The sequence below is a fragment of the Lemur catta genome, chromosome 3 (genome assembly GCF_020740605.2).
Source record: "Lemur catta isolate mLemCat1 chromosome 3, mLemCat1.pri, whole genome shotgun sequence".
Lineage (NCBI taxonomy): Eukaryota > Metazoa > Chordata > Mammalia > Primates > Lemuridae > Lemur > Lemur catta.
In genome coordinates this window covers 96,353,169-96,424,072 of record NC_059130.1, presented here as the reverse complement: position 1 = coordinate 96,424,072, position 70,904 = coordinate 96,353,169, and the positions used below count along the sequence as shown (strand labels likewise).

At 51.0% G+C, this 70,904-nt stretch overlaps 1 protein-coding gene across 1 annotated transcript; it reads left to right on the top strand.

Annotated features, from left to right (window-relative positions):
• Window positions 1–49,906: 49,906 nt before the first annotated feature.
• Window positions 49,907–70,602, top strand: FOXO6 (forkhead box O6). Its single transcript, XM_045548089.1, has 2 exons — window positions 49,907–50,585; window positions 68,491–70,602. Exons 1-2 carry the CDS (start codon window positions 50,172–50,174, stop codon window positions 69,748–69,750), a joined length of 1,674 nt encoding a protein of 557 aa, XP_045404045.1. The 5' UTR covers window positions 49,907–50,171; the 3' UTR covers window positions 69,751–70,602.
• The last annotated feature ends 302 nt before the right edge of the window (window positions 70,603–70,904 follow it).

The window sequence follows — 70,904 nt, the reverse complement described above, 5'->3', positions numbered from 1 at the left end:
TGCAAATGCCCATCCATCAGGAATGGAACAGATGCATAAATTGTGGAACAGTCATACAAAGGCATATTATTGGTCAATAAAAGTGAATGGACTATTGCTACATTCATGTCACAAACAATGTCAAGTGAAAGAAGTCATACCATATGCTTCTATTGTATAAATTTCAAAAACAGACACAACTAATTTATGGTTAGAATAGTGGTTAACTTTGGGGAAAGGAGTAGGGAGGAAGGAGAAGGAGCATGTGGAGTTTCTGGGGTGCTCTCAGTGTTCTCTTTCATGAGCTAGGTAGTGGTTACATTGATACGTGAACTTGTGAAAACCTACTGAATTGTACACTCATGATTTGTGCATTCTTTTCTATGTATGTTATACTTCAACAAAAAGTCTTGTGTTTGTGTGTATATGTGTGGCTGTGTGTGTATATATATATATGCATATATATATATATTTTATATTCTTCTCTTGACTCCACTTTCATTGCCAACCATTATATCATTTTTCTCCTTTATAGCCACCCCCCCAAAAAAATTGTTTATGTTCACTGCCTCCAGGTTTTTATTAATAACATTCTCCTGAAATTGCTCTTGTCAGAGTCACTCACCAATGACCTCCATATTGCAAAACTTGATGGTCAATGTCAGACCTCATTGTACTTGGTCAGCAGAATTTGATGCATATGACCCTTCTCTTAGGCATACCTTCCTCACTTGACTTCTAGGACACCACTCTCTGGATTCTTCTCTTACCGCTCTGGACACTCTTGTCATACTCCTTTGCTGGTTCTTCCTCATCTCCCCGACCGCTAAATACTGGTTTACTCCGGGGTTCAGTTCATGGACCTCTTCTCTATCTACACTTACTCTACTGGTGTCATCAATGTTCATAGAGTTTCTACCTATATACTGATAGCTCCCAAATTCATATCTGCATCCAAATAAATCTCTTTCCTAAGAGGCCTCATACATCCAATTTCCAACATGATATATTCACTTCAGTTTTAATAGGCATCTTGAACTTAACATGTCTCAAAACAGGCTCCTCATCTCCTCCTATCCCCTCAAACCTGCACCTCCGCACTAAGTGATGACTGTTCTTCCAGGTGCTCAGATCAAATACCTAGCAGTAATCTTTGACTCTTCTCTTTTTCGTACTTCCCACTTCCAATCTACAAGCAAATCATTTGTCTTTATCACTTCTCATCACCTCCCAAGTTTTGCTCTGGAGCAAGCCACCTTCATTTCTCACCTGGATGGTTACACTGTCTCCCTAACACCCTAACAGCTCTCCCTGTTCTGTCCTTACCTCCTTCTTTCACTCAGGATCCGCCCAGGACAACAGAAGCCCTTCCATGAAGGAATGCAATACTGGAAACTGGCTCCATGGGTGATGTAGGAGCTGAGAAGCCAGAGGACAGGGAGGCAGCCCTGAGATCATCAGCAACAGGAAGTTGCCACCACCCCTAAACTGTAGAGGTGATAAGAAGAGGTTGTATTACCTATGCCCAGGGGCCAGAGTGACTCTGAAAGAAGTTGAAAGAGAGGCAGGAGCTGGAAGCACAGAGCTGAGGCCAGGGATGCCTCCCAAGCTATGGAGAGGAGGGAGGAAGCGCTGCTACTCCCTTCTCCCACCCTCAATCTCCCTCCTGGCCTCTCAGTGGCCAGATGCTGTCAAAAGGCCACAGACTTAGCATCCCTGGAAACAGGCTGCAGTCTCACTTTGCTGTCACGGAGCAGGGGGAGGGTGAGAAATGGGTGTGAACAGAGATGCCAAGGACTAGCATACGACCCCAGCCCACAGCCTATTCTTCCCCAGGACAGATCCAGGGCTCATGGGGCCTAAAGCATATGCAATTTTTGCATTCCTCATTTCAAAAAAATTAAAAGATGAAAAACATTGAATTAGGCACGAAAATAAATATTTAGAATGAAAAAAGAAATCACAGCAAATTACAAATTTTTAAAAAGCAGATAATACAACAAACATCTGACATGATCCAGAAAAAAAAACAATCTTTTCTATTAATTAATTGATTGGCACATTACTATATTACTTTTTCCTCTATATTTTTTGGCTTCATATTCTTTGATCACTTGTTCATATGACATGATCTGCCATCAATTTTTTTTGATGGTAAGAATACAAAGGTTTACTCTACTGGGGTTGATTAAAGTTTGCTTTTTTATTCTTAATAGTTTAGAAAAGTTTCCTCCACCTTCACGATTTGTTATTGGTAACGCTGAATAAATTTTTAGAATTGTCAAATTTGAAAAAGCTTTATCAAGATTCTTTTATATGTGATCTGGGCTTTTCAAGTTTTCTTGAGCAGTGACTAATTTCAAAAACTTCTGTGAGTTGACAACACTCAATTAAAGCTCTCACATCAACATCCCGGTACGGCGACAGAGTGGGCGGTGGGAGGGTTCCTGGAAGCCATTCCTGCTCCAGGACAGCCGCTAATAACTTCCAATAACATGGAAATAACTGCAAATCACGCAACTATATCCCACTAAACTCAAACTAAAGATATCCCCAACTCAATTTTCCCTGGCTGGATCCCCAAAATGATTGTGGCCATTCCAGCACTGAGAGGAGACACGCTAGAGAAGTTAAGAAAGATCTCAAATGGTCTTAACCAATTATGTCTAAAATATATTACTTTTGCAAATTGTATCAAACATAAGACCCTGTGAATGCACAGCTGGAGTCTTGGAAGCGGCCCGTGCAAGTGCAGAGTTCTGAGGTTTGAGCTTTATTCACTTTACGGTAAATTCGCCTGGGGTCACCCACAGCAGACAGAGTGGTCCTTGTAAAATGTGAGTTGAATTGTGCACCTCTCTGCTCTAGGCTCTCCAAAGGCTTGACATCTGGTTCAGAGTAAAAGCCAGAGCCTTTATAACAATCACCTACCAACCCCCTGTGGGTTGGCTGCATCCCCATGGCTCCTCGCTGAGCCATCTCCTGGTCCCCTCCCTCTGGCTCCAACAGCTCAGTGCACCCTGCCCTCTTGCTGTTGTTCCCCTAGCATCCCCACTACAGGGACTTTGCTCTTGCTTTTCCCTCCACCGAAACTCTATTCTCCCAGACACCTGCTTGCTTTGCACTCGTTCTTCCCTCATGTCTTTGTTCAAATATTGCCTTCCATGTTAGTTTTCAACTGTTGCTTTAACAAATTGCCACACACTTAGTGGCTTAAAAAATACAGATTTAGGCCAGGCACGGTGGCTCACACCTGTAATCCTAGCACTCTGGGAGGCCGAGGCGGGTGGATCGTTTGAGCTCAGGAGTTCGAGACCAGCCTGATCAAGAGCGAGACCCTGTCTCTACCAAAAATAGAAAAATTAGCCCGGCATGGTGGTGTGTGCCTGTAGTCCTAGCTACTTGGAAGGCTGAGGCAGGAGAACTGCTTGAGCCCAAGAGTTTAAGGCTGCAGTGAGCTATGACGATGCCACTGCACTCTACCAGGGTGACAGAGTGAGACTCTGTCTCAAAAAAAAAAACAAAAAACAAAAACAAAGAAACCCTACAGGACTGCATTCCTTCTGGATTCTAGGGCAGAATCCACTGTCTTGCCTTTTCCAGTTTCCAGAGGCCACCCACATTCCTTGGCTCATGGCCACATCACTCATCTCCTTCTCTGACTCTGACTCTCCTGTCTCCTTCTTTTTTCTTGCAAGAACCCTCCAGGACATCTTTGCCCTCAAGATCCTTAACTTAATCATACCAGCATAGTCTCTTCTGCCATGTTAGGTAACACATTCGTAGGTTCTGGGGGTTAGGACAAGGACAGCCCTGGGGATGGGGGAGTATTATTCAGCCTACGGCGTCTTCCCAGTAAAATCCTCCCTGACCATCCCTTTAAAATGTTGGTCATAGTGGGTCTTGTCCTTGCCTGAGAAGGAATGTTTCCTGGAGTTCACAGGTACGTAATATGTTAGCGGCAGTTAGAGACCGGTATCAGTCAGCATCCTAGCAGAGAAACAGAATTATTAGGATATATGTGTTAAGAGATTTATTGCAAGGAATTGGCTTATGCAATTGTGGGCAGGCTGTCAGGAAGGGCATGAACTCAATCTATAGTTCCGAGGTGGAATCTCTTCTGGAAAGTCTCGATTCTGGTCATAAAGGCTTTCAACTGATTGAATCAGGCCCACCTGGATTCTCCCTTAATTGCAGTCACCTGATTATGTACTTTAATCACATCTACAAAGTGCCCTCACAGCAACACTTAGATTAGTGCCTGACTGAATAACTGGGACTCTCGCCTAGCCAAGTAGCCACATGAAATTGACCACCCCAAGGCCCTTTATGTGGTTAAGAAAGCTTATCACAAATTCTTTTTTCATCTATAGAGGTGATAATTTAGTTTTCTTTCTTTAATGTATCACTATAGTGAATTTAAAAAATAAAGTTTAGTTTATAATGTTAAAATCTGTGCTTGATTCTTGGGATAAAACATATTTGGTCATGATTTATTAGTTTTATAATGTATGGCTAGATTAAGTTTGCTACCATTTTATTTATGGGTCAGATATCTATGTAATTGTGATTGGACTATACGTTCTTGTGTGTATCTTTGTCCAGCTTTGGTATGTCAGGGTCAGTGGCTTCAGTTGAAAATGACTAAACACTGGTTCTGTGAGCCGAAGGGTATAGGGGAGGTCACATTGCAGGCACGGCTGCCTTCGGGGCTCACATGCTTTAATCCGTGCTCATCATCTCTCCATCTCTTGGTTCTGTTTCCCTTGTGTCAGCTTCAGTCGCAGACTCCACGTGGCAGGCAAATGGCTGCTTCAGGATCTCATAGCCTTAGATTCAAGAGCAAGTTTTTTTCCAGAGGTCACTGAAAAATCTCTTGTGTTTCACTATCTTGGGCTGGATTACATGCCCATCCCTGGATCATTCGCAGTGGGTAGGGAAAAGCAAAGCTTGATGAGGCTTGTGGGCTCAGCTTTGGAATTAGGGATGGTGTCAACCTCTCTGGATGTACATAGACATAGAGCGGGGCGGTGAGGGTTCCCTCCGAGGACAATTAGGCTGTGGTTACTTAGAAGAGGGAATGAAAAAATACCGAGGATGCATAACAAAAACAAAACAAAATTGAAGGCATAAAAAGCTATAGCTGTGCTAGCCCAACACAATGGATTGGGAAGTTTTCCATCTTTGTTTTATGCTCTGTAACAATTTAAATAACAGAAGTTATTTGTTTCTTAAAGGTCCAATATAACTCACTCTTAAATCCATTCTGGGCCGATGCCATTTTTAGAAGTACATATTTGATGATCTGATTTTTTTCTATGGATATTAGTATTTTTACCTTTTCTTGAAACATTAAGGAAATGAATAAATGAAAGAACCAGCATGTGGTTTTATTTACCAAGTCTACATTTATTTCTCAGTTTTGTTAATTTTTGCTTTTATCTCTATTAATTTCTTCTTTCTATAGAATTTTCTTTTTCCTTCTAGTTTTCTTTGTCCCAGATGCATGGATTCAATTTTCTTTTCTGTTTTCTAATAAATGTGTTCAAGATTATACATTTTTCTACAAATGCTGCCTTGGCCTAGACACTTGGTTAAATTATATGATGCTCTTGGTGTCATTCATTTATAAAATAATCTGCCATTTCAGTTTGGGTTTCTTTTTAACCTGAGAGTTATACAGAATAGTATTTTTAAATTTCCAAGTTTTTGTCATATTGTTTTTTTTTTTTTTTTTTTTTTTTGAGACAGAGTTTCACTTTCTTGCCCGGGCTAGAGTGAGTGCCATGGCATCAGCCTAGCTCACAGCAACCTCAAACTCCTGGGCTTAAGCGATCCTACTGCCTCAGCCTCCCGAGTAGCTGGGACTACAGGCATGAGCCACCATGCCCGGCTAATTTTTTTTTTTTTGTATATATATTTTTAGTTGGCCAGATAATTTCTTTCTATTTTTAGTAGAGACGGGGTCTCACTCTTGCTCAGGCTGGTCTCGAACTCCTGACCTCGAGCGATCCACCCGCCTCGGCCTCCCAGAGCTAGGATTACAGGCGTGAGCCACCGCGCCCGGCTTGTCATATTGTTTTGCTACTTTTTTGTCACTAATTCTAGTATTTCACACTGTAGCTAGAAAATGTAGTCTATATGGTTTCCACTTTCTGGAATTTAGATTTTACTCGTAGCCAATTTTGATGAATAGTCAATTTTTGTAAATATACCATAGATATTAAAAAAGCATGTGTAAAGGTACATCCTCAGTTCAGTAAACTCCTTATATAAATCTCGAATGAAACTTCTAATTTATATTATCCAAATTCTATCACTTTACTTACTTTTTGTTTACTTGATCTATCAATTTCTGGGGAGGTATATAAAAATTATCATTGCAAGTTTGACGCTTTCTCTCTGTAGTCCTAAAACTGTTTATATAGTTTAGTACTCTGTTGTTTAATACAAAATTCACTTCACTGTCATCTCTTCTTGGTAGATTGTATCTTTTATAAAGTGTTTCTCTTTGTTCCACATAGTGGTTTCATTTTGAATTCTCTTTAATCTGATATTAATATTTCTATGCCTTTATTTTTATTTTGTTAGCATATATTCATTCTCTATTCTTTTATTTTTAGTCTTTTTTGTATTATATTGTTTCAAATGTGACTTTTTAAAATAACTGCATTGTGTGTAGACATGAGTATATCACACATATACTTATGTATATTGTTGAGAGTTCTCTCACCCATTCTAAGAGTCTCTGTAGTTTAATGGGACAGTTTAATCCACTGACATTTATTGTGATTTCTAATATGTTTGGATTTCCCCCTGTTCTTTTATTTATCAAGTTTTCTTATTTCTATTTTTCTCTATTCGTTGCAAATTATATATTTGTATAATATCTACATTATACTATTATACTAATAGTATAACATTATGCTATTTTAATTTTTCTAGTGCTTTACATTTTAAATAAAATTATTTAAGCACTTTTTTCCTCAATAGTGTCTTATCCTCTTACCACTAATTTTGTTGGAACTCCAAATATTGTCATTTTACTTTACTCCTATTCTTTTCAAAGAAATCATTTCTTAAGTGCTATTTGAAGTTTTATAGATTCATTTTCATTTAGTATTCAGACTCAGATATTTACCGGTTTCTTTAAAAGATTTTGTAATACTATGAAATTCTCTTTCTTGAATTCCTTTTTTGTTTTTCTGCAGTACATAATTATTTTTTTCAGAAGAAGGCATGGATAGTAAATTTTCTTTGTCCTTTATTATCTGAAAATATCTTGGATTTGCTTTCATGCTCGATAGTTTGGCTGATATAGAATTGTAGGTTCAAAATAATCTAGAAGCCTTGCGAATTTTGTTTTTATTTTGTAATTTAGAAATGTCACCAGGATGTGTGTCTTTTTAGTGTTTTCTACTTAGCATTTGGTGGGTCTTTTTATAGTTTGAGGACTCAGATCTTTCTCTAGCTATGGAATATACTTTTAAATTATATTTTAAATTATTTCATCACCTCTAGTCTCTCTGTTACCTCATTCTAGAACCCCTATAAGGTAAATATTAGGTCTTACATTTTCTCACATTTTGTATTTTGTGTGTGTGTGTTTTCACTCTACCTTCTAGGGGATTTCATTGACTTTTATCTTCATGTTTTTATTTTTCAAGGATGATTTTTTTCTTCAAGTGCTCCTTTTCCATGGCAATCTACTGTTATTTTATAAAAGCAAATTTCTTTTGGATCTCTCTGAGGATACGACCTAGAATTCTTTTAAAGCTCCCCTCTGCCTGCTACATCATCTCCATGTCGCCTAGGGAGAATCATTGTGGTTGTTCATCTTGTTTTTTTCTCATACTCCTGATTTACCTCCAATACCTGGTGTTCCATAATGGTCATTCAGATTTATAAATTAAAAACCAGACTGATTAACATATGGAGGAGACTGGTTTGAGTTCCTTTCTGAGCTCTGCAGAACTAGCTTCCAGGATGGGCCTCTTCCTTGAAAGGAGGCTGTTGGCAGCCCTGCGTTGGGGAGAGAGTGGGAGGCGCTTGTTCACTGCGTGCTTCCCTTTAGCAAGGATGAGGGAACGGCACACGTGCAGCCGGGGAACCTCCCGATCACTAAAGTAAGGAGGACTTTATTCTGTGTGTGAAGTCCTGAACAGAACTGTCTCATTGTCTTTGCTTTTCTCCCCTCTTTTCGCATCCATTGCAGAAATTTAGCTCAGCTTCTCTGGCCTCAACACCTACACAGTCTCCCCTCCTGTATCAGTCGTCTACTGCCCCATAACAAAACATTCCCTAACCTGGTGCCTTAAAACAACGATAATTTGTTATTTCTCATGATTCTGGGGGCTCATTCTTCTGTTCCATATGGCATTGGCTAGAGTCCCTCATTGTGCTGCATTCAGGTGGCAGCTGGAATGGGTGGGGAGGCCCAAGAAGGTTTCACTCCCATGTCTGGGCCTTGGTGCGGGCAGTCTGCTGAAGCACCTAGTTTCTCCACCAGGTGGCCTCTTTCTCCACGTGGCTCTGCATGCTCCAGGGCCTCTCTCTCCAGGTGGCTAGGGTGGACTACGGTGGCTGGGTTCCAACAGGACAAGCCCCAGTGTGCGAGTGCTTCTCCAGCCTCTCTGCTTGTGTCATGCTTGCTAACGTCTCATTGGCCACAGCAGGTTACGTTGCCCAGCGAGAAGTCCATGTGCTGGGGACTCCACGAGGACGTGAATTGGAGAGATGTGATTCACTGACGCAAGGTAACATTTCATGACACCTCCTAAGGTGACCTTTAATTTTGTTTAGAAAACAGTCCACCAGGCTTCAATGTCAGGGACAAAAGCCACAACCAGCCATTCTGTTAATATATTTGTCGGGAGAGGAAGGGGCTGGCTGGCCCACTTGTCTGTTCAATGGTTCTTTACCTGATGCTTGTGCACGGCCTGCTCCCTGCTCCCGTACTTGGAGTTTCTGCAAGCCTCTGTTGAAAAGAACAGGTTACATCCCTTTAGCCGATTTCTTCTGTGCTGATTTAACCACTCTGGTTTTCTCCATAAATCTGACTGTATCTGCTTTTTATCTTCTAGAAAGTCCTCTAATTTTTCTGATCGACTGATACCATGATTTCCAGTTATCTTGGACTGATACGGACGTATTCTTTTTATGTCTCTATTATTTCAGTGAAATTTATTTTGCAAAGAGGAAAAGAAAGCAGTGAGATCCCTGTTGCTGTAGGTCTGCACTCACACGACAGGAGTGCTGAAGGGAGGTGGTGGTTAGACTAGATGACATGGTTGCTTTTTACCAGTCCTGAGATGTTGGAGGTGCTGTAGCTTCAGCGCTTTCTTCCTCAGGAATCCGGGTTGACAGAGTTAAACCTGATTGTTGTGATGCCAAGCCCCTGCTGGGACTAGAACTGAGAACTTTGGAGCTGGCTTTGCAGATCGTCTAGTCCAGACTCTTGTTTTGCAGTTAGGAGATGGAACACAGGTCACCCAGCAAGTCAGCTGCAGAGCTGGGGTTTGAACCTGGGCACTGACTCCTAATCCCGTGATCTCCACACACTTCCTTGCCTCTTGCCCCAACTGCACCCCTCAGAGAAGCCCACAGCCTTACCCAGGACACCCAGAGCTGAAGGATTTGAGGCTAGAGGTGCCCCCAATGAGACAGATGTCTGTCTGGCCCCTCCTCCCGAAAGGCGATTATTTCAGCTAGAGACGACAGCCTCGTTTGGATCATAGATTCTTTCTCCCTCCAGCGCCCTCTCTCTCCCACTCGGTTATCTATTTACCTATTTCCGTGAGCTCCCCCCACCCCCAGATGAATTACGTCTGCAAGGCAGTAAAATGTTATGTATTTGCAAGGCCCATAATCTTTAAAAGCCCAGTGATGCTAGCTCCAGACAGCAGCGAGCTCCCTCCAGTATGTTAATAGATAGTATTAGGGCAATAATGAAAACACTTGAGACAAGTAAGCTCCTATCAAAAGCTGAGTAATAGGGCTTCGCCGAGTGAATCACAATGCAGAAGAGATTAAGACGTCTGCCGTTGTGCAGTGTCTATTCAGACTAACAGCTGCTCTGTTTCTGATTAAAATGGGGTTGGGGAGACCTTTTCGAGCGAGTCCCCTTTTTATCCTGCACCGTCCTCACCCTTCCCACCTCCACCTCTGCACACAGCCACCTTCATTTGCACTTGGCCACAGCCATTCATGCACACACACACAAACAGAATGGAGTCACACACGCGCATTGCATCGTCACACACACAGAGCCATGGCAGCACACACAGCCACCAGCACCCGCTGACACACAGCGACACTGACACATCCAAGCACGCGTGCACACACAGCCACGTCCCTGTGCACAGGCACAGTTACGCGTGGAAGCCGTCTTCACACATGGCCTCAGCCAGTCTCACACACACAGTACATCACAATCTGTCACAAACATAGTCTCACATATGCATGAAATTGCAATCTGTCACGCACATACTCGTCACCCAGTCACAACTCGACACTCAGAGACAATCTAGTCAGAGTCACAAACCCACACATACCTGGCTAGTCATGTCCAAGTACAGCAAGTCCTCCGTGTGCAAAAGTCACACTTGCACACTCACACCTGTGAGGACAGTTAGATGTACACACATGGCCCTTCATTCACAGACGGTCACGTGCTCTCTTACCCACATACAGCCACAGTCATAAATATTCATACGAGGTCCTGTGCTCACACATGACGACAGCCCAGTCACATGCAGTAATGTCTTCCCACACACAGAGGCACAGAGCTAGTCTGCACACCTGTGACCCCCCCACCCCCGCCACCAGCATGCACGTAGTGCAAGTCACAAATCTGGGCACACACACAGGCACGACACTGCTCTGCACGCTCCTCCAGATGCTGACCCAAGATGACAGACGACTACAGGACAAGGGATGGCCCCGAGCCGGGTCAGCAGCCTCATGGGAAAGACAATCCTCAGGAAGCAGGTGTCAAGGTCACCATCCTCCAATCCCTGAAAGGCTGTAGAGTGACAGGGGAAATGGAGCCGTTTCTGTGGCGCCTAAGAGCATAGAGCTCCAACCTTGAGTGGAACTGAAGATTTGGACTAAGTAGAACCCAGAGCTGTCCAAGAATAAAATGGCCTACTTTAGGAGGTAGTGAGCGCCCCGTCAGTGGAGGTGTGCATGTGGAGGCTGGACAGTCACTTGGCAAGGATGATGAGAAGGGACTTCTGTATTGTACAGGGGTGACCCAGAAAGATCCATCGCAGTCCCAACTCTGTGCCCTGAATGTCTGTGTGTCCTCTCCCCAACCCTGTCCCATCGGTTACTCCCTTTCTTCAGCCCAGCTCTGCAGACAGGGGGACCCAGGGGTCCAATCTTCTGCTTCCCTCCCTGGATGTGATTTCTCTCCCAAGAGAAATCTTCAAGCTGATGATTCCAATTTCTTTTCTAGGCCGCCATGGCCCTGGCTCTAGGTTCAGGGGGAGATGCAAGTCGCAGTAAGCTGGGGAATCAGTCAGAGACTCAACCTCCTTTTTAACTTGAGGGACCTGTCAGGGTGTTCAGAGACTTACGAGTCACCCAAATGGAAGGCAGTGAGTCACCGAGCCTGGAACACCAGGCCTGGGTAGCTAGAAGGATCTTCACCAGGCACCTGGTCAGTCCCGGGGCCGGCTGTGGGAATAGGAGGAGACAGGGACTTGCTGCTCAAAGCTGCGCTTGGCAGTCTCCAGGCTGTAGCTGGGGGCTGTAACCTGCCGCCTTCTAGCCTTTTCTCCCTGGGTACCCATCTCCACCCTGAGGGGCATCTCACTACTCCTTTTTCCAGGCAGACACTCGTGATTTCGCCTATGCTCACCCCTCTTCCAGGATGCCTTGCCCTGCCTCCCACAGTGATATCTGCACTTGTCTGCCCCCACCCCCCAGCCTAAATGCACCTTGTTCAGGAAGCAGCCTCAGCCCCTGGGCTAGAATCAATCCTTCCCCTCTCTGCTCCTGCAGCCATTGTTTTTGCCCTGGGAGAACATGGCCCCTCTGTCTTCCCCTCTAGCGGCTGGGTCAGGCAGGGTGGGCGTGGGGCTCAGGGGGAGGGGCGTGGGGTTCGAGGGGATGGGGGTGGGAGAGGCCCAGAGCTGAGTGGAGAGGCCAAGTGGCCAGGAGGGAAAACCAGCTCCTTGTAGAGCAGACCCAGTTGGGAAAACAAGCCCCAGGTTCAACTATGGTGCAAATTTGGGGGCTGGAGGTTGAGCCTGAAGGGGTTAGCTAGAGTGAGGTCCATTGGCTGAAGTTGCCTGGGGTGGAGGAGCTTGTTCTGGGGCCCAGAAAGTCAAGCTCCTGAGACACCTTGTGCAAAAGAAGCAAGACTAGGATAGAAACAGGTTCAGAACAAGCTAGGGTGTCCCCGATGCAGCCAGGAGCTCTGCTGGGGTCTGCAGCCCACCTTTAGGGGCCTGGGTGGATGGCTGCCTTTAAAGGGTCAGGGCTTAAGTGGATCCCAAAGGTCGTATCCGGAGTGTCAGGCCCAAAACAGGAAAACTGAGAAGTGAGGTCAGAAACCAGAGACTCAAAAGCTAGAAGGCCCGGATGAGCACTTCAGAAGTAAGGAGATGATCTTTTCATGGGGCCTGGTAGGGTCTGGGTCCCAGGAGCTTGTCACGGCCTTACAGGAGCTGCACGAGGCTGGCCCATACCCCCATCTGCCATGTGCTCAGCTTATCCACCCACTGTGTCTCTCCCCGATTAGATGGAGGGGGGTCTCTCTAGGAAAGACCTTGTTTTCTGCTTTTGGGTTCTCCCTCTATGCTTTGCACAGTGCCTGGCACATAACACATCTCAGTAGGATTCTGTGGCTTTTCTGCCTCTGACTCTGAATCTGTGGTCTGGACTTGACCTCCAGGCCGCACCTGGCCTCTGATGCCCACCTCCCCCTACAGCCGCCATCCCCTGATCCACCGCAGTGAGTCTCCTGCCCAGTTCCCGGGACTGACCCTGCCCGACCCGAGGCATCCTCGGCTGCTGCTCAACTGGGATCACCTTGTTCTCTATCCATTCTGCCAGACCCCATCCCAGATTCTACCCATTACCCCAGTTCTTTTGATGGGATTTCAGTTTATTTCCCATTTATCCATTCAATAAACATTTACTCAACATTGTCATCAGCCGGTTCTCAATCTCCATCTTCCCTGCGCTGTCATTACCTTTAACACAGACGATCACCCCCTCCTCTCGGAAATGCTTTCTTCTTTCAGCCAGGGGACCACACCAGCCTGGCTTTTCTCTTCCCGTACTGACCCCCTTCCCAGTCTCATCTCCCCACCTTCTTTACGTTGCAGCCCCTGCTCCAGGTTCAGTCCTCACACCTCTTCCCTTTACCTGTCCCACTTCCCACGGGATCTCCTCTAAGCTCGGGGCGTTAGGTGCCATCTGTCTGCTGGTGACTCTCAAGTCTCAGGTGTATTTCTTCAGCACAGACCTCTGCCCTGTCTACCCACCTGTTTGCTCAACATTCTAGTTATCTATTAGGTGTCTCGCACTTCAAACAAACTCTCCGTCACCACCTCCCAGCTTCTCCCCCACTGACTACTCAAACTTGGCAAGTGGCAGCTCCACAATGGTGACTCTCCCAGTTGCTCACACCAAAGACCTTGGGGTTATCCCTCAACTCCTCCTCTAACTCGGTCCAGGCCAGTCTGGTCTCTTGCCCAGGTCACTGCAGTGGGCCCAGACTGGTCTCCCTGCTTCTGCCTCTGCCTCCACCTCCTACCATCCTCAGACTGGAGGCTCTGGCCACTTGCCGGGTCAGTCCCTACTTAACCCTCTCGACATGCCAGCCATGGACCGGTGGTTCTGACCCCTCAGGGCTCCTCCATCTCTCCCGTGTTGCCCCTTACCCCTCGTTGCCACAGCCTGGCTCCTGTCTCCTGTTCCTACTGTGTTGGACCTCCCAATGGTGACATCATTGAGAAGACAACACCTCTGTCCCTGCGCACGCACCGTCTCTTCCGTCTGCCCTCTGTCACTGCAGTCCCAGCATTTCTGTGTTCATCCTGGGCGAAGGAGAATCAGGTCTAAATCCAGCCCTTGACTGATGCCTCGTCCTGAGGCCTGCCAGGAGCCCAGGGCATGGAAGCGCTGAGAGGTTGGGACGTTTTCTTTGTGTTGGGCCCCTACGTTCCCTGTCTCCTTTAGTTTTCCCCAGAATCCTGTGAGGCATGAAAGATTCCCCTCCCGGGGTGAAGGAAGGAGAAAACAGGACTCGCCTGACCACAGCTGCACAGCTAGGCAGGCTCTGAGCCCGGATCACCTGGCCCTGCTCCGGCTGCTTCCGCCTCCTTGGAGACCCAGTCATCTTCCTCCCACCCTCCCAGCCCCCACTTCCCATTCACAGAAGAGGGCCCGGAAGCCCAGACGTGGGGAGGGTCTTTCCCAAGGTCACAGAGTGACCCGATGACTGAGCCCAGAGGAGTCCCAGGCCTCCAGGCTCTGCTGCTCCCCGGTGGGCCCAGAGGCAGGAGGGCGCACACCCCCAGGCCGGCCCTCCCCCCACGGCTCAGTTCCTGCCTCCCAGACTGAGGTCTGGAGCCCTAAATAGAACAGGCGCTGCCGGCTCCCTTCTTGGGGAGGGGAAGGCAGCTGCGGCAGTTGTGGCGGGCGGAGAGAAATTTTCCCTTTCTGTAGATTGGATCAGTCACTCTCAGAATTGATGGCAACAGCTTCATCACGAAGATCTAATGCTTTAATTATGTTGTGACATGACCTGACATGGGGGTGGCAGTTGATGGATTCTCTGGTGTCATCAGCATGGCCCTGACATAGGAAAGTGGCAGAAGGCAGGGGGTGGGGAAGAGGAAGGGCTCTCGGTGGGAGATGTGTCCTTCCAGGGCTGCCTCCACCTCCCCCTGAGCCCTGTCTTCCAAGGAAGTCCTAGCAGCAGTGGGGACTCGGGAGAGGAGGGGGACCAGCCCCTGTGTCCCTCTGGGATGGACTGGATCCAGGGGGCCCCGTACGAGCGCATGTATGTGTGTGCATATGTGTGCACATGCTGAGATGCACAGGGACATGTCAGAGCAGGTGAGAAGACTCAGACCCACGCGACAGCAGCGACAGCAGCGACAGCTGCGTTGCTGTCTGGCCTTCAGAGAAGGACTGGGCGGTGGAGGTAGGGGCAGAGCACCTGGTGGATCCGCATGTCCTGGGCTGCCATGAGCAGAAGGAGCAGATGCTTCCAGGCAGGCTGGGAGCGTAGAGGCAGGCTCGGCTCAGCAGAGTGAGGACCACTGGGCCATGGAATGTGCTGCCCGCGGAGGCCGTGAGCGACCTGTCCCTGGACTCAGGGACTGCGGGCTGATGCGGAGGGACTAGGATTCTAATGACCTGTGAGGCTCGGAGTCCGTGTATCTGTGGGTGAGTGGGTGCGAGTGTTTCTCTCCTTCTCTTTCCCCTCAGCCCTGCTGCATGCTCAGAGCCTGGCAGGGCCCTTGGTGTGGCAAGAGTGAGAAACAGGCTGCCCCCACAGCCCACGCTCTGCCAGACACTGGCACGCACTGCCCCTCTGTCCACTCTCCCCATCCTGTTCCTGTGCCAAGCTCTTCCTCCTCCAGGGATCCCCCTCCTGGGCCAGTTGAGTGAGAACGGAGGCTTGAAAGGGAGTGGATGCGGCGCCTGCTGGCAGGACCCTGCTGGGCCAGGGGCTGTGCCTTTTCGTGCAGTGTCTGGAAGGATCTCACGACCACCTGCAGCCAGGAGCCAGCTGTTATCTCCATCGTGCCATGGAGGACGGTGACGCTCAGAGACATGACATTGCCTGCCCAGAGCTGCGCAGCTAGGAAGGAGTGAACTGGTTTTGACTGAGCAGATGTGTGTGTTAACTGACTCCCATACGCCAGGCCCTGCCGAAGAAGCTACAGATCCAGACAGCGCGGTCTCTGCCCTCAGGAAGCACAGTGTGTGCCCACAGCGCTCTCTGATTCAGATGTCACCGTTCTTTCCACTGTTTTCCTCTGCCTCTGCCAGGGGAGTGGCAGCCCAGAGTGGGGGAGGGGCCCTAGAGCCGGTGTCCAGAGATCGGGTCTGGGTCTGGCCGCCTCAGTCACCAGCTCTGGTCTCTGGGGGAAGCACAGCTTGAGAAATACAGGACTGTGGGGGCCTTTTAACCTCTGTTCCATGCTGTTCCCCTTATTCCATCCCACCGCACCCCCGTGGGGCAGAAGAGAAACTGAGGCCCAGAGAGAAGACAAGGCAGGACCACGGTCACCCAGTGAAGTTTTTGACCCTTGCTCCTGACTCCTGGGCCAAGGCTTGACCGTGGCTCTTCCCAAGGGCCGGTGCGGCCAGGCATAGTCAGGAAAGGATCCCCGGGAGCCTTGAGATTCTTCTGGAAAGAAAGGCCAGCCAGAGAGGAAACTCCCAACACCTGGGAGCATTTTCACATCCTGGGGAAAGCTCCACAACTCCGTGCCCTGCCCTAAAGCCACCCACTCCCAGCCTCAGTGAAGGGTGGTTCCGGAGGGCTGAGCGGCTCAGTCTGAGGTCGCTTGCCATCGGAAAGCTGTGTCTCGGAGATGGCAAGTTGGGAGAAGGCAGCCGCTGCGCCTTGGCTGGTCTCTAAAATCCCCCGCACAACAGGATGCTCAAAAATGGTGCTCGAGCAAGACAAGAACAGAAGGGCTCCCAGGTACGGGAGCAGCGGCATGTGTGTCCGGACACGCACAGGAGCAGGTGCTCACGTGTGCAGCCTGGGAACCAGCCGTCCTGGGGGTGGTGGGGAGACTTTTTAGTAGCCCCAGGAATGAGGGATTGAGGGTCGGCATAGTGAGGGTTTGCAAACAAGAGCTGGGTCAGAGAGGAGGCACCTGGTCTCCTAGAGGGGACTGTGTCTGTGTGTAACTGGGTGTTCCAGGTGACTGTGGTGTGCCTCTGCTGGGTGACCACCACCCAGGGCCTAACTGTGTCTGGGTGTTGCGGGTGTCCCTGTGCCAAGGTGTTACCTGCTTTAGCCATATCTGGCCAGGCTGGTGTGGACACCTGTGTGCATGTTCCATGGGTGTAGCTGTGTGTACCAGCCTGAGTGTATGTCTGGACGGAGCTGAGTTTTTAGTGACTGCAGCTCCAGGCATAGCTAAGGCCCCCAGCATAGCTCTGTGTCGCAGTGCAACACATCTGCATGGAACTGTGGCCCTGTTTGAGACTGTTTCTGGGGCAGACTTGGCCTTGCAGCCTGGGCTCTGGGCTGCTGGGGCTTTGTAGCGGGTGGCCCCCCAATCACAAGGGGGCACTGTGCATCTTCCTAAACTGTCACTGCCAGCTGGTCTCCAGTGTGTGGGCAAGGTAGGCTGGAACTGGCACCAAGACCTGCTGGGCCAGGCCCAGCAGCCTCTGCCTCTAGGTCCCTGGGCAGTTCCATTTCTCCTCTCAGAGTTTTTGCCCTGGAGGAAGGGAAAGGATGTCGTTAAAATCCTACCTAATAAATCTCATGGGAGGGGTCCACAGAGATGTTTCTGCCTCGTTTGACAATTGAGGACACTAAGGTTCTGATGGGAAGTCGCCTGCCTCAGATCCAAGCTCAGGATCACGGCCCGACTCTGAAATAAAGCAAACAATACCGGAAGTGCAAACCGCACTGTACAGTTTTCCACGCAGGCCTTCAAGTGCTCATTTGGCAGATGGGCACTGACGGTGGGCATGGGAGGACCCTGGCCCGCGTTTCTCGTCCTGACTCCATCACTTAGCTGCTGTGTGACCTGAGTCATTCAGGCCCTTCTGTGTCTTTTTCCCACCTGGAAACGGAGAGGTTTGATGTGTTTGCTCTTCCAGCCTCCCTTTCGCAGCACGGGCCTTCTAGCTCGCACAGGTAGAGGTCAGAGCCATCCGGGAGCGATGGTGCTCGTGTGCACCTGCTGGGTGATCGTCCCCCAGGACTTAATTATGGCTGCGTATTAAGCACAGCCTGGAGCGGAGAAGCAGTAAACTTGGGGTCACACGTGAATTGGTGGCAGAGCCAGGATCAGAAGGGAGCTGGCCTCCTGGCCCCTCACCAGTGCCCCCTGCCCCACCCAGCGGCCGCCCCCACCCTCCCTCTGGGCCCATGGGTGTCAGTGCTTCATTGACACAGTGGTCCTCTTGCCATTCCCCAAAGCCATCTCCTCCCATGTCCAAACTCTCACAGGCAGGTACCGTGCTGGGGACTGTCCTCTACAGCCCCTTTCACAGGAGCCCCATTTTACAGATGAGGAAACTGAGGCTTAATGGAGTTAAGAAATAATAATGGCTACTATTTTTGAGGCTTCCTGACTGAATGCAAAACCTTGTGCTGGGTACTCACTGAAGTCAGCAGAGGGGGACTAGTTTGGCCTCCAAAATATCCCCCCAAATAGTGCCGAGCCCTGCACAGGATATGCCAGCCTGATTTAGACAGCAATTTGCATACAATTTACCCGGAAAGCTGCACTGTGAAAAATATAATTACTTTTTTAATATTCTCTCTCTGATGTGAATGCTTACCGCCCGGTAATGAATTACTTGCTTAATGAAGATAAACCTGAATTGGAGATGCACTTCGGAGGGCTGCTGGGGCGGCCTGTTTGATGCCATCATTTGCAGCTGTTAATCTCTGAAATTGATGCCCTTGTTGGTGGGATCATAAATCGAGGGGAAAATCTCTGAGCTCCAGCACCTCCAGTCATTTGCTCTGTGGCATTGGTGGTGGTGGAGTCACTTAGCCTCTCTGTGCCTCAGTTTCCTCATCTATAGCAAAGGTATTGGGGTAAGTTAGAACCATAGAATGTGGGGATGGAATTGATCTTTATTCAAGAATGACTGAGCGTCTGCAATGTGTCAGGGGAGAGACAGAGAGCGGAAGTGATTTATTCAAAGAACTAGAACTAGTAGCCACAGCTTCACTCCCACGTACTGTACCTGGATCTCTTCTCCTAAATGGCCTCGAACCTGCCTCCTGGCTGCTGATGATGGGAGAGAGAGCCAGGCTGGAGTGAGACTCTGGTAGGAGAGAATCACCTGTAGGCAGGTGTGGCCACTGGAAGCCTGACCCATGCTTCTCCCTGATGTTGGCCATTTCTAGGGACCAATCACAGCTGAGCCCGCCCAGGTCAGGGCTGAGGAGCCAGGGCAGCAAGTCAACAATTTAGTAAATACATATTTACATTGTATTTTAGTAAATTTAGTAAATACATATATACATTGTGTTTTAGGCTTCCAGGACACAGCCATGAATAAGACCAACAAAGCCCCTGCCTACACGAATGTGAAATTCTAGAAAGGTACGGTGAATATGTAGAGATAATAGGTAAGTTAACTAAGAATAAAGATAATGTCAGATAGTGAGAAGTGACATAAACATTTTTAAATAGGTAATATGATAAAGATCAGTTGAGGGGAGTATCTTGACTTGTTGGTCAAAAAGACTTTCCTAAGGAGGTAACACCTGGGCTGAAGTCGAAACAATGTTAAGAAGTCAGCCCTGTAAACATTAGGGATGTGGCTCTAGGTGACATCAGAAAAGAAGGCAGCAGCTAGATCATAAAGGGCTTTACAGGTTGTGGAAAGGATTTTGATTTTATTTTCAGTGCAAGGGGAAGCCATTGGGGGTCTTCATAAGGGGAGTGATATGACTCACTGGCATTTATAAATATCATTCTATAAGAAAAATAGAAAATCTGGATAACTCTATATCTATTAAAGAAATCGAATTTATAATATAGAAATTTCCTACCCAGATGGTTTCACCATTAAATTCTATCAAATATTTAAGGAGTAAATGACAGCAATCTTACACAAACTCTCAGAAAACAGAGGAGAGGGAACACACCCCAACTAATTTGATGAGCCCAGCACAATCCTGCTGATTATTTATTTCTACACAACTAACTTTCCTGAAAAGTCATGGCTTAAAGCAATAATTTGTTATTATTATATATCATGATTCTGGGGTCAGGAATTTGGACAAACCACAGTGGAGATGGCTCATCTGTGCTCTACAATGTCTGGGGCCTCAGCAAGGGTGACTCAAATGTCTGCAACGTGTAGCAATTGGACGCTGACTAGGCATCTTCCTCTCCTCTTCACATGGCCTCCTGCTGAGCTTAGGTTCCCTTGTAGCATGGTGGCCAAAGTGTAGTCAGGTTTCCTACACAGCATCTTGGGCTCTAAGTATGAGTGTTCCAAGAGGCCTGGGAAGAAATTGCAAAGCCTCTTATGACCTGGCTTTGGAAGCACACTTCTACTGGTCAAGCAAGTCATTAAGGCAGCCCAGACTCAAAGAGAAAGGAATTAGGCTCCACTTCTCAAGAGGGGAATAGTAAGGAATTTGCAGCAATCTTTAATCCGACACACCTCTGATGCAAAATCTGGCACACGTTACAAGTAAAGAAAGTTGCAGCTCAATATCCCTCATAACAAAGATGGAAAAATCTTGAATAAAATATTATCAAATCAAGTATATAAATATATATAAAGGATAAGGCAGTAATACTCAGTGGGGTTTATTCTAGGAAAGCAAAGTTTAACATTTCATAAAACAACCAATTTAATTCACCACATTAATAAAGGAGAAAATCCATAAGATCATCTCAGTAGATGCAGAAAGAGAGCATTTGACAAAATTCAACACCCATTCATGACTTAAAAAAACAAAAACCCTCTCAGCAAACTAGGAATAGGAGGGAAATTCCTCAGCCTGATAAAGGGCATCTCTGAAAAACCTAAAGCTAATACCATACTTAATGGCGAAAGATGAATGTTTACGCCTCTTTAAGAACAAGGCAAGGATGCTCTCATCACTTCTATTCAACACTGCCTTGAAGTCCTAGACAGTGCAGTAAGGCAAGAAAAAGAAATGAAAAGTATAAAGACTGGAAAGGAAGAAGTAAAACTGCTTTTCTTTGCAGACAAAATAAATGTTTACGTAGAAAATCCTAAGTTGTCTTTAAAATAACTACCAGAACTAAGGAAGGAATTTAACATATGTGCAGGATACAAAGTCTATATACAAGAATCAATTGTATTTCTGTGTATTAGAGGTAAGCAACTGGAAACGTTAAGCTTGATACATTTTTTAATAATGGCATAAAAACATTAAGTAGTTAGATTTAGCAAAAGACATGCAAGATCTCTTTTCTGAACATTATAAACCACTGTCAAAATAAAGAAGACCTAAATAAATGAACCAATAGACTACATTCATGGATTGGAAGACTCAATATTATTAAGATGTTCATTATGCCTAATTGATCTATAGATTCAAAGCAATCTCAATCAAAATGCCTGCAAGTTTTTTTGTTGCTAAAATGACAAGCTCATTCTAAAATTTATACTACAGACATGCAAAGGAATTAGAGTAGCCAAGAAAATGTTGAAAAAGAATAAAGTTGAAGAATTCACATTACCTGATTTAAAGACGTATTTTAAAAGTAATTTTTGAAGCAGTGAAAGTAGGTGCAGAGAGACCAGTCAGGATATTATTGGTGTGAACCACATGAGAGATGACGGGGACTCAGACTTCAGTGACAGTCATGGAGATGGAATGAAGGGTTTGGGTTATGTTTCGGAGATAGAGACAATGAGCTTTGCTGATGGTTGTAGGTGAGGGGTGATAAAAAGAGAAGAGTTAAATGTGATTTTGGGTTGGGCAACTGGGCAACGATGGTGTAACTTACTGAGACGGGAAAATTGGCGGAGGAATGGATTGGGGTGAGAGGAATTAAGTCTCTGTCTTATATATACTAAGTTTGGGAGACCCATGAGGCCATATGGAGAGGCGTCAGTTAGGCAGTTGAACATATAAGTTTGGGTTCTGGGAAAAGACCAGGACTGCAGATTTACATTTTGGAGTCAATGTGTAGATGATGTCTAAATCCACGGGATGGGATGAGCTCACCTAGCGAGGGAGACTAGATGGGAGAGAGAAGAGGGCCACGGATGGTTCCCTGGACCACTGGCATTTTTAGAGAGGGTTTAGCACAGCAGCCTGGGAAAGAGGGATAGGAGGGCAATCAGGACAATGAGGTGTAGGGAAACTAAGTACAGGGATGGGGAGTGGAGTATGGGGAACAAACTCACATTGTCCAGTGTCTTCTACGTGGCAGCTGCTGTCTTGGAGATTTACAGGCACTCCCTCAGGACGACACTGTGAAGTAGGTATTACTGCTCCTATTTTGTGGATGACAAAGCTGAGACTCGGATTGGTGAAGTGACCTGCCGAAATCTTAAAACCAGAAAGTGGGAGCCTGGATTTGCAGCCCCACCTCTCTTTGCGATTCTCTCCACCAGTCCCGCTGTCAGTGCCTCCAGCAGGGGGCGCAGGATTGGGGTAAACCACTTCATGGTTTCTCATCTGTAAAATGTTCACCTTTCGGGGTTATGAGGATAAAATGGGATAATCCACGTTAAGCACCTGCCAGTGCTTAACTGGGTAGACTCGATAAACAATAACTCTTGTGGCTATACGTGCAAAGCACATCGCAGCCCAGGGGACAGTGGGACCAGTGCTGGGGGAGCGTGTGCTGCAGGGATGAGGGTGGGGCAGGCTTTCTGGAGGAGGCACAGGGGGAGCTGAGGACTCAGTCGTCGCAAACACTGATCTGTGACAGTTTCCAGCGGTGAAATGAGAAAAACAAGGACAACACAATGGATTTTACGTAAAGCTAAGTGTGTTCAATGTAAAGGATTACCCTTTATCCCGAGATTATGTCCCTCCTACTTTGTGGATGTTAAAGTGTCCTTTTTATAAAATGGTGGTGGATAGAGGATGGTAGTTATATTTTAAATATCCTTATTAAAGAAATGAAAATTTGACAACTTTCTGTTATTCCCCAAACTTTCTTTTGAAGTTTCTAACTGGTCCCTGAAATCCAGGAGTCTGAGCACAACTGACAGCTGGAGCAGGGAGGGCATCCAGGCAGGGAGAACTGCCCGTGCAAAGACAAAGAAGCAGGGAGACCTGAAACTGCAGATTAAGTAGCACGAGCAGCAAGAGCAGATGGGCGTGGGCTTTCTACTGGGGCTGACGAGGAACCAGGAGGCCACGTCCTGGGGTGTGGTGATCACCCACTGAAGTCCATACCCTCTGCATTCCAGCTGCCCAGCATGGCAGGGAACCCCCTGTGGGCTAAGAATGCTCCCAGGACATCCCCATAGCCAGGTGCAGGGTGTGTGTGCGCGTGCGCGCATGTGTGTGTGCATATGCATGCACATGACTCCCCGGTGAGGAAAGGTACTCAGTCTCCAAACCTCCGGTATTATCATGTCTCCCTCCACAGCCCACTTCCGGCAGTCACCAGATCCTGAGCTTCCTCCTCTGTAGGGCTGGGGTCAGGCAGACCTGGTTCCGATCCCAGCTCCCTCACTTGTCGGCCGTGTTATCTTGGGCAAGTCACTCAACCTCTCTGTGCCTCCGTTTCTCTACCGTACTGAGGGGATAACAACAGCCCTTACAGTGTTGTTGTGAGAATTCAGCAGGTAAGAATTGAGCGTGTAAAGAACCCAGCACAATGTCTGGCAGTGTAGACACTTAGGAAATGTGAGCTGTTTTTATTTCCACCAAACGACAGGCTTCCCCAGATCAAAGCTGTGCTTGCAACCTCTCCTGCTCAGCACCCTGTCAGCCCTGCCTCACACCTTGCAGCCCAGCAAGGCCTAGCTGCCAGAATTCCTAAATGCATCCTGCTGCCTCTGTTGGTCACCGGGGCTGCCGTAACACAGGCTGGGGGCTCAAACAATGGACATTTCTTTCTCGCAGTTCTGGAGGCTGGAAGGCCAAGAGCAGGTGCTGACACGGTTGGTTTCTACAGAGGCCTCTTTCCTCGGCTTGCCGAGGGCTGCCTTCTCCCTGTGTCCTCACAGGGTCTGTCCTTTGTGCACACTCCTCCCTGGTGTCTGTCTGTGAGGCCAAATTTCCTCGTTTTATAAAGACACTAGTCAAATTGGATTAGGACCCACCCGAAGGGCCTCATTTTAAATTAATCCCCTCTTAGTTACAGATTGACCTCCTTGTTCTCCTCTTTCCTTCCTTCTCACTACTGCACTTGACTAGTCTAAACTAAATAAATAAATGAATCAATCAATCACTTCTTTAAAGAACCTGTCTCCAAATACCGCCACATTCTGAGCTACTGGGGGTTAGGGCTTCAACAAATGATTTGGGGGAGACACGATTCAGCTCCTAACACTACCTTCCTTCTCTGAGTCTTCACTCATGTGGCTGTTTTCTCTGCCCAAACACTGGCCACATCTTCTCTTCCTCTCTCCTGAAGACCCCCCATTCATCGTCTAAAACTCAGCGAGAGCATCGCCACCTCCAAGAAGGCCTCCTGGCTAAGACTGCCGCCTCCTCTGGGCTCCCACAGCACACTGTGCTGACCCACATCATGGCGTGTACCGTACCCTAAGAATTGTCACTTTATGTGCCTGTCTCCCCTGCTGCGTGGATGCCTGTTGTCTTGATCTGTGCAGTGTCCCTTCCCCCTCTGATAATGGCATCTTCCTCACTTTGAAGAAGTGACACCCCCCACACCATGTCCACTCCTATAGCTCTAATGGCACAGTAAGTGACAATTGCTGCTTCTTACCACAGGGATGAGCATGTGACTCAAGCAGAGCCAGAGTCTTTTCTTGAGATTTTATGTACCACCGCTGAGCGAGAAAATGCTCGTCTTTCCTCTGGGGTCCGGAATGACGTAAGCCTGGAGTTTTAGGAGGCCCTGCCCCCGCCTCCTCCTGCCATGAAGGGTGTCTATCTGCAAAGGACAGAACGAGACCCACGCCCAGAGGAAGCACCTACTAAGGGCCAGGCACTTTACCTAAATTTTAAGCTTTTTATATTTTAATTTTTTGCGTTTTGGGTAACACATTTAAATGGTTCAAAAATCAAAATAATACACAAAGTTATACAATAAAATGTCTCAGTTTTATCCCTGTTCTTGTCAACTCACCTGATTTGAAAATCAGTTTTTAAAATTTCTTGTGTATCCTTCCTATGGTTCTTTATGAAAACATAAACAAATAATAATATATTTTTTTCTCTCTCTTCTTAAAAAAATGGAGAATACTATATATACTGTTCTATACTTTGCTTATTTTTATTTACAATATGTCCTACATAATTTCCATAAAGTACTCTGTGATCTTTCTCTTTCTTTTTCACAGCTGCATAATATTCTGTTGTGTGGCTGAACTAGTGATCACTATTGGCATTATTTCCAAATCTTGTTGCTATTATAAATAATGTTGCATTGAATAGGCTTTGTATGCATCCTTTCATATGAGTACAAGAGTGTCTGTTGGCTTAATAAAAAGATAACCCAATTAAAAAAATGGAAAAAGGATTTGAGCAGACATTTCTCCAAAGAAGACATACAAATGGCTGATAATTACATGAAAGATGCTCCCCATCATTAGCCATTTGGGAAATGCAAATGAATATTGCACACCCATTAGGATGGCTACAATCAAAGAGACAAACAGTAGCAAGTGTTGGTGTCTTCGTCTGCTCTGGCTGCTATAACAAAATACCACAGGGCAGATGGCTCAAACAACAGATATTTATTTCTCACGGTTCTGGAGGCTGGGAAGTCCAAGGTCAAGGTGCTGGCTGGTGTGGTTTCTGGTGAGGGCGCTCTTCCTGTCTTGTAGATGATGACCAGCTCACTGAGTGCTTATGCGACTTTTTTGTGTGTTGGGGGCAGAGAGAGGGAGAGAGAGCTCTGGTGTCTCTTATTCTTTTTTTTTTAAATCAATTTAATTTTTAGATTTTAAATTATAAAACATTTAAAGGACATTGAAAAGTACAGAAAGATATAATTGACCTCTGTATAGCCCATTCACTTAATTTAACAAATCTATATTTTGCCATAAATACTTCAGAACTCTCCTTTTGTAAGAAATAAAATATTAATATTAAAGGCACAGCCAATGCCTAATACTCTCATCCCTTCCTACTGTCTCTCTTCAGGTTAACCACTAACCTGAAATTTTGTGTTTTTATACTTTTATTGTATATATGAATGTGGCCATAAATAATACATTGTGTTTTTTCATGTTTTAATTGTGGTAAACTACACATAACATAAAATTTACCATCTCAACCATTTTTAGCATACCATTCAGTGGCACTAAATACATTCATAATGTGTGTAACCGTCACCCCCATTCATCTCCATAACTCTTTTCATCATGTAAAATTAAATTCTATCAAACTTCCCCAGCGCCTGGCAACCACCATTCTACTTTCTGTCTCTATGACTTTGACAACTCTAAATACCTCACATAAGTGGTATCATACAGAATTTGTCTTTTTGTGACTGGCTTATTTCACTTAGCATAATGTCCTCAAGGTTTATCCATGTTCTGGAATGTGTCAGAATCTCCTTCCTTTTTGAGGCTGAGTAATACTCCATTGTATGTTTATACCACATTTTACTTATCTATTAATCCATCAGTGGACAGGTGGGTTTCTTCCATGTTTTAGCTGTTGTGAATAGTGTTGCCATGAACATGAGTGTACAAATATCTTCTCCTTCTTATAAGGGTACCAGCCCGATCACATTAGGACCCCTTGTGACAAAAGCATAACCATTATATCCTCCTGGTAGCCCGAGTCTCCAAATATGGTCACATAGAGCTTTAGCACATACATTTTGGAGGGACACAAACATACAGTCCATAACAACTGGTGAGAATATGGAGAAACTGGAACCCTGATACTTTGCTGGTGGGAATGTAAAAGGTGCAGCCACTTTGGAAGACAGTTTGGAAGTTCTTAAAAATGTTGACTTGGAGTTATCATTTGATTCAGAAATTCTACTCCTCAGTATACACCCAAGAGAAATGAAAACATGTTCATACAAAAACTTGTACATGAATGTTCATAGAAACATTATTTATGATAGGCAAAAAAAGGAGAAATAATCCAAATGCCATCAACTGATGAGTGCTATATTCACACAATAGAATATTATTCAGTAATAAAAAGCAGTGAAGTATTGATACTTGCTACAACATGGCTGAACCTTGAAGACTTTATGATAAGTGAAAGAAGCCATTTACAAAGGACCACATATTGTATAATTGCATTTATATAAAATGTTCAGACTAGGCAACTCTATATATAGAGAAAGTAGATTAGTGGTTGTCCAGGACCAGGAAATTGGTAGAAAATGAGAGTGACTGCCAATGGGTATGAAGTTTTTGGGAGGAGAAGAAAATGTTTTAAAATAAATGTGGTAAAGGTTGCACAACTCTGAGAATAAACTGAAAGTCATTGAATTATACACTTGAAATGGGTGAATTGTGCGATATGGGAATTGTATCTCAAAAGAGCTGTTAAAGGAAAAAAGTGTATCTTGTAGAATAAATTCCTGGAACTGGGACCATTGGGTAAAATGGGAAAATGCACTTAAATTTTTGATAAATATTGACAAAATAGGCTCCATAGGAGTTTTTACATTTTCACTCTCACTAGCAATGTATGAAAGTGCAAAGCAGGTACTATGATTTCCATTTTATACATGAGGACACTGAGGCATGGACAACCCAAGATCATACAATACGTAATAGCCAAGCTGTAACTGCAGTCAGGGCTGCTGGACTCCGAAACCTGTGCTCTGCTGCATCCCACACCTTTGGTACTGTTCTAATAGTCATTTGGTCATCTTTAAAAAACAAAACAAAACTGCTTTTCCTTGCATTGATTTTCTTTTTTTTTCTTTTTTTTTTTTAATTTTTTTTTTTTTTTGAGACACAGTCTTGCTCTGTTGCCCGGGCTAGAGTGAGTGCCGTGGCATCAGCCTAGCTCACAGCAACCTCAAACTCCTGGGCTTCAGTGATCCTACTGCCTCAGCCTCCCGGGTAGCTGGGACTACAGGCATGCTCCACCATGCCTGGCTAATTTTTTCTACATATATTTTAGTTGGCCAGATAATTTCTTTCTATTTTTTAATAGAGACAGAGTCTCGCTCATGCTCAGGCTGGTCTCGAACTCCTGACCTCGAGCGATCCACCCGCCTTGGTCTCCCAGAGGGCTAGGATTACAGGCGTGAGCCACCGCGCCCTGCATTGATTTTCTTATTGCTTTGTTTGCTATTTCATTTATTTCTTCTCTGATCTTTATTATTTCCTTTCTTCTGTTGATTTGGGTTTGACGTACTCTTCTTTTTCTATTTCTTAAGGTAAAAGCTGATGACACTATCTGAGACCTTTCTTCTTCTCTAATGTCGGTATTTAATCCTATAAATTTTCCCCTAAGTACTACTTCAGTGGCATCCTACAAATTCCGATATGTTACATTTTCAGTTTTATTTGGATCAAAATACTTTCTAATGTCCCTTTTGATGTATATTTTTAACTCATGGGTTATTTAGAAGTGTCTTATTTAGCTTCCAAATATTTAGGAATTTTCCAGAGATCTTTTTGTTATTGATTTGTAATTTAACTCCACTGTGGTCAAATAACATACTTAGACTAATTTTAGATTTATGGAAACTTGTTTTATGGTCCAAATATGGTCTATCTTGGTAAATTTTTTATGTACACTTAAAAAATGTCTACTCTACTTTTGTTGGGATGAAGTGTTTTATTAATATAAATGTCAATTAGATCAAGTTGGCTGGTAGTGTTGTTCAAATTTACTATATATCCTGGCTGATTTTCTGCTTGCTTGATCCATCAATTATTGAGAGAGGGATACTGAAATATCTCCAACTATAATTGTGAATTTGTCCATTTATCTTTACAATTCTATCAGTTTTTACTTATTGTATTTTGAAACTCTGCTATTAGGTGTATAAATGTTTGGGATTATTATGTCTTCTTGATGAATTAACCCCTTTATTGTTATGAAATGACTCTCTTTATCTCTGGTAATATTCTTTGCTTAAAATCTGCTTTGTCTTACATTAAGATAGCCATTTCAGCTTTCTGTTGATTATTGTCAGCATTGTATATCTCTAATCATCATTCTACTTTTAACTTATTTATATCATTATATTTAAAGTGAGTTTCTCGCAGGCAACATATAGTTGAATCTTGCTCTACATAAATAATCTGACAATCTTGGCCTTTTAATTGTGGTATTTAGATCATTTACATTTGATATGATTATTGATATGATTGTGTTTAAATCTACTTTTTTAACTATTTGTTTTCTATTTTTCTCATGTGTTGTTTATTCCCCTTTCCCTCTTTTTCTGCCTTTATTGGATTGGGTATTTTTATGATTTTATTTTTATCTCCTTAATGGACTTAATTAGCTGTAATTTTTTAAAAAGTTACTCTTGGGTTATAGTATACGTCTTTAACTTACCCCAGGCTACCTTTAAGTAATATTATAGCACTTCACATACAGAATAATAGCCTTACCAGAGTATGTTTCCATTTCCCCTCTCCTGGCCTTTATGCTATTGTCATATGTTGTACTTCTATATATGTTGTAAACCCAGAATACTTGTTATTGTTTTTGCTTTAACCAATGAATTGTCTTTTAAAGATATTTATAAAATATGAAAAATTTATTGGATATTTTCCTACATAGTTATGTTTCCAGAAGTCTTTATTCCTTTGTGTATATACAGCTGTAGTCCCAGCTACCCGGAAGACTGAGGCAGTAGGATCGCTGAAGCCCAGGAGTTTGAGGTTGCTGTGAGCTAGGCTGATGCCATGGCACTCACTCTAGCCTAGGCAACAAAGCGAGACTCTGCCTCAAAAAAAAAAAAACCAGCGATGAAAAGAAAATATCTGGTATTATTTTTCCATCTGTCTCAAGGACTTCCTTTAACATGCCTTGTAGAGCAAGTCTGCTAGGAATGAATTCTTTCAGCTTTTTATTTGGGAAAAAGTCTTTATTTCACCTCTTTTTTGAAATGTATTTTCACTGGGTATACAATTCTAGGTTGACAGGTTTTTTGGTTTTATTTTTTACATTCTGTAGTTTAAAGATGTTATTCCACTGTCTTCTGGCTTGAAATATTGCCAACAAGAAGTCTGCTGTTCTTCTTTGTTCCTTCGTTTGTAATGTGTCTCTTTTGCTCTGCTACTTTTCAGATTTTCTTTTCATCGCTGGTTTTTTTTTTTTTTTTTTTTTTTTTTTTTTTTGAGGCAGAGTCTCGCTTTGTTGCCTAGGCTAGAGTGAGTGCCATGGCATCAGCCTAGCTCACAGCAACCTCAAACTCCTGGGCTTCAGCGATCCTACTGCCTCAGCCTTCCGGGTAGCTGGGACTACAGGCATGTGCCACCATGCCTGGCTAATTTTTTCTATATATATATTTTAGTTGGCCAGATAATTTCTTTCTATTTTTTTAGTAGAGACGGAGTCTCACTCTTGCTCAGGCTGGTCTCAAACTCCTGACCTTGAGCAATCCACCTACCTCAGCCTCCCAGAGGGCTAGGATTACAGGCGTGAGCCACCGCGCCCAGCATCGCTGGTTTTAAGCTATTTTATTATATGTGTTGGTGAAGTTTTATTCATATTTCTTTTACTTGATGTTTTTTGAGATTTTCAAATCCACAGTTTATAGTTTTTATCAAATTTGGGAATTTTTTGGTTACTATTTCTTCAAGTATTTTTATGCTCCCCTCCTCTTTTAGGAGCTCTAATTACAGATATGTTAGACTGCTTAAAGTTGTCCCACAGTTCATTGATCATCTGTTCATTTTTTTTTTAAAGATTTTTTTCTCCCTGTATTTCATTTTTGGATAATTTCTATTGCTATGTCTTCAAATTTATTAGTTCTTTCTTCTGTGTTGTCAAATCTGCTGCTCATCCAATCCAGTGTCATTTTTTATCCCAGAGATTGTATTTTTCATATCTAGAAGTTTTATTTAGGTCTTTTTTTTTTTTTCCTTTTCTCTCTACTTACCATGATCAGTCATTACTCTAGCTTCCTGACCACATGGAATATAGTTATTATAATTGTTTTAATGTCTTGTATACTAGTGTTATCTTCTGTGCTATTTTTGAGTTTGTTTCTATTGCTTAATTTGTTCTCCTCATTATGGGTTGTATTTTCTTGTTTATTTGCATGCCTAGTAGTTTTTGGTTGGAAGTGAGATGTTGTGAATTTTACCTTGTTGTGTGCTGACCATTTTAGTATTCCTATAAATATTCTTGAGCTTTGTTCTGGAATGCAATTCAGTTACTTAAAAAGAGTTTGATTCTTTTGACACTTGCTTTGCAGCTTTGTTAGGCGGGGCAACTATTTTTCCCCCCATTCCTGAAGCAATACCCTTCTAAGGAATTTACTTGCTACCCCATGATTTATGAGGTTTTCCACTCTGGTTGATAGGAACACAAACCATTCCAGGTCTTTGAATTTTGAATATTGTTTCCTCTGCTCCTTTGGGATATTTTTTCCTTACACTTGGGTAGTTCTCTCTCATACAAGTGCTGTTCAATATTTAGCTAAAAACTTAAAGAGGACTCTCTGTTGATCTTTGGAGCTCTCTCTCTCTCTCTCTCTTTCTGAGAAGTTCTCTTATCTCCAGTACTGTGCCCCATGAACTCTAGTTACTTTGGCCTCTCAGATTCCCTTCTGTGCCTCCTTAACTCAGGGGGATAGCTGGGATGTCATTCCTTGTGCTGCAGCCTGGAAAGTCTCCCCAGGTAGAAGCTGGAAATTGTAGGGCTCACCTCATTAGTTTCTCCTCTCCCAGGGATTGCTATTTTGTACTGCTTGATGTTCAGTGCCTGAAAACTGTTGTTTCGTATATTTTATCTAGGTTTTTAGCTGCTTTAGAACAGAGGGTAAGTCTACTCTCTATTATTTCATCTGCCCAGAAGCCCATAAATCCAGTTTCACATGTCATTATCACGATCATCTTGTGTATTAGATATGATTACCTCCATTTTCTAGATGAGGAAAATTGAGACTTAAGTTATAATATAGTAGAGTCGAGAGGCAGAAGAATGTAACAGATAAAAAAGATGGACTGTGTGGCCAAATCATCTGGATTTGACTCTCAGATTCCCCATTTATTAGTTATATGACCTTGGGCAAATTACTTAACCTCTCTGTGCCTCAGTTTCTTACTTGTAAGAATTGAGATGAGAATAATAGAAATAACTTTATAGGATTGTTGGGGAAATTAAATGAATTAATATATAACTAGCACATAATTACTATGGAAGTATTAGCTATTATTGTCAGAGTAGTAGTTAAAAATCTAGAGCTGGGTGACAGGTAGACCCATTGCAATATAGTTCCAACACTAACTTGCTGTGGAAACTTTGCCATGTGTATCCATCAGGGTTCAATTAGAGAAACAGAACCACTAGGAGATTCTAACCCAAAACATACTGGAAAGGGAATTCTGGCAGCTGGAGTTCAGCTGAGCCTAGCTGACACATTGCAAAGCCACCACACTATGTTCTGAGAGTCCATTTCCTCATCTGTGAGATGGGGTAATAATACCCTCCCTGGATTAAATGGGGTAGATCTCATGAAGCACTGGCACACTGTCTGGCACAGGGGAGGGCTCAAGAAATGGTTCTTACCACAGCTGCCCAGGATCCCACAGATAATACCTGCCCAAGGAGTGATCTGAACTCGTGGCTGCTGTCCCTAAAGGCCTGTTGCTCTTCCTGCTGCTCCATGCTGCCTTCTTGTGCTGGCCTGGGAGGACGGAAATGAGCATGACAGTCCCTGCTCACAGGGTCTCACGGTGCAGTAGGGGGAAATCCAAGGGCACAAATAAATATACGATAGGGCAGGAAGAGGAGCGGAGTCACCATCGCTAGGGGCCTCTCCGAGACTAGCTCTGAGCTGGGGTCCCCGCACAGGGAAGAGGGAGGAAGGGATGCACGGTTCACAGCGTATGTGCTCTGTGCCAGGCACTGTAGGAGGCAGTTTATGTGATGATCACATGTAGCCCTCACAATTGAACCATGAGCTCGATATTATTATTATCCCCACAATACAGATAAGGGAATTGAGACCCAGAGAGATTAAGTCACTTGCCCTAGCCACGGAGTGACCAAATGACAGATCCCCCAGGGTTCTAGCCATGTCCCAGGAGATGGCTAGAATGGCAGTGGAAGCTGCAGCTTGGGGTCTGTCCTGGGGTCACTTCTGAAGAAGGTGGCTCCCCTGAGTGCAGAAGCCAGGGCTGGCTCTGGAGTCCCCTCCCAGGCCTGCCCCTTCGGCTGTGTCTGCCAAGGGGGGGGGGCGCGGTGGTGGCTGCAGTGTCATAGTGGTGGCAGCGGCTGGCGGCAGTGGCAGCAGCAGCAGGGAGACAGTCACACCTCGCTGTTTTGTAAACTGTTTCTCACAGCTTGTTTGTTCCGGGTTAGGGCTGGAGCGGCACCGTATGGAAGTGTGACTCATTGTTTAATGTGGCAGCTCATTAGCAGAGCTTGTTGCTGCCTCTGATTTCTCTGCTCTTGCTAATTGGAGAGCCCAGTGGGGCCCTGGCTTCCCGTGAAGAACCAGCCCAGCTCCCCCAGGGCTCTAGCTGGCCCTTGCCCCTCCTGGCTCCCCGAGGAAGCCACCCATGCCTGTGGGCATGGGGAGCAGTCAGACGAGTTCAAATCCCAGCTCGTCCTGGCTGCGTAACCTTGGACAAAGCACTCTTCCTAGCAGAGCCTGTTTCCTTATCTGTCTAGTAGGAGAAACAGTATCCACTTTCTCATGGTGGGTAAGTGGCACAGTAATAACATGTGTCCAGTCCCCTGCTACATAGTAGATGCTCAGTGAACACTTTTGTAGTGTTATTATTATTAGACTGAAACCTCAGAGAGCCCTTCTGTCCTGACCTACCTGGGGCAGCCACCCAGCCCAGAGGTTCCAGAGCCTCAAGGTGTGAGGACCTTTTCCACTGTAGGTAGGTAATCTAACAGCATTCCTCCTTCCCTGCCTCGCCCCTCCCCTCGGAAGGCAAATCCCCCAGGGGTCCCAGGCACCATTTGCTCTCTGCACCCCCAGAAGAGGAAGCACAGCCCAGCTTTGGAGGGCCCTGGCCCTCCCTGGAGTGGAACCTGCTCCCAGGGGACTCTCCCTTGAATCTGAGCTCTCCGCTTTGAGGCCACACAGAACACTTCTGCTCTGGTTGTCCCATGACTGTCCTTTGCTATTTGAAGACAGTGATCACATCCCCTCTCCGAGTCTTCTCTCCAGGTGGAACATGTCCAGTTTCTTCAACTGTCCCTAACAGGACATAGTTCATGTGGTCACTGGACCATAGTATCAGTGGTGCCCTTGGAGTTGTGCAATGCCTCAATCTCAGTCCCTTCCCCCCTTCTCACTCCCTCTGGATCTACTCGTCTTTGCCCAGGTGCCTCTTGCAACGTGCAGGCTAGAATTCAGCTCAGTCCTCTGCACAGAACAGGGCAGGCCCCTCTCCTGCTGCATTAAGACCTGCGCTGTCCAATGGCCATAGAACCTGAGCCACAGGTGTAATTTAAAATTTTCCAGTAGCTGCCTTTAGAAATAAAAGGAAATAGGTAACTTTAACTTAAAATATTTTTATTTAACCTAATATAGACAAGATATTATCATTTCAGCTTATAATCAGTATTAAAATTATTGAGATGCTTTAAAATTTTTTTCATAAAAAATTTTCAAATCTGGTGGGTTTTTATACTCACAGCACATCTCATTTGGACTAGTCACATTTCAAGTGCTCTGTGACCACATGCAATGCGTGGCTACGGTGTTGGACAGTGCAGTTCTGGACTCTCCCTACGTTAGCGTGGTCTGAAGTGGCCGTGGTTGTGTGGCTGGCACGTCACCCTGATTCAGGAGGACAGCATCGCTGAGTGCCTGAGTGAGCATTAGGGCCTCTGGCTGGTGGGAGATCTGGGTCCCAGTCCTGGCTCCATCACTCATTCACTACACATACGACAAGTCACTGCCCCTTCCTGGGCCTCTGTGTCCTCACCTGACAGATATGTGGTGAGAGGAAGACAACAGCACCTGCTCCACACCAGGAACTCACTTACACATTCCTCCATAAGCCCCGTGTGGTAGGTTTTCTTATCTCTGTTCCACACTTGATCCCAGGACTCACTGCAGGGGCTTGTGGACTCACACAGCTGGTGGCCTGGTTGCTTCTGCCCTCCTGGCCACCCAAATACCAGCAGGGCTCAGTGTTAGGCACACAGTCCCCAAGCCTGCCCCCTTCCTCATGATGGCTCCTCCCTCAGGTAACAGCCTTAGGACAGGTGACGGCAGTGTTTTGAGGTGTGTTTGCAGGTGACAGTCTGCTAGGTGGAAACACCTCCGCCTGCCTGGATGTCTGGTCTGTCACTCCAGAGCTGTCCCCCGGTGGTGGTGGTTGTGAGGCCAGTCCCAGCCCATCCTGGCCTGCTCCTGTTCTTCTAGGACACGCTCCCCACTTTCATCTGCTTCCCCCACAGCCCCTCAGAGCCAGCTGACTTCTCCTTCCTGACCACACACTTCCCTTCCAGCCCAAGAGCCACCTGTGTGACTTTGAGCAAATCACATCACTTGACAGATCTCAGTGTCCGTGTCTGAGATGGGGGGGATCCCACCTCCCTCTTGAACTTGGCGGGGGTGACAGCTGAGATTGTGTGATATGTGATATGTGACTGTGCAGCGCTCAGTGCTTGGAGTAAATGTGAATTGTGACTGAATCTTTACAAGTCATTTTTGGAACAACTTAGCCTCACTCTCCTGAACTGAACCCTCGCCCGGGCTCCTCTGTGCACTCTGAGGCTTTCTCCCCACCCCCAGCCAGCCGGGCCCTCACCTGGCAGGGCAGGCTCCCCGCGGGCCTCTGAGCAGGCAGCTCGAGCACAGGTGACCCCTCCTGTCCCGGAAGAGCCTCGGATCGTGCCCTGGAGGGGAGCTCGGTTGTCATGCCCAGGGACCCGTCACCAGACCAACCGTCTTCCAAAATAGGACAGACACGACTTCTATTGTGAATCTTTCTAAATATATCACACCCTTCCCTGTGTTTCCCAAAAGACAAAAATTGGCCTGAATTGACCTTTTTCTGGATGGTTCACGATCATCACTGTTGATAGACATTTTGATATGAAAACAAAGAGTGGAGAGCGCTGCCTTTGTCCAGTGCCCACTCTGCTGCGTAGCTTATAAAATGACGTCATCCGATTCTTACACAACCCTGGTACAAAGTTCGATCACTATTCCCTTCTCACAGATAAGGAATCTGCGGCTCAGAGCTGCCTAGAGACTTGCCAGGGTCTCATGCAGAGGGATCAGCCCCTCCCCCTCCACACTGCCTCTCCAGGGCTCTGGGCTCCGTTTTGAGGGCTTCCGCCTGACCAGGAGCTCTTACGTGAGCTTCCAGGTTGGCCTTGCTTTTGCTGGGAGCTGGGGGAATATACTGGGGCAGCTGCTGCCTGCGCTGCTCTGAGAAAGCATGTACCATAACATACTCTTTTAAGCCTTTGTGTTCTTGACCAGTCTGTGACATCTGCACTATTTCCTAGTTCCTTCTTTAACCACCTCCTTCTCTTGGCTTCCATGCATTCACCCTTTCCTAGCTCAGTGGCTGCCCCTTCTCAGAATCCTCTGGTCCACCCTGGCTCTGACATGGTGCTATCCTTCAACAGCCCCCTTTGGCTGTCTGTTCTTTTCACAGTCTCCTCCAACATCACCTCCAGGGGCTTTGCCCTCCTTATCCATGGTTTCACCACCTCTGTGCCAAGGGCTCCCAGATGCAAATCTCTTGTCCAGGCCTCTTCCCAGAGCTCCAGACTGCATATCAACTGCCTGCCGAATGGATGGAATCCTTGGCTGTCCCACAAGCATGCAAACTCAGCTCCCCCAAACCGAATCCATCATCTTCCTCTGAAGCTTCCATCCCTTCTTGTGATCTCTACCCCAGTGGACACCCCTCCCCACCACCTTATAATGACACAGGCTAATATTTCTCAAGGGTGTATGAAGTGCAGCCTCTATACTAAGAGATTCCAGGGCTCTCTCTTCATCTTTAACAACCCAGAGAAGTTGGCATTATTTTATTGTCATCCATTTCACAGGTGATGGTATGGTAACAGAAGTTCCTGGCACATTTTGGCTTCAGTGGTCTAAATTCATACATTACATCAACTATGCTTAAGCTAACTCAGGGTCCACAGTAGTTGTTCCCACCTGGGACATCTGCAGGTGTCCGGCTTGCTCCGTGACTCCAGCTTGGCAATTGATGACCCGGGCTGGCTTCTCGGTCTGAGATATCTCATCCTCAGATCTCTCCAGATGAACTCCAGACCCCGCCGCAGGAGGTGGCTGCTGTCTGTGAAGAAGCTGTGCAGAGAGTTACACGGGAACCCAATTTTAGGCATGCGGCCCCCAAGCCTGCCCGCTTCCTCGTGACTCCTCCCTTGAGTAACAGCATAAGGACAAGTGATGACAGTTTTGAGATGTGTTTGTACATGGAAACACCTCTACCTGCCAAGGTAGCTGGGCTGTCACTCTGGAGCTGTCCCACCACAGTGGTGGTTTTGAGGCCAGGTCTTGGCCCCTCCCTTGTTATTACTATTATTGTCATTATCGTCCTCAACCCCGTGAAGTAGGTGTTATCGATGCCACCTTACAGCTAAGAAAACTGGGGCTCAGGAAGATAAAGTGACCTGCCCAAGGCCACAGAGCTAGAGCCAGGATCTAGACCAGGCCTGTTGGGCTCAGTGTATGTGTCCTTTTCATGTTAAGTTTCAGGGTGATCATTCAGTTAAGAAGAGTAAAGTTAAGTTGTTCTTAAAATGACTTGTAAAATGTAGGCATCAGGGCCAGGTGCGGTAGCTCATGCCTGTAATCCTAGCACTGTGGGAGGCCGAGGCGGGAGGATCGCTCGAGGTCAGGAGTTCGAGACCAGCCTGAGCAAGAACGAGACCCCGTCTCTACTGAAAATAGAAAGAAACTATCTGGCCAACTAAAAATATAAAAAAAACATGTAGGCATCAAACAAACCTTATGAAGAGTAAGTCACCATGAACATTTACTCAAAGACTAGTATTCTGCAGACCCTGGGCGAGGCACGTTTACATATCTTGTCTCAGTTGTTACTCCCAACACCCTTGTGAGGAAGAAGGAATTCTCCCCTGTCCCAGACATGCAAATGGAGATTCTGTCAAGTGCAGTGATTTGCTCAAAGTGACACAGGGGGAAGGTGGTGCCCGGGAATTGGAAGGCAAGTTCCGATACTCCAAGCCCAATGCTCACTCCTCCCATGAGACTGGAGTCAGGAATGAGAGCTAAGAAGGGTGCAGATGAAGGGAGCCAGCCTTGAGTGATGTGATTTCTGGAGTTTTACTCTAATATTATATGTCTGGTAGAGCACAAACAGGCACAAAAGTTCATTTTTTCAGATAGGGAAACTGTGGCTTAGAGAAGTACGGTAACCTGTTCAAAGTTATACGGCTGGAAAGTGGAGACGCTGATATTCAGCTTAAATCTGTCTGACTCTTGGGCCTTTGCCCTTTGCACCACTCCACATTGTGGTTGTCAAAGTCACACACCGCTTCCTTCTCACAGTCTCTTCTTCAAGCCATAGCCTGAGGTCCATGGGGAGCTCTGGATCCTTTTCTCTCAGGTAGAAAGGACTTGAGCCCCTTTGCCTTATAATCCCTAACAGTGGCCAGCACTATACTAGTAATTTACATGTGTTCCTTCCTTTAATTCTCATACCAAGCCTGTGTGGTAGGAACTACTATTACCCCCATTTTTGTGATGAAGAACCCAGGGCCCAGAGAGGTCATGTGATTAGAAGTGAGGGAACTAGAGTCTGCATCAGGGACTGACTCCAGATCCAAGTTCTTAACTGCTGCATTCTTCCACTTTTTCTCATCTGGGTGTGGTGTAGATTTCACTCTCTGAGCTGTATCAGGCCATGAGCCCAAAAGACCAGAGACCAAATCTCCAGCTACCCTGTTTCTATCCACAAATTCCCACACCTTCCTGAAGACACCGCTCTCCCCATCTAACACCATAGATTAAATCCTACTGTTGGTTAGGGACTTCCTGTGCCATTTTTTTACCTAAGCTCCAATTCTCACAATTACCCTCGAGGAAGGCATCATTGTCTCCACTTTCCTGAGCAGGCAGTGGAGGCGTCAAGCTCCCAAACCAGATGTGCCTGTCTCTAAGACTCTTGCTTTCTCTGCTCACCACGCCCCTCCCTGCTGGGAGGCCATGAGGGAGCCCGGAAAATCTGCCACTTAGAGTCCTGATGCTTGAATTCTGGCCAGTTCTGCCCCTGCCCAGGTGCCTTGCCCCCTCCACACATGGGAGGAGGGGTAGTGGCTCGAGGCTGTCTAAGGCTCTCTGCTGATCTGAGAGCATTAGGCCCTGTCTTCACTACTCCATCAGGGCCCATAGAGGGCACAGGGCCCAGCTCCAGCAGGGGACCAGCCTCCTGAGCATGGGGCTGAAGCTCGGGCAGCTCTGGCCATCCTAATTCCCCTGACTCTGATTCCCCTGAGCCCCTGGAAGCTTCCCCGAAGCCCTCCCCATCAGACTCAATGCCTTCCTGCCTCTTGCAGCTTATCAGGCCTGTCCCGTGTTGGTGGGGGTCAAAGGCCAGGCTGCTGCACTGCACTTCACCAAGTCACTGGGCTTTTCAGCTGGAAGCTCCTTGGGGCACTCATTCATTCATTCATTCATTCGAGTATTTATTCAAGGACAGGCATTCTAGCTACTGTTCTTTTTTCTTCCTTTGTTATTTTAAATTTATTATAAAAATATTCAACAATATAACTATATAAAGTAAAAAGGGAGGCTCTCCCCAACCCCTAATATCACTTTCGATTGGAATTAACTACTTTTCACAGATGTGGGGAATCCTTCCAGAAAGTTTCATATATGTGCATACAGACACGTAAACATAACTCACAGGTGCAGTATTTACAGAAGTAGAATCATATGGCACGCGGTGCCTGGCACGTCGTGGGTGCTACTACTTTTCTGTCACTTCCTTCTTCTCCCCATGTTGTCTTACAGCCATCTTTCTGTGTTAGCACGTAGAAGTCTACCTTAGTATTTTTGATTGCTGCGTAGTTTTCCTCTGTGACATTGTGCCGTAACATAATCTCCTTCAGTGTTTTCCTACTACAACTGTGGCTGTCACTGCTTGAGTGCCTATCATGTGCCTGTGCCTGTAGGAGGCCCTTTGTGTACATATGTTTATGGATATGTCATTCTTATTCTTGGACATCTCACATTTGCATATAGTAGGTGCTCAGGAAATTACTGGAAGACCCAGCTCAAACAGTTCTCCTCTGTGAAGCCTCTTATATTCCCTTTCCCAGACCCCGCCTGTCCCCCCATTCAGGTCCTGTGCTGGGACTGAGAAAAATCCAGGAAGACCAACCCTGGGCTAGAGGAACTTGCGGACTAGTAAACCGGTGTGCAAACAGGTAGTTAAAGCAGAGCGTGAGGAGAACAGGAAACACGTACGAGAAACAGAGAGGGAATGAGCGATACCTTTGTGAGGGTTAATTTTATGTGTCAACTTGACTGGGCCAAGAGGTACCTAGATTAGACATCATTTCTGGGTGTGTCTGTGAGAGAGTTTCCGGATGAGATGAGCATCTGAATCGGTAGACTCAGCAAAGTGAGCCCCCTTCCCCCCGTGTGGGTGGGCATCATCCAATGTGTTGAAGGCCTGGAAGGAACAAAAAGGGAGGAAGGGAGGATTTGACCCTTCTGGCCTGCCTGCTTGAGCTGGGACGTCGTGTTCTCCCGCCCGTGGACTGGGATTTACACTGTGGGCTCCCCTGGCTCTCAGGCCTTTGTGCTTGGGCTGGAAACCACACGGCTCTCCTGGGTCTCCAGTTCGCAGGTAGCACATGGTGGGACTTCCCAGCGTCCGAAATGGTGTGAGACAGTTTCCTCATAATCCATCTATCCATCTACAAAGACCCTGTCTGTCTGTCTATCTACCTGCCTATGTAGTCTGACTCCTGTTGGTTCTGTTTCTCTGGAGAAACCTGATTCAACATCCAAAGAGGTCCAGGGAGGCTTCTTAGAAATGACAGCTGAGTTGAGTTTCAAAGGCTACTAGGAGTTTGTCGGGTGGGGAGGAAGCTACTGGGATCTGTCTCACCCTGAACATGACGTACTTCCTACGTCTGTGCTGCTCTCCCTCATTCCCCATGTGTGCCTCATCTACTTCCAAAAAAAAAAAAAAAAAGATTTGGGGTAGATTCTAATTTTTAAAATGACACATACAATAACAATGGAGCCGTTATGTAAGGAAAAGGAGTAAGAGTCTTGTAATAAGATGAGAAAAGAGAATGAACTCGAAACCTATACTGAGGACTGAGGATAGTTACTGCAGCTGAATACAAGATTTAACTCTATGCTTCCCAGTAGGCAAAAAGGTAGCATTGTTGCACCTACTGTGATGTGGGGACAGAGGGCCCATCCGGCGTCACCAGTAGAGCCCACTCGCCCCCTCTCTGTTAGTTTGTTCACTGTGTTTACGGCTCTCTTGCGTATTTGCCTGGTTTTAAATCGGTCTTTAATTATGTCTCATTCAAATGACTGAATTGAATGGGGAGGTTGTGGAGCTGACAGTTTTGGAGCACCTACTGTGTGCTGCTCCTTCACATCCACCCTGCTCTGCAACATAGAGCAGACATTGAGGCTCAGAGGAGTTGAGCCAAACATTGGCCAGGTTGGCCCAGGGGCCAACATCTCCTAACCCCAGCATAGCCTCTTCTCGAGTTTGGCTGGGAGAGATCTGAGGATGAGATGTCTCAGAATAAGCCAGCCAGGGTGATCAATTTGCCAAGCAGGAATCACAGAGCAAGCCAGACACCTGCAGATGTCCCGGGTAAGAACAACTGCTGTGTACCTTCAGTTGGCTTCAGCATAGTTGATTTAATTTGTGAATTTAGGCTGTTGAAAAACCAAAAGCCCAAAAGCCATAGAAAGAACTGGCGCTTGTCAAGTACCTACTATGTGCCAGATGCTTCTGTTACCATATGTTTGTCTGTGAAATGGAGATGACAATAAAATAATGCCAGCCTCCCCGGGTTGATTCAGAATCCAGCGAGAGCCATGGAATCACTTAGCATAGAGGCTGTACTTAATAAGCCTTGAGAAACATTACTATTATTACCTTTTTCATTATTATTATCTTCACAAAGTAGATATTGCCAGTGCTGCTTTGCTGGTAAGGACCTGAGGCTCAGGGAGATGAAGTGCCCAAGGTCACTGGACTAGAGCGAGGATTCTAACCCAGGCCTGTTGGGCTCAGTTCCTGCGCTCTCTCCATGTCATGAGACAGAGGCCAGGAGATCAGGGGATAAAATGAAGGCTCAGGACAAGCATGGCATGCAGCCAGGCTTGCGGGGAGGGTGCATGGCATTAGACCCCTCTGCTGGGTGAAGGGGCCTCTGAATGGCAGCTGCAGAGAGAATGAGGACACACGTGGCTGGCCCGGGCCCCGCAGCTAGAGTTGTGGTTGTTGTGGTGGGGACCTGCTCAGCACCCAGAGGAACAGTAGAGAAGTGGCTGCAAAGCACGCAGGGGTTGGAACCAGGTCCCAGGGCACCAGACAGGGTCAGGCCAGCTCAGGGGCCCATCTCTTGGGGGCCTTGAGAATTTAGGAAGTGCAGGTTGACAGCATAAGTAGGGACCACATTTTTGGCTCCTCCTCGCTTAGTCTAACCCAAGCATTACATTGCAGTGATTAAAAAGTAGAAGGTAAGGGTGTGGGCTGAGCATGTTTCACAACACACGGAGGAGAGAAGATGGCATGTCCCATCCCTACTACTCTGTTAGCCACACGTGGCCTGGGCGGTGTGTGCCACCCTTATTTGGCATTGCCCACCTATGCAGGCAGCAACCAGGTGAGATGGCAGTTGCCGTGGTGAAAGCACTGGCTTTGGGGTTGGAAAGCCCTGGCTTGGATCCTGGCTCTGTGACCTGGGGGGGCTCTGAGCCTCTGTCACTCTTTCTAAAATAATACCAAGTTCTCAGGGTTAATCATGGATCAAGTGAGAACCATGAAATTACTTCACATACAGGCTACACTTAGTACGCACTTTGATAAACATTGTCATCTTTGTCGCTGTCTCGGTCCATTCAGGCTGCTATAACAACATATTATAAACCAGCTAGCTCATAAACAACAGAAATTTCTCTCTCACAGTTCTGGAGGCTTGGTAAGTGCAAAACCAAGGTGCTGGCAGACTCAGTGCCTGGTGGGGGCTTGCATTCTAGTTCACAGAGTTCAACTTTTTGCTGCCACCCCACATGGCAGAAGGGGAAAGGGCTCTCTCTTGGGCCTCTCTTACATGGGCACTAATCCCATTCACGGGGGCTCCATTCCCGTGGCTTCATCACCTCCCTTCCCAAAGGCCCCGCCTCTTAATAACATCACTTTGAAGTAAGGATTTTAACATAATACTTTTGGGGGAACTTAAGCATCTAGGCCACAGCAGTCATTATTATTATCATTTTCACAACAGCACCGTGAAGCTTCCTCAGCAGATGCTACCTCAGTTTCCTTCGCAGATGCCCTCAGTTTCCCCATCTGTAAAAAAACCCAAAAAACAAACAAACAAAAAAAACAAGCAAAAACCAGGAATAGTGCTGATGACTCCAGAGCATGGCTTTTAGGATTAAATGAGAGCACACGCAGCACAGCGCCTGGCACATGGACGCCTTTTCCTTCCTTCCTCCTTCCTGAGCTGCTTCTGCCGGGCTGGTTGCTCCAATTATTCTAATTCACCGGGAGTCCACAGCTTCGCTTCCAGGGTTCCTCGTGCTGTAGGGTCCTGGGATGCAGAGTCAGGCTGAGGAGGTGGTCACGCTTGCCATGTGCCCAGGGGACACAGGGAAAAGCCAGACTGTTAGCCAGAGAGAGACACTTACAATTCTTCAGAGGCCGCACAGCCCCTTTCTGCCCCATTATCTCCTGCCATTCTTGTACCCACTGGGGGGATGGGGCATTGTGATCTTCATGTTGCAGATGGAGAAAGTGAGGCAAGTAACCAGTCCAGGGTCACAGCGGGTTCTTGATGGGGCTCATCCTAGCTGCATCTCTCCATAGCCACCTACCCACGCTGGGGCCAGAGCTGCCAACGGGAGAAACCGCAAACCCGGGGCACCGCGGGTGAGTGTCTGGGGCTCCTCACAGTTGGAGGTTCACCAGCTTGGCAAAGTCTGCACCTCCATGGCCTGGTAGGCTGGGGGCACCTGGTGGTGGGGGACAGCTGGAAGAAGCAGCTTTCTCCTAGAAACCTCACCCGCTTTCCAAAGATTCCCCCTGCAGTCATGGTGGGCTCTTTAGAGTTCTAAACTACTTTAGTATTTTGCAAGGAGGTCTCGGGGCTACGTCAACATTGGCCTCAGATGGGGGCTTCAAGAGTATCTGCTTCAGGCCTTCCACCCACTTGACTGATCAGGAAACAGCCCCAGAGAGGAGATGTGATTTAGCCGAGAGCAGGGCCGGTAGCGGGACACTGTAGCCTGGCGTTCTCACAGCATCGCCGGGTCTGGGAGACGAGAGGCCCGGGGTCGAGGCTCTCCAGAGGAGAGGACACTTGCAGGGCAGCAAGGCCACAGTGAGATGCTAGCTCTCATTCTGCCGGGCATTGCTGTCAAGTTGTCACTTTGTCTTTTCCCTGCAACAATCCTTGGGGGGTCAGTGCTGTTGTCCTCACTCTGCAGGGTAAGCAACAAGACTCAGGGCAGTCTGAAGTCACGTAGCTTCTTAGCGGAAGAGGCGGAATTTAAATCTGCACCTGCCTGTCTCCTGACTGGAGTGATGTGTCTACAAGGCAAAGAACACCCAGGATTGCTGGCAACCACCAGAACCTAGCCGAGGCAAGGGAGACTTCCCCTCTAGCGCTTTCAGAGACAGTGTGGCTCTGCCAACACTCTGATTGTGGACTTCTAGCTTCCAGAACCGTGAGACAATAAATTCCTATTGTTTTAAGCCACTTGGTTTGTGGCATTTCATCACATAGCCTAGAAAACTAATATACCTCCTTCGCCTGGTACAGGAGGAGGAGTGACTATCAGCATCTCGGATCCCACCCATGTTCCTACTGAAATTTAGACTATCACACAAACCCAAGGTGGAGGAGAGTAAATGTTCATTGTTTGACATTTATTTACTCTGTGCCAGCCTCTGTGCTGGGCACTTCACATATGCCATCTTGAGGTAAATATGGCCATTTCCATTTCACAGATGAAGAAACTGAGGCTAAGAGGAGGGAAGTTATTTGCCCCTAAGCTCATTTTTCCCCTGCCCCTAGGTGCTGTGCAAGGAGCAAACCCAGACTCCAGTTCCAGTCCCAGGGAAACAGGTTACTCACTTCCCTTCTCTGAGCCTCACTTTCCTCATCCAGAAAATGGGAATAATAGTATCTGCCTCTCAGGTGGTTGTGAGAATGAAACGAGCTCATTCCTTCATTCGATAAATATTTACTGAAGGTCTCCTTTGTGCTCGCTCCTGCTCTAGGCCCTGTAAACCTAACAGTGAAGAAGATGGGCCCAGTTCTGCTCCGAAGGAGCCAGATTCTTTCAGACAATGCCTGCCAGGTGTTCCGCAGGGGCCAGCACTTAGCAAGTGCTCAATGAAACTTATGGGGATAAGAATATAGGGTTGAATGCGATGGGGTGCAGAATGGGCTGGGCCTGTAAGAGGAGCCCACTTTGCCACTAATTCTCTACCATTGTTAGAGGTGGCACAGCCCCCTGGCCAAGGAAGATATAAAGTCCTTCGGGCCTGGGCCCCGGGTTCTCGTGCACCCAGATGCTGCTCCAAGCTGCCTCCCCAAAGCCAGCAGAACTCTCTGCCCTGGCGTGATCTGTGGAGGTAGCTGAAGGGGCCTCGGGTCTTCTCACGGGGCCCTGCATTGCTGCACTGTCCCCTTAGCCATGGCTCCTCAGCTCAGCCCCACCCACTCCCTGACACTGTCCCTGCCTGGGCCAGGCCTGAGCCTGCCCTGGAGGCGCTCCCAGCTGTCCTGATATCCCCTCTGGCTTCTGCAGACACTCCCCCTTTCTGCCCCTGGAGGCCTCCTCTGGGCACCAGCCCCTCCCCCAGCCTCTCCAGAGGTGTCCCCAGACATCACCCCTGTGCTATTATTTTTTCCTGACAACTGTGGCATCACATGTCAACCGGGCTCTGCTCAGCACAGGCAGGGTGGGGGTTCTGGATAACTGTGTGGTTTAGGGGATGGTCCTCCCGAGCCCCCTGTGAGGTGTTAGCAATGCTTGGGTGGGTTGTGGTCTGGCTCAGCTCCCAGCCCACTGTGCTGCCTCCAGCAAGCCTCGCCTCCCAGACTCTGGTTTCTAAGAGCCCACCACGGGAAACCACGGCTGCCCTCTCTGCTCTCCACCAGGGGCATGAGGACTGGGGGACACAGGCAGCGGCCAACCCCAGAGCTGACTTTCTTCCAGGTGGAATAGGCTCTGGAAGGGGGGTGCTGGGGATACAGAGCAGCTACGCCCATCAGACCTCAGAGAAGCTCGTCCTCCTGTCCTCACTTGCCCTGAGTAAGCCGGGAGAGCTGGCACTGAGCACTGGGGAAGCGGGCTCGGCGGGCCCTGACAGCTCAGCAGTGGCAGCAGCAGTGGTGGCAGGGGCTATTCTGAGAGGTGGGAGGGGCTGGGGAGCTGAGACTGGAGGAGGGGAAGCAGCAGGAAGGAGACAGTCTCGTGAGGGCAGGGAGGGAAGTGTCACTGGGCGGGGGTGGGGGTGTCTGCCAATGGCAGTGTGCCCTGGGGGGATTGTGCGTTGTGTGCTCAGCATTGGGAGAGGGTGGGCTAATGGAGGTACTAAGGCGTGCACTGGGAATGTTTGGGTGTATAAATTTTGTGACCCAAGTGTGAGTGAGTGGGTAAATCACACCCCCGTAAGCGTGTGGGCAAGGAGGTGTGTGTGCGCTGGAATGAGAGCATGTTTAAATGCACAGGCAGGTGTGAGTGGAAGCGCATGTGGAAGGAGGAAGAATGAACGGGGAGGCAAGCAGGGGCTTGTTTGTGAGCAGGATGAGTGTGGGTGTGGGAGGGAGGGGAGAAGGGAGCCTGAGAGCAGGCGTGGGGAGGAGGAGGGGAGCGTGAGAGCCAGCTGGTCAAAGGAACTGCAGGACGAAGGTGAGGATCTGTGGGATTGCACAGTAATGGCACTTGCCATGCGTGTTGGGCACGTGGCAAGTGTGCCCCAGTGACCCAGAGTGAGGGGATGCGAACATGTGCATGGCCAGGGCGGGTGGGACTGTGTGACTTGGGAAAAGTAGGAAGGGAAGCTATGTATGTGTGACAACCACAGTTAACAAAAACTGCTAGCATTTATTGAGCACTTATTCAGAGCCTAGTGCTGACATTCATAAACTTACTTAAGTCTTCAAATATCCTGTGAAGGTAGTACTATTGTGATAGCCATTTATAGCGTAGGAAATAGTGGCTCTGAGCAGATAAGTGACTTGCCCATACTCTTAAACCCTATGTTATTCTGCCTCATAATGAGTGTGTGAGCAGGAGCCAAGTTGGGACTGAAGAAGAATGTCGTCAGTGTGCACTGGGGGTGTGTGTTTGACTATCTGTGTGGGGGGGACTGAGTGTGCCAGACGTGGGCCCCAGAGAGAGTCCAGGCAGCAGCTGTGGACACTGGGCAGGGCAGGGGCCCGAGCAGAGCCTGAGTCAGCCTCTAGGGCCTCTCTGCCAACCTGGCTTCCCAGCCCCGCAGTGGCAGCCTGTGCCAGGGCCCCCAGCTAAGGATCCTCCCAGCTCTGGTATGGCCTCCAGCAGGGGCCTGTCTCACAGCTCAGAACTGCGCCAGGGCTGGAGACTGGCGGGAGGCTTTCCTGGTCTTCAGGGTACCTGAAGGGGCATCCCCATGTGGGCTGCCCAGGCATGGAAGGCATTATGAGAGCTGTGGGAGGGGGCTCCAGCAATGATTTTAGGCCCCTTGTGACCCTAAACAGAACCACCTGGAGGGTGCATATGTGTGTGTGTGTGTGTGTGTGTGTGTGTGTGTGTGTGTGTGTGTGTGCATGGGGAGAGGGCAGCCAACAGTTCCCATGCCCACCCTCGCCTTCAGGATGTGACTCAGGCAGATGCCACGCCAGGCATCTGCAAGCTGGGCCTGCTCCCCGCCAGGGGGTGAGGAGGGGCCCCTCTAGCCCTACCCTCGACCTCACCCTTGGCCCTGCTCCTCAGGTCCTAAGCTGGAAGGAAGGAATTTTTGAGAGCAGAGGACTGTCTCCCGTGGCCTAGGCCCAGCCCTCCTGCTGCCCAGAGGACTCTGAACCTCTGGCCTCCCCAGGAGGGAGGTACTGGCTGGTGAGAGAGTCAGGAGCTTGGGATTCTAGTCCTGGCTATGCCCTCCACTGGCAAGTCCTGGCAAGTCACCTCCACATTCTGGGCCTCAGTTTCCTGATTGGCAAAGTAGGAATATTGTGCTAACGGGACACAAGGTGTTGCTGGCAGGGCAGCAAGTGGTCTGGGTGAGCAGGGAACTGAGACAAATGTCGGGAGTTGGGGATAGAGAAGGTGTCAGGGTTAAACTGACATTGGGGCAGAGCTTTGAAGAATACGAGAATCTCTGATGGGGCGTTGGGAGGGGAAAGGGTGTCCTAGGCAGAGGGGAGAGATGCCCTGAGCAAAGGCTGGCAGGTGCACTGGTGGCTGGAACCTAGCCCAGCACCCTGTGGGATGAGGTCATGGACTGCTCAACCTCTCAGCTAGCCTCGCCTTCTGAGGTCACGTGATCTAATTAACATCTGACTCCAGTAGTCTACGCAGTAGGGATTTTATTTGTCTCAGTCGCTGCTCTCCTGTAGTGCCCTGGACAGGGTCTGGTACATCAAAGGTGCTCAATAAATATCTGTTAACCAAACGAGCAGCTTCTCCCCAAACACCATGAAGGCAAGCGCTTGTTCCAGCAGCTCCTGTGAGAACTTCCCACAGACTCTAACAGCGGTTTGCCAGGTGTGGTCCCTTATGCATCACCTGGGAGCTGGCTAGAAACGCAAAGTCTGGGGCCCCAACCCGGACCTGTAGAATCAGAAGCTTTGGAGCTGAGGCCCGGCAGTCTTAGCAAGCTTCTGAGGACGGTTCTGCTGCACGTTAAACTTTGAGCACCGAAGCTCTAAAGCTATGCCCACGGGCACCATAACAGCCCGTGAAGAACACTTTTGCAGATGAAGAAGCTAGAACTGTGGCAAAGCCTGCCCTAGAACCCGGGTATTCTTGACCCATTCCTTTTCCCCAGGCCAGGCCAGGGCACAAAGAAGAGGAGAGAGTTTGCTCATCCGCCCAGCCAGGTTGCTGGAACGGAGACTTGGAAACGCCAAGCGTCTAGAAACAGAGGGCGGGGCGTTCCTCCCCGGAGTAGAAGGCGGGGCTAGCGCTCTGAGCCCCGCCCCATTTCCGTTGCCCCGGGAAACCCCGGGTTGTAACAATAACCCGTTGACGCGCTTCTGGGAGGGATCCTGTCGAGGCCGTGGGCGGGACAGCCCCTCCGCGGACCAATGGGAGCACTGGGGTCCCGCCCCCTGGCCCCCTCCCCGAGCGCCGAGCAGGGGGCGGGGTCGCGCCCGCCGCTCCTCCCCTGCTCCGTAGGCGGCGCTGTTGCGTGCAGGGGCTGCGGCTGGGTCGCCCGAGCTGGGAGCTCCGCGCCCCCACCCCCAGCCCGCGGGCGGGGCACCCGGGCAAGCCGAGGATTCCGCGGCCCGGGCGAGCACGCCCCGCCCCCTCCCTGGCCGGGCCCGCCCCCTCCCTGTCCCCCGCCCATCCCGAGGTGCAGCCGGCGCTGAGCGCGGCAGGCGCGGGAGCTGGCGCTGGAGCCGGAGCGGCGGCGGCGGCGGCGGCGGCATTCACGGGGCGGCGGCGGCGCGGGCTCCGGCACCGGCTCGGGCTTCGGCATGGTGCAATCCAGCCTGGTCCCGGGAGAGCGGGGCCCGCGCGCAGGGCCGGCGCCCGGGGAGCGGCGGCAGCGGCGGTGGCGGTGGTGGCTGCAGGCGCAGGCAGGCGGCAGGTGCTAGAAGCGGGGCTGGGCGAGGTGTGTGCCCGCTGGGCTCCCGGGCCGCCGCCCCCTCACTGCCCGGGTCTTTCCCTCCCTGCGTGCTCCCCAGCGCGTCCAGCCCCCTGCCTCCGCGCCCCGGCCCATGGCGCCCCGCGGTTGAGCCAGCGCCGCCAGGGACCCCTCCCGCGGGCCTCCCCGGGGCGTGCAGATCCCGGAGCCGCCCGCCCACCCTCCGCGGAGCCTCCCTCCCCTCCTTGCCCGAGCCGGGCGGGACCATGGCTGCGAAGCTGCGAGCGCATCAGGTGGACGTGGACCCGGACTTCGCGCCGCAGAGCCGGCCGCGCTCGTGTACCTGGCCCCTGCCGCAGCCCGACTTGGCTGGCGACGAGGACGGAGCGCTGGGCGCAAGGGTGGCTGAGGGCGCCGAGGACTGCGGGCCGGAGCGCCGGGCTACGGCCCCAGCGATGGCCCCAGCGCCGCCGCTGGGCGCGGAGGTCGGACCGCTGCGGAAAGCGAAGAGCTCCCGGCGGAACGCGTGGGGGAACCTGTCCTACGCTGACCTCATCACCAAAGCCATCGAGAGCGCCCCGGACAAGCGGCTCACGCTCTCGCAGATCTACGACTGGATGGTCCGTTACGTGCCCTACTTCAAGGATAAAGGCGACAGCAACAGCTCGGCCGGCTGGAAGGTGGGGGCGTCTGGCTGGGGAGGGGGACTGGGGACGTCGACTGGGGCTTCCAAGGGCTGATAGGTGCGTCTGGGCTCTGGGCGGGCCATCGGGAAGGGGGCTCTTTGGCACCCCCAAGGGTCACGGAGTGTGCACCCAGGGCGTGGGGCCGGCCAGCAGACAGGCGGGGGCGTGCTGGGAGCAGCTGTGTGCGTGCTCCCTTGCGGGGAGGGACGCGGGGTGGGAGGTCTGGTGGGGTGACGAGGGACTGCCTCTTTGAAGCGTCCCTGAGGAACATCCCCACCCGGTCCTTGGGGGCATAGCAGAGGAGCCCATTCTCAGGCATGGGCATTGGGGAGCCTTCCCTTCCTCCCCTGAGTTTGCTTTGTGTTACTCTTGTTTTACCCTTTCTGCAGGGCACCCTTCTTAAAGAGCTGGAATAATGACTTGGGGCCAGTGGCTGCTTTCCCTCCCAAATCTCTTCCACTTGCCCTTCCTGGAGCTGTCCCCAGGGTGAAGAGTGTGACCATAGGCCCACAGTTCTTCTTGTGGTGCCAGGAGTTCACCCTAGGGCACCAGCCAGCCTGGGGTGGGAAACTTGGCAGGTGACCTGAGATCTGAGTTCACCATGGGGCAGCTGCTGACCCCCCTTACCTGGATTGGTATGGGGGGCACTGATGATGACCCCTGCTGGTATGAGGGCAGGGTGTTGAGGGCTGGGGATCTGTCCTTGCCCACCCAGGCTGCCTGTCTTCTACTTCCTTGGCTTTCTGAGCCCAGATACATTTAGGGTTGGGGGAGGGGCAGGGGTACCCCAGGAAGGCCTCAGTGCCAGCCAGTGGAAAGGGGGGAGCCATCTTGGGAGAGGACAGGGGCTTGATTGGATTGTGGCCTCTAGACCCACCTCTTCCCCTGGCCACCTTATTTGAGAATGGGGATAGCCTATGCCTTTGGGGGAGAGGAGGTTGCAGGGGGACCTGTGCCTAGGGGGTGAGTTGTCAGGCTTCCTATGGGAGAGGGGGCCTCTGTGAGGGAACATACCTATATCAAGGGAGAGGACAGTGCCCTGTGGTGGCTGCAAGCAGGGTCAGTGGAAAGAGGTGTGCTAGTGGAGGAGTGGAGGCTTGTGGACATGGGCAGCTCTAGATGCCCAGGGGCAGTATTGTAGGGGCCAGGATATCCTGACATGGGAGTCCATGGCTCTCAGGCTTTGTGCTGGCAGCTTCTCTGTCTCTTTTGGGACACCATGGGGCTGGGACACAGGCTGGAGGAGTTGACCTGGGTCTCCTTTCCCATCCCCTTGGGCTCAGTCCCCACCAGAACACTTATTTCTACCAAGTGTGTCCTGCCCTTGGGCTTGGCTCCCACCTCCCTCCTTGCTCCCCATGCCCTGGCCCACCTTCTTCTCCTCCCTGTAGATGTATTCACTGTCCTCAAGGACACAAAGTTCAGGAAGCCTCCTCCAAGAAGCCTTCCCTAACCCTTTTTAGCCAGCTGAGGACTTCCACTTCTCTGGCCCTCTCCATGCACGATGGGTTTTAGTTGTTTGTGTCCTGTCTCATTTCCCCTTCCCAGCCCACCTTCGGAAGACAGTGGTAATGTCAGAGCCATTCTATGCCCACAGCACCCAGCACAGAGCCTGACACCAAGAAGCCACCAGTGCATGTCTAGTGGAGGAGTGAGGAAATGAGTGACTGGTGCAGAGGATGCTGAGGCAGGGGAGAGTAGGCCAGGCGGGCTTCCTGCAGGAGGTGTAGCTCCCACTGGGCTTGATGGATTAGGGAGGATAGAGAAAGATGGGAAGAGGGGACATGAGGCTGGAAGTCAGGAGAGACCTGTAGTTCACTGAGGGTCTTGGGCCAAGCTCTGTGCCAGGCACCTTCACACATCTCCTCTCCTGCTCTCAGCAGTACCTGAGGTGGTTTATTGTGACATTTGCAGATGAGGGCACTGAGGCCCAGAGTGGAAGACTCCCTGCCTAATATCACACAGTTAGTAGGTGGGAAAGCTGGACTCCAGCCCAGGTGTATCTCCCTCCAGGGCCACCCGGAGCCTCTGGAACAGTGTCCTGCTGGCATCTGGGGGTGGCATTTGAACAGGGGCAGGTATAAATCGTAGAATGTGGTTGAGAATGTGCTTGGAGATGATTTAGTCCCATGAGTTCATTTCTCAGGCTGTGAGACTGAGGCCCTGGGAGGGGCTAGGACTCTTCTCGGGGTATCAGTGAGCAGCAGGCCCTGGATGAGGGCCCAGGTCTCCCGCCTGCTGATTGGATGTGGTTTCCACTGCACCACACTGCTGGGGACACACTGGTTCTCCCTGCGCTGGGCTCCCAATCCTGAGCTGGGGCATCTGAGAGGGAGCTTCAGTCTTGGGCTCCTGATTTAGGCTGTGGCAGACACCACCCAGGCACTGGATGGGGCCTGCCCAATCTGCCCAATGCTGTCCCGTCAGTGGCTGGCCTCCTTCCATCACACCCCCTACACCCAGCTCCCCAGGGAGCCTCCTTCTCCTCTCATTCCTAGAGCTTCCTGCCCCTGAGCCCCTTCCCTTTTCCCAGTCACTTCCTCCAGGGGCCTGGTGGAGGAGCCGTCTCCAACTCCTAGCCAGTCTCAGGTTGACACAGGTACATCTCAGGTGCCAGGGCTGGGACCAGGGCCCATTGTTCCTTCCTCACTCTCCTCCCCTACGAAAGTGTTGCACTTGAATCAGGATGTACCTAACCCTGTTATATAGGGTGCAGGGACCAAAGGGGCAGGCATTGGACCTGCCTTCAGAATGCATCAGGGCTCAGCCAGTTCCACACCCAGGTCCTGTGCTTTGCAGACAGGAAAGGCTGGGGCTGGGGACAGGGGTATGGAGAAGGTGAGTTAGATCCCCTGGGGAGCCAGGAAGGTCCTCACAGAGAAGGTGGCACTTGATCTGGCCTGCCTTCACCGGGGAGGGGAAAATTTGGGAGATGGTCTTCCAGGGGGTGTTGACTGCATACCAAAGGCAGGGAGGTGGAATTGTGCATGTTTGATTTGGGTGTGCCAGACTGGAAGCAAAGGCTCCAGGCATGGCAGGGAGGTGGCATGGGAAAGGTGGAGTGGGCCAGATCAGGAAGGGCTGATGAGGAGGTAATTGAGTGGTACTAAGGACAGGAATTGGAGGAGACAAGACCAGCGCAGGCTCAGGACACCCAACCAGGCTGAGGTCTAAAGGAAGGCTGGGTTCAGTGCTGGGACCCCCTACCAAGGGAGCTGGTTGTGTTTCCCTCCAGGACTGGGATCTAGGCTTAGACATGGGGTCCCTCTCCCTCTGCAGTGTCCCAAAAGTGTAGCTGTCAGGGTAGAGCCTCCCATTTCCTCTCAGATGCTCCAGTCCCACTTTTCCTTAGCCCTGGACTCCTCCGGGAAGCCTTCCAGGCTGCTGGGAGTCCTCGTGCTCCGTGCTCCTTCGCTTAGAGCGCCCCTGGAGTTGTTCTGCCTGCTATTGTGTTTCCTGGCTGCCAGCTCCATTGGGAGCTCCCAGCCCAGGCCTGGGCGCCTCCCATTCCTGTCCCCAGGCCTGGTGGGGAGGAGCGCAGTGGATGGGGACTTCCCTTCTCTCTCAGGGGCTGGGGCAGCCTGGCTGTGGAGAGGTGGTGCTACCCCTATCTGGCCCAGGCCCTGGCCCAGTAAGTTCCAGGTTGGAGGGGGGCCCCCCGAAGGGAGAGACTGATCTGAGAGGCCAGGAGCAGGGTCCTGCTACAGCGCCGAACCGTGCTTGTGAGTGTAGGCCACCCCTCTTCCTCACCCCCCGGCGGGCTCCAGCAGGGCTCCCTCCTCCTCCATTGTCCTCCGGGGATCCCCAGCCCCGAGGGCTGGTGGGGGTGTGGGAGGAGGCGGTGTGAGCCCCGGTTGGGGGGTGTCCTCACCCCCCTCTCAGCACGAGCAGGGGGCTGGCAGCTGCCCGCCTCCTGGGCACGAGCCCGTGCCAGCCGCTCCTGGCACAGTTGCTGGCACGCCCGGCAGACTCCCACGGCCACCTGCTCACACCCACCCACGAGCGCTGGCGCGCTGCGGGCCCTTCCGGCTTCCCGGGCCTCCCGGCGCCCCTCCCCCGCCGCCGTGGCCGGCACCCCCACCCCGTGCTCAGCTCCCCGCGGACCCCCTCGCTCCCCACCGCCCCGCGGCCGCCCCCTCCCCGCGCAACTTGGGGAGCTCGGGAGGCGGGGCCGCTGGGGAGGACCCTGGGGTAGCCGCGCCGCGGGAGCGGGGGACGCGAGGCAGACAGACAGACCGACAGACAGGGTGAGGGCCCCGCCTGCCACCTGGCGCCGCTCCAGCGGGACGATGGCGGGCAGCGCCGTGCCAGGCGGTAATTGCAGACAGACTAATTTAAAGAGATGAGACGGTTATTTTTAACTCGCGTTAAGGTAATGAACGGCGCGGGGGGTTTGCGGGTTCGAAAGTTCAGCGCCCCCAGCCCCCACTTTCTGTGGGTCAGGGCCCCCTCTGCACGCTGGGGGCTCCAAGCCTCTGGACTGACTAGAAATAAGAGGGAGGCTGGGGAACAGGAGAGGCCCCGCCAGAGGACAGGAGGGGCCCACCAGCTGGGAACATGTCCCCTCAAATCCTCACCACTACCCTCCCAGGTGGGTTAGCACCCCTGTTGTCCAGGTGGGGAAGTGACTTGCCCTGAGGTCACACACCTGGGAAGTGGCAGATCTGGGAGTTAGACCCCCTTCTGTCCCCTAAACTCAACCTTTCCTGTGCCATTGGGTAGGAGTGGGGTGGGGTGGGGGCTGGCGAGAAGGGCTTGGGTTTGAACTTTGGAAGGGTTAGGGGCTTGTTCCTTGCAGCCCACCTTCCCCTGTCTTTGAGTGGCAGCTGGTGATGGCAACCATGCGGGATCCTGGGGGCTGTGGAAGCCCGCCTGTCTGTGCCTTGTGAGGGTTGAGGGGTGGTGGCAGACTGCCTGTGTGGCTGTGAGCCTCTGGGAGGTGTGTGCATCAGCTGTAGCAGGGGGAGCCCCCTCCTCACCTCAGTTTCCCTTACATCCCAGCTGACTCACTTAGATCCCTTCCCTACTGCAGCTTGCCTCCCAGGTGTGTGCCTGGGGAGCAGGACAGGGTGGGGCTGGGACTGCCTATGCATTGCTGCCCACTCCCTCCACCTCCAAATTGGACTTCAGGTCTCAGAAAAGGTGGAGGGTCATGGAGCCCAATACCCTAACCCTGCTTCCTCCCCAGCTCTTCTGCTCCACTCCTAGGCTCCCACTGATGAGAACTCACAACCTCTGGGACCACCCATTCTATTGCTAGACAAATCTTAAAGCTGTTAGGACTTCCTTCCTTCCTTTTCCCCAGCAGTGGCCCATCCTCCTGGAGAATCACTCAGGATGTCCTAGTTCAGCCCTTTGAGTCAGCTTTGGAGTCAGGGGTAGATGTTGGGGTGGACAGAACACCTGTGTGCGAACTAGAGCAAAGCTCTCTCCCCTTCTGGTCCTTAGTATTCTCACCTGTGTCCAAAGGGCTTTAAGTTGGTCTCTGGCATTTCGGTGGTGTGACTTATAAACCTTCTGGTTCTAGGAGCCATGAGGGGTTCATTGGACAGCGAGCACTTAGTACTGAGAGGTCTTCTTATAGGTGGACATGTTTGAGTACAGGTGTGGATGCACTTGAACTTGGGGCTCCTGCTTAGAGATGTCTACCCTGCCTGTGGCAGTACCCAGGTGGCAAACATTTTCTGGGCACAATGAAGGGAGTGTTCATGGCAGTCCCAGCTGGCCCCCAGAGCAGGCAGATGGGGGGGTTCAAGGTGTTGGGTGGGTATAGCTCATGCTCTGGGGCCCGGGCAGGGTGCTCAGGGGGACAGCTGGATCTGGAGCGCCCCCCTTCTCCTGGCACCCTGGTTACCATGGAAACCAACTCCTGTTTGGGAGGGTTTGGCTGTTTGCTGTCTCTCCCCACCCCCCAACCCATATGTGGAGGTGGGAGGGGGGCCAGGTGGCGTGTGGGGGGGGCCTCCCACACCCTCCCCCCAGGGCCTCCCTCCTTGCGGAGAGGAGCCTTTCTGGTCTCTCAGGGGGGTGCCTCTTGTGGAAAGGGGAATGAGAATTGAGAGAATGAATGTCTGGGTGCTAGGCTGTCAGTTGGGCACTTCACATAAATTCTCTCATTTCATCCTCCCCGAGTCTTGCCATGTACGCATTAATAGCCCCATTTTGCAGTTGAGGAAATGGAGGCCCAGAAAGGTGAAGTCACTTGGCCAAGGCAGAGCCTGGATTTAGATGCAGACCTGTCATCTCTACCACGTTTGTCCATCTCTCAGTGCCAGTGCTGTCTCAGCCCCACACACCAGCCAGCCAGCCAGCCCTCCTGCCCCAAGGCTCTCTTTTATTCCAGAACTCCCCCCCCCAGGCTCCCCAGTTCTCCTGGGAGCCAACCAAGCCCAAACTTCTCTGTTTGGAGCCCTGGGCCCTCAGCTGGCCTTGCCCATGCCCTGCCCTCTTTCCCACTTTCCCTGCCTCCTCTGATCTCAGGCCACCCACACATTGCCACCTTCACACCTGACACCAGAGTTCTCAACCCACACCCCTGCCATAATCACATGCTCACCAAGGCAGCTACCGACTTTCCTTGACTGATCCCTCAGGACACCCCTCAGAAACTAGGTGGAGGGCTTGGGTGGTTTGAACAAAGACCCACCTTCCAGGTGCTTCTGCAACCCAATATGTCTCCTTGAGAATTCCTGCCTTAAATCCTTAGCTCATAAGCCTGGCTGATGATCAGAGTCACCTAGAAGCTTTTGGACAGCACAGGTTTCCAGTCCTTATCTCAGACCCTCTATATCAGGGCCAGCAGGTAGGCTCTGGAATCTGTATTTATCAGGTGTGACTCGTGACAGGTCATTCTGAACCAATGCCTTAGATGGTGGCTTCCTGGCTTCATGCTTGTCCCCCCTTCTCCTCTTCCCAGAGTGGACCAGCTTCTCCATGCAGGCTGCCCGGGTTAGGCCACTCCTCTCCTCCTCACTCCTTTGGGGTCCTCCTGAGATTTGAACCCCGTGCAGTCAGCTCCATGGGACTGAGCCCCACCCCCCACCTTAGGATTCACGCAGTATAGGACGTAGAATGGAGCCACAGCCGGGGCTGATGTGCTTTGCAACTGAGAGCCTTTGGTTGCAAAAAGGAGGGAAGGGCTGCCCTGGGCTCCTAGAGCCCCTTGGCATGGGGACAGAGGGTCAAGGGCAGCCCCTGGGGGCAAGGCCAGTGCCTGTGTGGTTATGAATACTCAGGAAGCCTCTCTGGAGCTGGAATGGCGAGGAAACTGAAAGTCACAGCCACTGCTCTCAGCTCCCCATCTGCTGTGCAGCCCAGTGCTGTTCGATCCAGTCCTGGGGCCTTACTATGACACTCCAGCCACCCTCCCATCTTCTGACCCTTGCTTTAGCCACACTGAACTATTCCAGCTCAGGATTCAACCTGCCATGTGCCATTACATACATTCTTACATTTAATTTCACAGCAACCCTGTGAAGCCAGTGTTGTCGCTATCCCCATTTTGCAGGTGAGGAAACAAGAATGAGAGAAATAAGAGGCTTGAGCAGTGTCCCACTGTACGTGGCACAAATGAACCTCTCCCATGCTAACTCCGCCCTAGCCCAGTGCTCTGGCCAGGCCATTCCAAGCTGACCTTCCTCCCCTCTGCCTCCTCCTGGGCTCCTGGGCTACCCCTCCCCCCAGTCTTCCTCCCTCTGCTATCCCTTGGAGTTTGGCCCTCAGGTTTCTAGCCTGGGGAATGGCCCTGGGGCCCCTGGCTCCATTTTCCAGACAGAGAGCTCCCTGACCACAGGGGCAGACCAGCTGGATGTCCCCCTGATTTGCAGGCGCCAGGGCTGACAGCAGCTCCCTCCATCCACTGTAATCCGGGGCTACATACCATGCAGTACTGCTCAGAGGGGAACTGGACTCACTCCCTGACCTTGAGGTCCCAGCCTGCAGGTCACACTGTGGAGATAAGATGAGGACACTGATTCTGATTCAAGATAAAAACTGCTCAGGTTCATGATGGAAGGTCAGATAATGAGCCCGTGGGTGTTTGGAGGTGGGGGAGGGAAAACCGACAAAGGAAGTCAAAGCTTCAGGACTCTTTGGGGAGCCCCTCAGGGTCTGGCTGTGCTGGCCACAGCCCAGCTGAGGCTAGGGATGCCGGTGAGTGGCCTTGAATGGCAAGCCCAGGAGCTGGCACTCTGGGCTGTGGGGGTGGGAATGGCACGGGCAGTGTGGAGAGACTGGCTCAAGCACCCAGGGTGCACTTGGTACTGGAGTCCAGAGGAGAAGTGGAGTCTGAGATAGGGTGGAGGCCCAGAGAGTGCAAGATGCCACGCGTGAGGCCATGTGCAGCTCCCTTTGGTGCTTTGAGAATCTCTCAACTGTCTGGTTAGGAGCCTTGGAGGCAAACAAGGGAGGGAAGAACCTAGCTCTGCTTGCTTATCCTCTGTGTAGCCTTGGGCAACTGAGCCTCAGTTTCCTCCTCTACAAAATGGGATAATAATAAGTTTATGCTTAAACTTTGTTGTGAGCAATCATCACTGCTATTCATTGCTCTGGGAAAGGAAAGGAACCACCGCCCGCTGTGTAGGGTAGGGTTCCCTAGGCCCTGACCCCCTGGAGACATTGAATTCTGTGTGTGTGTGTGTGTGTGTGTGTGTGTGTGTGCACATGCACTGGAAGAAGGGGGAGGCCTTCCTCTAAGGCCTTCCTTTCCTGTCCCTGAGCCCTAGGTATCAGATATTCAGGATGTCCAAGCTCCCTCCTTCCCCTAGTTTGACCCACTGGCCTCCAGAGCCTTTCCCATGGCCCTGGGAGGCAAGCAGGGCAGGCTTTAGGCCTCCCATTTTCACAGATGAAGGAAATGATTTGCTCAAGGTCCCCCTTGAACCCAGAGTTGCCTACCCCAGGACATTGGCTCCTCTTCTGGCAGGCTCTGTGACCTTGGGCATGGCCTTTCCCTCTCTGGCTCTGTGTTCCCCTCCCCCAACACTCTGGGGAGCTGCAGGCCTCCTCCTTCTCCCTCCTGTCTCCTCCCTCTGTCCTCAGCTGGCCTCCTCCTCCTCCTCCTCTTGTAACCTGAGCTGGGGCTCTGGGGGAAGGGGCTTGCCCTCTGCCAGAGGCACCTGCCAGCTGAGCAGATGTGCGGGGATGGAGGCCCTGGGAGGGGATTGAGGGCTCTTAGCCCAGCAAGGCTGGGGTTTGGCTCAGCACACCCAACCCCGGCCTCTGGCCTTTGCCCCTAGGGCTTACCCTGAGCACTTGTTCATTTTTCAGTGGACATTCTCTGCACTCCAACATGTCCTACAAGGACCCCTTAGTTCCCAGGAGAAGACAGATGGCAGATGAGGGCTAGTGCCTGCAGCTGGGTGGGCTGCCCTAGGCTCTGGGAGCCCCTTGGCATGGGGACAGAGGGCCAAGGGCAGCCCCTGGAGGCAAGGCCGGTGTCTGTGCGGGTGGCCGTGCCCCTGGGAGAGCAGATGGTTCTCTTGGCACCGTGCCCACTCCTCCTTTTTCTCCCCCAGGAGCCAGCCTGCAGGGCTGGGGCACAGCTGCTGGGCCCTCCCCAGAGCTGGCCCAGGGCAGGGCTGGGTGAGGTCACTGCAGCTGCTCCTAGGGCCTGGGGCAGGGGAGTGGGAGGTGCTGCCTGCAGAAGGAAGGACGGGCTCAGACTGAGAGGAGAGACAGGGAGAGGTCTCAGTGGCTTTGCATTTAGGGATTCTGTTTAATCCTGGATGAGGGGGGAAAGGGTCTGTGAAGGGGCTGCTGAGCCAGTGTGGACAGCCATCCCCACCCCTACCCCAGGCTCCCCCCGGAGCTTCTGCCTGGCCTCTGCTCCTCTCTGGAAGTGTCTCAGGGCAGGAGGAAGAGCAAGGGCCCTGGGTGCAAACTCCTGCACTCCCACTTATACTGTGTGACTTTGGGCAAGTCACTTTGTGTCTTGGAGCCTCAGTTTCTCATCTGTAAAATGGGGATAATAAACCAACTCGGGTTATTACAAGACTCATTGAGGTGATAATTGTTGAGTGGCAGCACAGTGTGTGGCGCATGGTAAGTGTTCCGGAAATGGTAGTGTTTCCCTCCTCACTTTGCTGAATTCTCCCAAGGAGGCAGGGAGTACTGAGGAAGGTGGGTGGGTGGTGGAGGCAGCAGGAGCTGCAGGGCAAACTAGGAGGGAGGAGACTCAGGCAGGACCCTGGTAGGGGCTGGGCAAGGCTTGGAGCTGTGGCCTGAGATTTTGCTGAACAGAAACTGCACAGAAATGCCAGTCCTGAGCGTTCATGGCTGCCAAGGGCTCCATCGTATCCGCAGACTTCCCATGAGCCAAGGATTGCCCCACCAAGTTCAAGTAGGGAGGCAAACTCATACACAGTCTCACTCTGGTTTGCAGTTAGATCTCTGCAGTAGCATGGACGTGAGAGCAACTGTTTTTGGGGGGTTTGCAGAGGGGACTAGGAAGGTGCCATAGAGGTGGCCTTGACGGAGGAGCAGGAACTGGGGGAGCAGTGAGAAGGGCAAGGGTAAAGGGAACAGAGTGTACAAAGAGACAGAAGTGTGGACATCTGGGGTGGCTGGATGCCTATGTGGGCCTAAGGGGATGGGAGTGATGAGGCTGGAGGGCTGCTGAGTGTCAGTCTGGAGTTGGACCCAAGCCCATGGGTGACAAGGAGCCATGGGCTTTTGAGTAGGGGTGAGCTTGGACTTCTGTTGGTGGTTTGTTTGCTGTCCAGGTTGGGTGTGTGGTCTCTGCTTTCTCAGGGTGGAGGTCTGGGGGAGCAGGGGCAGCGCAGGGTGGGGCAGAGAGCCTGACCCTTGACCTCATGCCTAGCTTTGGACATTTGGTTCCTCCTGGGCCCCTGGCTGCCCACTTCTGTTCCACTGCTGATCCTGAGCCCACTCACTTGCAGACATCTGTGGCCTCATGCTCCCAACCTGCCCTTCTCCACTGCAGTCCCTAGTGCCAAGGATTTGCACATGGCCTCAGACTCCTGAGGTCATCTAGTTACTTCTTCTGCCAGGACTGAGAACACTAGCTTCACCCCGGGTGGCAGGGCAAGTGACCCTTGGGGAGTCTGTGGCTCTGTTTGACACAGGTGTGTTCCTGGGCCAGGCTGGGGTAGGGGCATGGGTGGGGTGGGCAGTGGCTCCTGGGGCTTTGAGACAGGGAAGGGATGGGATTCTTGACATGTGGGATCTCAGCCAGGTCCCATCTCTCCCTGTGGATGTTGGGGTTGTTACCCCCTTTACCAGGAGGCCAAGGTCACTTGGATGAAGTTGGGATTCCAACCCCTGCCTTTGACCTTTCTTTATGTAGGAAGGGAGGGAAAGAGAGAGAGAGGCAATGGGAGTCATGCAGAGGATCAGAGCTCTCAGTATAGCCGCACGGTGGTCTCTGCTCGGGGAAGGCACTAAAGGGAGGGGCTGGGCTGGGCCTTTGACTGTGATGGAACCTGGAGAGGCAGCCAGTTCTGACCTTGGGCTTGGGCTTGGGTGGGCAGACACAAGACCCAGGACTGAACTTGGAGGATCCTGGAAGCCCCCAGGTACAGGGTTGGTGGTGGATGGGGGCATAAGGCTTGGGTGTGCTGTATCAGGTGACATCCAGGAGAGCTTGGGCTTGAGAGCCAAGGCAGGGATGGCCACTGGGGTGAACAGCAGAGCAGAATGTCCCCTGCCACATTGAGGGTAGGGGTGGGAAGAGCCCTTGCTTTGGAATCCAACAGCCCTGAGACCCAAACCTGGCTCCATCATTTCACAGCTTCGTGGTCTCAGGAATCATTTAACCCACCTGAGCCTGTTTCTCCCCTTTAAAATAGCAGTTCCCACTCACAGGATGGTTATCAGGATGAACAGAACCTAGCCTAAGTCTGGCACGGAGTAGGTGGTGCCCTTCTCCTGCCTCAGTGGTGTGTGAGAGCTGGCCTGCACCAGCTCATAAGAACTGATCATGCACACTTCTTCCCAATTCTGCACTCAGTGATGTCCTGCTGGCAGCTTAAAAGTGGCTACGATAGGAGTATCCATACCACAGAAATCAGCAAAAGCTACAAATCACATCAGGTGGGTTTTTTACCTCCTGGAGAGCTGGATGTCAAACATTTATCAGCACACCACTGAACGTGCCCCCGAAGGGTAACCTCCCCCAGCCCCACTGCCCAGGATCACAAGGTCAGAAAATGGCACAGAGAACATGTCCCAGAATCCATCCTGTGGATCCTCTCTAGCCCTAATAGGGACAAAACAGGAGGCGGGGCAATAGTGGAGCCCTGGGTATGCCAAGCAGCCTAGAACTCAAAGTCCGTGGGCCCTTCTGGGCCTGGGGGAGTTGGATGTAGTTATAGCACCAGGCAGCCCTTGTAGGCAGGGGACAGCAAATGGTGGGACCTCTCTTCTCTCCACACTCCTCCCTTGCCCCCAGAGATCCAGCAGGAGAAGTAAGATTGGATGAGGTTGAGCTGTCAGAGAATGAAGCTGTGTGTTGGAAGGAGAAATGAGGTTGTACTGGAAGATAAACGAGGTTGTACTGTCAGGGAATGAGGTGGTACTTGGAGGCAAGGTGAGGCTGCATTATTAGATAAATGAGGTTGTACTGTCAGGGGATGAAGTGTACTTGTAGGAGAGATGACGTCTTGCTGGATCAGTCGGGTTGCGCCGTCGGAGAACACAGCCACACCACAGGAGGAAGGAGAGCGTCCGACTTAGAGGATAAATGAGGGTGTCCTGCTGGATAAATGAGGGGGCCCGTCAGGTGAATGGAGTGCTGTTAGCAAATGAGGTTGTACTTGCTGGATAAATGGGACTGGTGTGCTGGATAAATGGGGTTGTGCTGTCAGATGAATGCATTACTGCTCGTGGACGAAGGGTATCCTGGGAATAGATGAGGGTGTCCTGCTGGATAGATGAGCTGCCGCCACCAAATGGATCAGACCCTGTCCATGGGGGAGGCACCGTCAGCAAGGACGAAGTTATTCTGTTCCCACTGGGACTCCGGAGCGTCTCCTGGCCCCGATGGTACAGGCTAGAGGGACCTTGATGTGCACAAGCCGGGGGTTCTCCAAGTCTCTCTGGGCAGCGGGGTGGGGGACAGGGAGGGCAGCTGCACTGTTCACCGCGGGAGTCCTCCTCCACCTCTCACGGCAGCCCTCACCCCTCTCTGCAGTTCTTTCTGCGGCTCATACCGTTCCTGACTTTGTCCACCCCACAGCTCGTTTCTCACTCTCTCCTACGTTTTCTCCCCATTCAATTTGGAAAAGCCCCTGTGCATGCCAGCCACTGCCCAGTTTTATTTAATTCTCCCTACGACACAGTAGTACTCCCCTTTACACACATGTACTTTCTCTATCATTTATTCATTCATTCATTTGACAAACATTTAGGTGCCCAGTATGTACCAAACACCAGGGGTACAGTTTTAAAAAATGGACATGAATCACTCATGAAGCTTATATTTTAATATAAGGGCCACCAGACCAATAAAAAATTAAAATAGAGGATAAATACATTATGTGTTCATTTAGAAAGTGATAATTGCTTTAGAAAAATTGTAGAGCAGGTTCCGGGGGCAAAGAAATGCCAGGGGAGAGGAGCAGTTTTTAAGAGGGGTCAGGGTGGGCCGTGTTGCAAAAGGTGAGCTCTGAACAAAGATTTGAAGGAGCTCAGAGATCTCTGTGGGCACCAGGGGAAGGTGGGACCCTGTCTGGTGGGCTGGAGGAACAGGAGGGAGTGATGGAGCAGGGCGCCTGAGAGGTCACGGAGGGGCGTGAGGGCCATGGCAAGGCCTTTGCTCCTCACTCTGAATGAGATGGAGGGCACTGGAGAGATCTGGGTGGGACTGGACATGATCCCAGTTATTTAAAGGGTCACTCCGGCCACTCCTGGAGTGCTGCAGGGAAGTGAGGGTGGAAGCAGGAATGGGAACTCCAAAGCATATTGCTCCAGGGTGGCACTGCCCATGAGTGATGGAGCTGAAACTGGAATCCAGATCTGGTACCAGAGCCCATGCACTTTGCCCTGTGCCAGCCTCCTCTCCCTGGCAGGTGAGGCCTGGGGGACTGGTCTCCCTGGCCCAGGTTCTGAGGGAGAATGGGGGGTGTGTGTGGGGTAACACCCATTATCCTTTCCTTCTACCTCCAGATGGTCTCCCTGGGGCCCCCAAATCAGGGAGGTCCTATCTCTCTTAGGAACAGGCTCTGGGCCTGGATGTAGGTGTGGGGCCCGAGAAGCCAGGCCCAGCTCTGGGCACCAGGGGAGCCTGGGCATGCCGGGGCTGTGGCTGTGGTGGTGGGTTGCTAGGCGACTCCAAGAGGGAGCCCTGGTTACTGCTGCCTGGCAGAGGCATCTCCCTCCTCTGCCTCCCTCACCTCCTCCATGGCCTCTGGCCTCCCAGGAGGCCTTGCAGGTGAGCCAGAGTTGTGATCAGCACTTGCCCCTGGATCTTGGCGGGGAGCTGGGATTCGTACCAGATGGCTGGCCCCTGAGGAGCCAGACTGGGCTGCGGGGCCTGGGCTTCTCTCATGGGGTCCAGCCCTGGTGCACACCTGGTACAGAGCCCAGCTCAGCAGTCAGTGTCCTAGATCCTTGCCCAGCTGTGAACCCCCTCCCCAGGTGGCCCTGGGCAAGGCATGGCAGCCCTCTATGCCTCCACTACCCTGTCCAAGGGCCTCATTTTCTGTGAGGGAGGGTGCTGAGTGGGGAGGGCTCTAGGTACTCCCACTCCCACCCCTGTTGGCTGGAGTGTGTAACACCTAAGTTTTGCATTAGATTCCATTTATGAAAACAGTTCCACTACTTTAAGAAAAAAGTCTGAAAACCTCTAGAGTGGATGATTCCAATAATTTTCAGTGTCAAATTGAAAAGGTCCCCAGAGTACAATTTTCCCATCTCCTCATTTTACACTTTGGGAAACTGAGGCCAGGACCTCTCCCTTTACCTAGGTCAGGCTTGGTGAGTGGGAAGGCCTAGGCCCACATCCCTGCTCTGCCACCAGGTCCTGGATGACCTTAGGCAAGTCCTTTGCTCTCCCTGGGTTGGACCAGCCATGATTTCAGGCTGGGGCTTGGGCTCCCGGGGGTACTGGCCGGATAGGGGACAGAGGGGGGAAGGACACAAACCTTCGTAGGCCTGCAGCATGTCTTGGTGGTAATCTAAAACATTTTTATGTTTATGAAGTGAATGTGGATTATGGAGTACATGCAGAATTTTCTTGAATTCTGAAAAGGAAGCATAAGGCTTGTAGGAAATTTTGACCTTTCATCATGCCCCCAGCCTCCCCATTCTACCAGCTTCTAGGGACAGTTTACATGGAAAGCTTGGGGAACACTGGAGCACTGGCTTTCTAAGATTCTTTGGGAATTCTCTGACCTGTTTCCCTCTCCCATGGTGCAATGTGATGTCCTTTAGACTCAGAGTAAGACCACCCTGAAATCAGTACCTGGCTCTGCCCCTAACAAGCTGCGTGACCTTGGTAAGTCACTTAATGACTCTGAGCCTCACTCTCCTCATCTTGAGACAGGGATCACCCTTTGACATAAAGATTGTGTGAGATAAAGAACTTAGAGTGCCCAGGGATGAATGGGCAGGTATTGGCTAGGGCTGGCACCTGGTGATGTCCTTCCTGCGTCCCCCCAGCTCTGAACCAGGCTGGCACATTGATAGAGGAGTGGCCTGCTGGCCTCCAGCTGGAGAACTGGGGAGGTGGGAGGTGCAGCCTCTGGTAAGCCAGACAGTCCTATGGGGGAGAACTGAGGCCTCAAAGGATCCTCAACACAGGTGTGGGGGAGGAGCTGGGGAGCCAGGTGCAGGGGCGGGAACAGGAAGGGGGCGTCTACTTGAAGGAGCACCACTCCCTGGGGGTCCAGCTCCCCTCCTCTCAGGGCCCCAGGAGAAACCAGGCAGGGCAAGGCTGGCAAGCTCCAGCTGTTGCCACCCAAGGCAAGAAAGTGTCATCGACAGTGAACATGGGCCCCTGAAGCGTCAGTACTGGGAGCTGGGGGGGTAAGGGGTGGGAGGGGACCCTGGGCAACAGGAAGGCCTCCTCCTCCTGGAGACTGGTGGGGAGGAGGCGGGAGGGACAGTTCTCACAGAGCAGTGGCTGTGAGTGTCCCTGGGCAGATTAGCAGGTTAAGAGCAGGTCCACAAGCTGGGCAGGGCTGGAGTGGTACCTGGCACCGTTGCCTAGCTGTGGGGCCACGGGCAAGTTACAGCATGCCCCTGGGCCTCTGCTCCCTGCTCTATGGAACAGGATAACGCCAACTTCCCAGAGTTGGTGCCCAGCACAGCTGCAGTCGGGACATGATATTAAGGAGATGGACTCAGCAGATCTGTTGGGTGATCTAGGAGGTGAGGTCTTCTGGCCAAAGTGAGGGATGTAACCAACATTTATGATTAGCTGGTGTGTTCACCAAACACTTATTTTCACACATTATCTCACATAAGGATCTTACAGCTTTAAGACGTAGTTACTGAATGTAACCCATTTTGTCAGAGTAGTTCAAGAAGCCCACAGAGATTTGAGTAAACAGCCCATGGTCACACAGCATCCTGCCCAGCCCTCTGACACCCAAGCCCGTGCTGTTTCCACAGCAGTGCCTGAGCCAGGAGGTAGAGACCACCAGGTGGGAGGCCCCAGGGGTGGGGCTCAGTAGGCCCAGCAGAAGTTCTGCCCCAGGTTTCTGCGGGGAGTCAGGCCAGTGGAGCTGTGGACCCCCTGCCTTCCTCTGTGCTCAGGACAGGCCTGGCAAAAGCAGGCACTGACATGAGGAGCACTGGAGACTGGCAAAGCAGAAATTACGAGGAGGAAATGTACAGAGGTGGCAAAGGTGACACCCAGGGAAGTACTGAAGGCAGCAGAAAGGGCTGCGTAGCCATAGGCAAGCCACTTCGCCTCTGAGCCTAGGTCTTCTTGTGTGTAGATGGGGATTATCCCACCTACTTTGTGGGGGTTTGTGAAGGCTCCACCAGGAAGGGGCTTTGAGGGCAGGCAGGTAGGTCAGGAGGGGTGGGTGGGCTGTAGCCCAAAGGGCAGGCTGCAGAGCTGAGCTGGCCTGAAGGCAGGCACTGAGCAGGGCTGGGGTTCGAGGTCTCCATGGCCAAAGGTTGTCCTTAGAGGGGCTTGAAGGGATCCAAGGCCTCTGTGGAATTCACAGGAGCTCAGAGGAGTTGGGGAGGGGGGAAATCTCTGAAAAGTCTCAGGCATATACCCACCTTGGAGACCCCCGGCCTATTCTGCTTTCCCTGGCCAGGCCCTCCCTGCAAAGGGTTAACAGTCTTCTCTACCTGCAGTTGCATTTTAAAGACACGAAATTAAAGCAGGTAATTTATTCTCCCCACACACGAAAGAGCAATTAGTTCTAAACAGGGCTTAATCAGTCACCGCGAGATTGATTTCTGGAGCCCTGGGTTTTCGGGCTCCTGGCGCCATGCCAGGCCGGGAAGGGAGGGGGGCGGACAAATGAGCCGCGGCGGCATGAGCCCTTACATAATCTGCTGGGGGACCCTGGCAGCCTGGCTAGCCCCGCCTGGGGCTTGGCTGAGTTGGGGAGAAGAGGTGCCCCCGCAGGTTCGGAGCAATCCTCGGGGTTGGCCATACCCCCAGGAAAAGGCTAGGCCCAAAGCTCAAGCCTCGCCCTCTGGGCAGTGTCTGTGTGGGGTGGGGGGGGGGTGCGGTTCTGGGGTAGAGGGTGGGTACTCTGGGTTTGTCCAACCTGGTACTTACACCTGTCCCCCCTTCTCCCAACCCTCTTACCCCATCCACCCTTCCATCCTCCCTATTTCCTCCCCTCCCCCTCTGGCTCTTCTCCATTCTCTTCTCTCATTTCTTCTATTTTCTTCCCCTCCTCGTTCCATCACGGCCCCTTCTTTCCCCATGGCCTCCTCAATTCCCATTCCCCGCCCCTGTCTCTGCCCACAGAACTCCATCCGACACAACCTGTCGCTGCACACGCGTTTCATCCGTGTGCAGAACGAAGGCACAGGCAAGAGTTCGTGGTGGATGCTGAACCCGGAGGGCGGAAAGACGGGCAAGACCCCGCGGCGTAGGGCCGTGTCCATGGACAACGGAGCCAAGTTCCTGCGCATCAAGGGCAAGGCAAGCAAGAAGAAGCAGCTGCAAGCACCCGAGCGCAGCCCAGACGACAGCCCTCCGGGCGCGCCTGCCCCAGGGCCGGTGCCCGCTGCGGCCAAATGGGCCACCAGCCCCGCCTCGCACGCCAGCGATGACTACGAGGCGTGGGCCGACTTCCGCGGCGGCGGGAGACCTATGCTCGGGGAGGCGGCCGAACTGGAGGACGACGAGGCCCTGGAGGCCCTGGCGCCGTCATCGCCGCTCATGTACCCAAGCCCCGCGAGCGCGCTGTCGCCGGTCCTGGGCGCGCGCTGTCCCGGGGAGCTGCCCCGCCTGGCCGAGCTGGGAGGCCCGCTGGGGCTGCACGGCGGCGGCGCGGGGCTGCCCGAGGCCCTGCTGGACGGCGCGCAGGACGCGTACGGGCCGCGGGCCCGCGCCGGGACGCCGGCCTACTTTGGCGGCTGCAAGGGCGGCGGCTACGGTGGGGGCGGGGGCTTCGGGCCGCCCGCGCTGGGCGCGCTGCGCCGCCTGCCCATGCAGACCATCCAGGAGAACAAGCAGGCCAGCTTCGCGCCGGCCGCCGCGCCCTTCCGCCACGGGGCGCTGCCCGCGCTGCTGCCGCCGCCGCCCGCGCCCAGGCCCGGCCCGGTGCTGGGCGCGCCAGGGGAGCTGGTGCTGGCGGGCGCGTCGGCCGCCTACCCCGGCAAGGGGGCCGCCCCGTACGCGCCGCCCGCGCCCTCGCGCAGTGCCTTAGCCCACCCCATCAGCCTTATGACGCTGCCCGGCGAGGCGGGTGCCGCGGGCCTGGCACCGCCCGGCCACCCTGCCGCCTTCGGGGGCCCTCCTGGCGGCCTCCTGCTGGACGCGCTGCCGGGCCCGTACGCGGCCGCCGCCGCCGGGCCGCTGGGTGCTGCGCCCGACCGCTTCCCGGCCGACCTGGACCTCGACATGTTCAGCGGGAGCCTCGAGTGCGACGTCGAGTCCATCATCCTCAACGACTTCATGGACAGCGACGAAATGGACTTCAACTTCGACTCGGCCCTGCCTCCGCCGCCTCCTGGCCTGGCCGGGGCCCCGCCCCCCAACCAGAGCTGGGTGCCGGGCTGAGGGCCGCCTCCCGCGCCCCGGGTGTCCCCGTCCCGTCCCCAAGGGGCCTGTCTTCCCATCCTGAACCCCGGGTCCCCATCCCCATTGTAGCTCCCCAGGAGGCAGCCCCAGCCCTGCTAGAGACCTCAGAAGTTGACCGCTGAGGGAAATGGGAGGGAGGGGCTGGGGCATCCCACCATTCCTGCCCAAACTCCTGCGACCCGCTCCCCTCCTCCTGGGGCAGGGAGCCTGGGAGAAGAGGCTGAATTCTGGGCTGGGCAGGAGTGGGGAGGAACGAGGTGGGACGCCTGGTGTGGACGCTGGCTGGGGAAGCCAACTAGGAAATGGGCCATGGCGGGGAGGGGGCGTTTCCGGGTCTTCAGTTTCCTTTGCGGAGCCCTAGCTGTGACTCCTCCCCCCCCCCCAACTGCGATCTGATTCCCAAATGACACACTTTCCCACCGGTCTTAGCCTCACTCGCCCAATGCCAGCAACCCTCTTATTGGCCATACCCTCCCCCACGGTTCAGCCCCTCCCTCCCATCCTTGCCGGCCCTAGCCTCTCCCCTCCCCCGTCGGAGTCAGTCCTTTCCAACCCTCCGACTCCCAAGTACTGGTCTCAGCCTCTCCTGCGGGCCTCAGCCCCAGATCCACCCCCAAGCCGTCACCCCTTTCTCCGCGCCAGTCCTGGCCCCTCTCCCATATTTATAAGTGTCCGGTCGGGGCGGGCGGTGGGCGCGGCGTCCCCGGCGCGTATCGTAGGCAGTGTACCGTGGCCGTGCCGTCAGCGTGTGCGTGTGCGTGTGTGCCGTGTCGAGGCCGTGTAGAGTGCATTGTACAGCATATTTTCATGAATAAAATTGTTTTAAATATTTCCCGCGCCTTGGGCTAGCAGGAGGGGGGCAGTGGCGGAGGATAATTGGCAGGGATCTTGGGGAGGTGGGGAGTCCCTGCGCTTGAGCCGCTGTTGAAGCTTTGTGTCTGGGCACGTGTCAGCATTCGCTCAGGCTTGTCTGCTCAGCACACATTGGTTAAGCGCCTACTGAGTTCCGGACGCTGGAGATGTGCCTTGTGGAGCTCTGCACCTGTTTCTGTGAACGTGTGCATGCAGGAAGTTTTGGGCCTGGGGAAATTCTGTCCTGAATAAGCCTCAGAGATTGGGAGAAAGGATGCAAA

What these genes read in the sequence shown, in the direction of transcription:
- FOXO6 (XM_045548089.1), top strand. Translation starts at nt 50,172, where the DNA reads ATGGCTGCGAAGCTGCGAGCGCATCAGGTGGACGTGGACCCGGACTTC. An exon ending in ACAGCTCGGCCGGCTGGAAG is followed by an intron (nt 50,586 to 68,490) that starts GTGGGGGCGTCT and finishes CTCTGCCCACAG; the next exon opens with AACTCCATCCGACACAACCT.